We start from the raw sequence: 72,089 nt of genomic DNA, 5'->3' as shown, positions 1-72,089 counted from the left end.
TTGATGGGCTGATCCTCTATTTCTTTTTTTTTCTTTTGTTTCCTTCTTTTCTTCTTCTTTCCTTTTAATTGCCGGATGAACCTTCCCTCCTTTGAGGCTGCATACTTCTTCTTTCCTTTTTCTCCTTTTGTTTTCTTCTTCTCCTCTTTCTTTCCTTAATTTCTAAGCCATTATCTCTCATTTAATTCTAAAATAAAGAAAGAAAATAATAAATATAAATCACAAATGTTACAGAAATGTCGAATAATAAAAATCATAACCCAACTAGGTTTCCTAGTTTGATAAGGAATACTACTCTATGTACTCTCGACAATTTTTGTATTTTACACCCGTTTTAGCACTAAAAGCAACTAATGCCACCAAAGACTCCTAACTTGACTCAATGACTTAACACTACAATAATATGGGCTAAGTAAAGTACAAATGGAGGTAAAAACATGTTAAGAACGTCGCACAAAGTGCTCCTATCAGTCCCTCGAACTGGAGACAATCTGCAAGGCTTGTCCTATTGTGATCGGAGGTAGAGAATTCTCTGCTTTTTTAATAGTGATTCTGGACCACACCTATGATGTGATCCTAGGAATTGATTGGTTGAGGCCGCAACACGCATTGATCGATTGCTTTGACATGTTAGTGTTCTTCCATAGACCCGGAGAACCACTGTTTCGTTATCGTTGCCTCAAGTCAGATAATGCCATGAGAACAGGAGTTTTGGCACATGTGGAATCTGTGGATCAGAAAGTAACTATTGCAGACATTGTGGTAGTATCTAAGCAGGGTTACCTCCTTGGAGAGTTGTGGATTTTCCGCATAGATGTGGTACCCAGTACGGCACCAGTGTCAAAGGCATCTTATAGAATGGGACAAAACTAATTTAAAGAGTAGAAGGTGGAGATAAATGAACTATTGGACCAAGGGTTCATTAGACCTAGCGTCTCACTTTGGGGTGCACCGGTGCTATTCGTGAGAAATAAAGATGGTTCTCTATGGTTATATGTGGACTACAGGGAACTGAATAAGGTGACCATCAAGAATAAGTATCCCTTGCCTAGGATTGATGACTTGTTCGATCAGCTTAGAGGAGTTACGGTATTCTCTAAGATTGATTTGAGATCCAGTTACCATCAACTCAGGGTGAAGGAAGAAGATATATCAAATAAAGCTTTCAGGACCCGGTATGGACACAATGAGTTTGTGTTCATGCCCTTTGGTCTGACAAATGCACTGGCTGTATATATGAGTTTGATGAACCAAAATCTTTAGCCCGTACTTGGATGAGTTCATCGTGCTGTTTGTGGATGATATCCTGATATACTCCAAGTCTCAAGAAGAGCATGTGGTGCATCTGAGAACGGTGTTACAAACCCCAAAGGAAGCAAGATTGTACGCCAAACTCGAGAAGTGTGAATTATAGAAGGGAGAAGTCAGGTTCCTTGGTCATGCAGGAAGAGAACCGAGGGTCTTTCTTGGTAGTGTCTCAGTGCAACCTACATTAATCTCAAGGATCATTCAAGGCAGGCACAAGATAGGATCTCCCAGGCCAAGTTGGCAGACCTCGCAGTAGATTTGCTTGATGAATGTCCATCCGAGTGGAGAGGTAGATCGGATGGAGGTTTGAGGTTCTGGACGAGACTGTGTGTCCCAGATTATGCTGACCTCAAGGAGGAGGTCCTTCGTACAGCACACCGATCTCGTTATACATTACATCCAGGGAACACCAAGATGTACAAGGACCTATGTAGGCAATTATGGTGGAACGGGATGAAGAAAGATGTGGCAAAATTTGTATCAAAGTGCCTCACCTGACAGCAAGTGAAGGCAAAACATCAACGACCTGCAGGCATGTTGAAGCCATTGACTATTCCTCTTTGGAAGTGGGAACATATATCTATGGACTTTGTGATTGGACTGCCTAAGTCCAAGAATGGTCACGATGCGATATGGGTGATTGTCGATCGATTGACGAAGTCGGCACATTTTCTTCCAGTATCAATGAAGTACTCAGTGGATGTGCTAGGAAAACTATATGTGGATGAGATAGTGAGACTTCATGGAGCTCTGGTTTCCATTGTTTCTGACCGAGATGCATGTTTCACGTCGAAGTTCTGAGGTGGTTTGCAGAAGGCTATGGGTACTACCTTGGATAGGAGTACTGCTTTTCATCCTCAAACTGATGGACAGACAGAAAGGGTGAATCAGGTGATGGAGGATATGTTGAGAGCTTGTATGCTTGATTTTAAAGGAAGTTGGGAGGATCACTTGAGGTTGATTGAGTTTGCCTATAATAACAGTTATCATTCTAACATCGGCATGGTACCTTATGAGGTTCTTTATGGTAGACCATGTTGATCACCTATCTGTTGGGCCGAAGTTGGTGATGAAGCGCCAATGGGCCCAGAGGTGGTTCAGGAAACCACAGAGAAGATCTCGATCATTCGAGATAGTATCCATGTTGAGGAGGTATGTACCAGATGAGTCGCATGTGATTGATCATACCACCATAGAGGTGAGGGAGAATGCCACATTTGTTATTGAGCCGGATCCACAAAGAAGCTCCGGAGGAAAGAAGTAGAGTTAGTTAAAGTGTTGTGGAGCCACCATGATGAGGGTGATGCCTCTTGGGAACTAGAGTCGGATATGAAGACAAGATATCGGCAGTTATTCGTTGTGTAGAGTACTTGAATTTTGGGACGAAATTCGGAGGTAGAATGTAATAACCCGATTTCTCGGATTCAAATTGTATGAATTCTTAAAAATTAATAAACTTGGAAAATTTAATAAATCGCATTTTTTTCGCTTCACGACGATGTCAAATCGAAAACGGAACCGTCTTCGGAAATCTAACTTGGAAAACGTTACGTTTCCGCGACGCAGAGTCAACTTTTTCTCCGTCGCTCGTTTCTGAAAACTTCCTTCACGAAAGTTGTAGAGCTCGTCGATATGATTTCTTGGACACTTCACACGTTCTAATCGGACGTCGTACGTTAACGTTATTAGCGACGGAAGTTAGTTTCTGATTTTGAAAAAAGTATAAAAGGGAATTTGTAGAGACTAGGGTCTCCAAAAACAGAAACCCTCATTTCTCTCTCTCCCCACCGCAGCCTCCCCTCGACCCCGAGACTCTCCCTCTCCCTCAAAAAAATCGCCTCCAGCGATCTCATGTCTTTGGTCTCTATGGCCCTCACCGCCTCCCCCACAGGCATCGCGTGGTCCTCAGCAGCAGCCCCTGAACTTGACACGTCGTCCCACGCCGCATCGGAGCTCAACCGGCAACTCGAAGATTTTGTAGAACCGCCGTCGTCCAAGCTTCTCCTCCGGCGACACCAGTGCACAAGGTTACCACGTCTCCACCGCTTCTCACCCATGGTGCCACCTGCTAGGAGATTGGAGCTCAATTCGCGCCGCCGCCTCGCCCTTACTCGATTTCTACCGCCACCTAGGTTCAAGCTTCTCCGACGACACTCCGGTGGTTATAGGGTTCAATCTAGGTAAGGAAATGTTTAAATCGATTGTATGCTTGATTATTGTGTGGATTTGTCGCGATTTGTGGAGAATTGGAGGAGGAGGAGGGGGAGATCCTACCGCAGTCTATGGTGGCGCTTGAGGGAATGTGAGGGGGACAGGAGACGGCCTTAGGTCATGGAAAGGTGGAGGAGATGAAAAGGGAAGGTTTTGGGCGACGGTGGGTGAGCTACGCGCCGGTTTTGATTTGGCGCGTGGGGCCCACGCGCTGCACTGTCGACGTCGCGGCTACCGGAAGAGGCGCGTGAATATATGATATAGTGGGTTGTGTATGTGTATAAATAGTAAAATCGATACATATATATGTGTTGCTATATTATATACTGTGAGATTCCTATTTCCAAATGAGTTTATTTATAGTATTGATATTTATTCATTTGAGCATGAGTGGCTTGGTTTTTGTACAATAACATGTGAGGAATTGTATTGTACGTGGTTTTAACTTGAGTTATGTTAAAACATTTTTCTGTCTTCGGACCTGTCTCCGGACGTGTTGGCATATCAGAACCTAGCCTTTGCCGGCTGACAGTTACGGTTCAGTTAGAGCTCTAGTCTGTCTGTCGGTGTACTGCTTGAGGGGTAACAGATGGGTTACTTGCTTATGAGTACCCATATTTTTAGATATTGGGTGACATATGGGTTGCCCAATGTCTGACGGCGTACTGCATGAGGGGTAACAAATGAGTACTGGGTCTCATGAGTACTTGTATTTAAATGTATTTGGGTAAACAGATGGGTTGCCCGATATCTCATGAGCACTTATATTTTGAGATATTATTGGACAACCAGATGGGCTGTCCTGTGACTCATGAGTACATTTATAATTAAATGTTTTTAGTATTCTTCGCTTGTATTACTATGCGTGTTATACTGTTATTTTACTCATACGAGCTGCAAAGCTTACCGGTTTTGTGTTTACAATCCCGGTGCACCTATTCGATGGTGTAGGGGATAGTTCTACATGTGTGGATTAGCAGAATTGGAGGACTACTTTGAAGATTTTGAAGTTTTCTTTATTCTATTTTGTAGTGAGAATTGAGAGGATTTTACATTCCATTTGATATAATGCTTGAATTATAAATTGGTTTTGTAATGTATTATGAACTCAGTAACGATACACTGTGACGATAAGATGATTTCGATTTATTGAGATTGTTTTAGAGTTTTTTATGGCTTCCATTTTGGGTTTAACACTTAAAATTTCGGAGTCATGACACTCATAACACAAAGGTAACAATATGAAGTGAGAGAGAGAGAGAGGCTACAAAATCATAAATTGTCTTCTCACTACCTAATTCCCCAACCCCCTAATTATTGCCTACATACTTCCTCATATTCTGCATCAAGTTTTAATGACTCGTCAAGGCACTGATTTGATCTGAGTGAATTTATATAGGTAATGGTTAAAATTTTGGGTTCCTTTTTTTTAAAAATCTTTTTAGTTTCGTTTGTGGGAATTTGGACCGTCATAATTGTTTGTTTAATTGTTTCATATCTACAGGGGTGAAGATTCTCAATTGATCAACAAAGGTGTCTATAGAGTGCTAAAATCAGATCAGGTATGCTCTCAATAAAATACACTAGCCAATCTGTATTTAAATGTAACTTGATTTGTTTTTGTCATTGTCATTGTTATTGAGTTTATTTGCAGTCAATTTGCTAATACATGCATTGTGGCACCTTGATTTTCTTTCTAGATTCATATGAAGTTTCTAACTTATTTTTTTCTTACAATAAGCTATAATTACTCTTAGTTTGTGTGTTTCATTTTTAGACATTGCTTGCATAGGTATTGCTTGAACTTAAAGATGATTGAGAAAAACTGGGTGTGGCTTCCCAAGTAATAAACAAAGCTTAATTTTTCTGGTCACCAATAGTTGAAAGTAACATAAAAACTTAATTAAACTGGTTTTTTCTTTTTCCTGGGTTTTCTGTTATTTTTCTCTTCAACCATAGATCTAGTCCCTAGTATGAGAAAAAAAACATCACAGTTTGTGGAGATTGCTGAAAGGAATTTAGGATATCCTGCAATGATGTTTTGTCCTTACAAACATTGTCGTAATCTAAGCCATCAAACTAGCAGTACTATGTTGGAACATTTGGTCATAAGGGGGATGGATGCGAAGTACAAGAGAAAATCAAGCTGGAATAAGCATGGAGATCAGATGGTAAATATACTAATGATGAGGCATATAACTTATATAGAGCTGCTTATTATATGGATGAAGATTTTGTCCAGCCTATGGGTTATATTGATGAAGAACTTGTATAGGAACAAGATGAGAACTTCATGAAGAACCTTGAAGATGCTAAAACTCCTTTGTACCCAGGTTGTCCTAACTACACAAAGTTGTTAGTAATTGTAGCTTTGTATCAGATTAAAGGTAAGAGTGGAATATATGATAGTCACTTCAATTAGCTTTTGGAGACCATTCATGGTTTCTTACCGAACGACAATGTTTTGTTGAAGTCGTTGAGGTCGATTAAAACGTTTCTCAAGATATTTGACATGGGGTATCAAAAGATTCACGCTTGTGAGAATGACTGTTGTCTTTTCAGAGGAGACTATACGGACTATGATAATTGTCCAATTTGTCATGCTTCAAGATGGAAGAAGAATAAGCGTACTAATGAGATAAGAGAAGGTGTTACAGTGAAAGTTCTAAGATACTTTCCAATCATTCCGAGATTAAGAAGAAAGTTCAGGTCTGCACAAATGGCTAAAGATCTAAGGTGGCACTTCAGTAACACAAGCACTGATGGGAAAATGTGTCACCATGTAGATTCCTTAGCTTGGGATATGATTAATGATAAATGGCCATCATTTGCAGGTGATCCACGAAATCTTAGATTTGGACTTGCTACTGATGGTTTTAACCATTTTTCCATCTTAAGCTCCAAGTATAGTTGTTGGCTAGTAATGCTTGTCAATTATAATCTCCCCCCCCCCCCCCCTATGTTATGCATGAAGAAAGAGAACATTATGTTGACATTGTTCATTATTGGTCCAAAGCAACCTGGAAACGACATAGATGTTTATCTACAACCACTTGTAGAAGATTTGCAATTGTTGTGGCAGGATGGGGTGGAGGCTTATGATGCATTTAGTAAATCAACTTTCAATTTGAAGGCAATGTTAATGTGGACCATAAATGACCTTCCTGTTTATGGAAGCCTTGCTGGATGTAGTATCAGAGGCAAGAAAGCATGTCCTATTTGTGGCATTAATACACATCGAAGGTACTTACCATTCAGCAAAAATTTGTATACATGGGTCACCGGAAGTTCCTTCCACCTGCACATCCATATCGAAGAAAGAAATCCTGCAAAAAAAATTTCCAAATGATTTTTGAAAAGGTGGAAACAAAAAAAGGAAAAGGAGTACTAATAATGAGAATGATGGTGATGATGAGGATGACACCAATGATATTGATGATCAGGATGAGCTCTCTAGATGGAAGAAAAGATCAATACTATTTTCTTTACCATTTTGGGAGGTAAGTGATCTGTATTGTTACTTTTATATTATTATTATTTTTTAATTATTGTTGTTATTGTTACTGTTTCCTTATTGCTTAATATAATTACTGAATATCTTCTGGATTCTTTTGTTTATAGGAACATCCATTACGCCAAAATTTGGATGTAATGCACATCATCAAAAACATTGCTGAAGCCTTGATAGGCACAATGATGCATGGTGGGATATCAAAAGATGGTACTAATTCACGTAAGGATTTAGAAAGTATGGGAATTAGGAAAGACTTGCATCCACAACAATGTGGGAGCATAATATACCTCCCACCAGCACTAATATACCTTCTCAAGGATTGAAAAAAGAAACTTTTGCTAGATGTTACATGATTTTAAAGGGCCTGATGATTATTGCTCAAATACTGGCAATTGCGTATCATTGGAGGATTGTAAGATAATGGGGCTCAACTCTCATGATTATCATGTTCTAATGCTACAATTGTTGCCTATTGCTATAAGAGGATTACTTTCTAGAGGGCCTAGAATTGCAATACTTCGGTTATGTAAATTTTTCAATAGATTATGTCAACGTGCTATTGATAGAGAAAAGTTATTGAGTTTTGAGAGTGAGGTCATTGAACGGTATTTTCCACCATGTTTTTTTGATATCATGGTGCATTTGCCAGTTCATCTAGTAAGAGAGGCACGCTTGCGTGGTCCGGTGCATTTTCGATAGATGTACCCTTTTGAGAGGTTAGAGTTATCTTACTTTTCTTTTCAATGCTAAAGTTCATGATGCTTTTATAATTAGTTTCATGTTCTAACTTTAACTATTTGTTTCAGGTACATGAAAATGCTAAAAGGTTATGTACGAAACCCTGCAAAACCTGAGGGATGTATTGAAGAGGCCTACCTAGCAGAAGAGTGCATTGAATTCTGTAGTGAGTTTCTGAAAAAATCAATACAAGTAGAGGAAAAGGAAGTACACAATGAAGATTTTGGCAACAATGTTATTCTTGAAGGCCGTCCAATTTCCAAGGTTACGTCAGATACATTGACTGAGAAAGAGAGAGACATTGCACATCGTTGTGTGCTACTGAACACAGCTATAATTGATCCATTTTTAGAGTAAGTGTTTTATTAGTTCTAAACCCATAATTAGTTTCTTTATATATATTATTATATAACTATATAAATAAGTACTTTAGTGTTTATATATTAATATAGTTGTGTGTTTTGTTAGTATGCATTTCGAGGAGTTGCAAGCAAAAGACAAACGGCTTGCAAAAAATGAAACCTTACTTTGGAAGCGGCATATTGAGGGAATTGCGGAATGGACAAAAAATAAGGTATGATTCATGAAACCCACCATCTCAAAATTCTTTCTTCTACTTACAGTACTATCTAAAAGTTGAGGCACACCATTTTTCAATTTAATGTGTGACAGATTCCGATTGACTCAAAGAACCATTCAAACACATTAAGATGGTTAGCATATTGTCCTAGAATTAGTGCACTATCATGTAAAGGATATATCATCAATGGGCATCGATTTCATACGAAGGATGTCGACAGGGAAACTTAAAATAGTGGAGTGACTTATGATGCAATTACCATGTGTAGAGCAAGTGCAAAGGATACTGTACAAGTGGCTGATATGGTCACATATTACGGGTCATTGACAGAAACCATTTTACTAGACTATCATCTATTTTTATGTTACAGTCTTGAAGTGTCATTGGAGAAACTATTGTAAGTTCCATTCTTTCATACTGATGTCTTTTTTTGTTTTTTTTTCACGTGGTGTATGTCTCTTCTTTCAGGAGAAAATTAGAGAAGCTGAAAATCATTCACCCTCATCCTTAATCACTAATTTTAGAGAAGATGATATATCCAAAGTATTAGGAAACGATAAACTGGACGATTAATAGGAATGGAAAGAGGAGTTACCATAAGCAAATTATCCTTCATACAAGCTAGGGATAAGCATGTGCTCCAACTAGAAGAGCAACAAACTGATATGAAAAGTAGAATTACTTATTTGGAGGGTTTGGTCAAACAACTAGTTGGAACTCCTCATGTGAAATCATGTATATGTATATTTTAAAAGCAAACTGTGATCAAACAATAAATAACTTCCGTACAACTGACTTTTTATCTTGTAATGTTAGACAATGCAGAATGAAGATGATGCGGAAAATGGATCTCAAGTTGATAAGACTTCTCCAGTGGTAACACAGTCAATCCAATTTTCTTTTTTCTTGTTAAATATTTCATCTACCACTAGTTATCAAATGTTATAAATGAATCTTCAATATGTTTATATATTTTGATACATTGTAGAGCATGAGCACCAAATCGCTAGACAAGTGCAAGCTTTTAGATTGGTGTGGAGCTGATGAGATTGTAGTCGAAGGACGCTTGTGTTCTGATGATCTGAATGAGCTGGTCAATCATACTCCTCTTGGACCTTATGCAACAAAAGTGATTGTCGACAATCCAAACAAACCAGATGCTTTTTTTTAGGTCTATACCTAATATGAGTTGTATGAGACAAGCTCAGGGTAAGGCAATAGCGTGGTCAACTGAAAAGGTGGTTCTGCAAATTAGTCGGCAATCTGATAATGAAGATAACATATCTGTAAATTCGGTAAAATATTTTTCCTGTTACAACTCTTTTATTAACTTTCATCCATATTAAATGTATTGCATACTTAGTCATAAAATTATGTTTTCACTTATTGTTAGTGTAAAAAGAAGAATCCTATCAAGTGGAAGTTGTTCAGTTAGAGTGGAAAGGAGGAAATAGTAGTTGTTGAAGGTCGTTAGTTCTCTAATGATCCAAAAATGCTTGTTAATGATATTCCTCTTGGACCTAATGCCATGATAGTTTCGATTGATATCCCAACAAGTCCTAAAGCATTTTTATAGAGACCTACGCCCAACATGACATGTATTGAAGATGCTATTGGCAGTAAAGTAGCATGGCTAGCTAACAAGTTGTTTTGGAAAATATTCCAATCAACGGGGAAGTTGAAAACTTGTCATCTTATTCGGTAAAGTTTTACTCTTATTACTTATACTACTAATTCGATATGTTAGTGTATTTGTTTCTTTCATAATCTGATATCATTAGTATGATGTTGTTGTTGCTAGAGTGTGAACAATAATCCAAAGAAAAAGTACAACTTGTTGGATTTTTGTGGCTGGGGAAAAATAGTTGTTGAAGGACATTGGTCGTCAAGTGATCCGAACCAACTTGTTCATTTTGTTCCATTAGGTCCTAATGCTATGAGAGTTTGGGTTAATATTCTAAGAGACCCTACTGCATCTCTCTAGAGGCCAACATCTGAGTTACAATGCATTGAAGATGCTATTGGTACTACAATAGCTTGGTCATCTCACAAAGTTGATATGCTTTGAAAAGGTAAGTTTAATTTATGCAATGATCATGCTACTATGTTGGGGTTGTTTGTGTAAGTTGTAGAACTCATCTAATCATGATTTGTTTTCTGTATTACAGTAGTTCCTCGTTGAAAATGAAAAGCTCGATGAACTTCATAGCAATCCACCAATCCAGTGACATTTAATTTGCTTTTTGAGTTTGTTAATTTCATAAAGTACTCCTTGTTGTATCCAGACACATAGATAACATTCTGCTTGGACTAGATTATGAATTACCTACTTGTATATTACATGTTAATCATTTTGAACCATTTAATGAATTATCTTTTTAAAATTGTTTAAGTTTGATTTGAATGTTTGAAATCATTGGATCAAGTATATTATATATATAAACAAAAGAAAATGAGAATGCTACCCTCATTAAACGCTACGGTAGTCAATTTGGACAATAGCATTTCAAAAATGTTGTGGTCAGTATTTTAATAGCATTTTGCATGCGCTACAAAATTATTGTTCATAGCATTTATCGAACGCTATGCTTAGTAACCACATATAGTCTTTCTCAAACGCTACAAAATGTATTATCATAGCATTTCTCAAATACTATGAAAATATTACCGATAGCATTTACTAAACACTATGTTTACTAAATAATAGATAGCGTTTGCCGAACCACTATCTAAAGCAGCAGACCTACCATAGCGGGGGCTGTCATAGCGTTTGTATTTCCGCTATGAGATGCTATGATAGCGTTTTTTTGCACCTATTGTAGCGACCCTAAATTATGAACAATAAAATTTCAAAATTTAGAATGCTAACACTCTACAATAATCTCAATGTAATTGAAATTACAATATAGCTGTTGAATATCAATCCTGAATTTAAATAACAAACTCAGTTACAACTTGAATACAATTGAGTTGTAGGATTCACTCGAGACTTACCAAAACTAAAGAACTTAATCAAACAACACGCTTTTGACAGCTGCTCTACTTACCAACTGCAAATACGTACAACGTGCGGTACTACCCACTGCACCATTGATTGGTACACCGGAATTGCAAACATAAACCCGGTCAGCTTTACAGCTGGTTTGAGTAAAATGAATATAATTACTCAACAGATAAACAACAATAATAACATGCAACAACAACAATAGATAATTCAACACATCTCAATCAATGTTAAGTTCTCGACTTAACATTATTATATCAACAACAATAACACCACTCCCAACACACTTTCTACAACACTCTCCACCTCTTACTCAAGGTCCAACACACACCACTAAGTAAAAAAAAACAATTAGTGAATCCTGCAGAAAAGCATAGTTCAGGAATTCACTTAAACATACAATAAAATACAACATATAAGTAAACAAATAACAATCACCACATGAACATACAAACACCACTCAACACCACTAGCATCATCCTAGATGATACTCATCAGTACGTGTAATATATCAATCCACGATGATATACACACCACAAGCACCACGTACAATATATATCAATCTACGATGATATACACACCACAAGAACCATGTACAATATATATCAATCCACGCATGATATATATGCACACAACAACAACACATACAATATATATCAATCCACGCATGATATATATGCACACCACAAACAACACGTACAATATATATCAATCCACGTATGATATATATGCACTCCACAAACAACACGTACAATATGTATTAATCCACGCATGATATATATTGCACATTACAACGACATGTACAATATATATCAATCCACGCATGATATATATTGTACCTCAACTAATTCTCTGTCACCACAGTGACTGTCTGGAGCCAAAACGTGTTAACATAACTCCAAAGTTAAAACATATGTACAATATATCAATCCACACATGATATATGCACAACACTCCACCAACTCACAACAACAACCCACATGGCACCACCACCACAACACAGAACTCAACAACTCACTCACATAAGAAAGAAATGACCACAACACACAACTCAACAACTCACTCACATAAGAAAAAAATGCAAAAAACAAATAGTGAATTCTGTATGAAAACGTAGTTCAGGAATTCACGTTACAAGAAATGAGATAAGAAAAATGTAATCCCTGCATAATAACTTAGTTCAGGAGATTACACTGCACACAAGAACAATTAGTGATTCTTGCATAATAATGTAGTTCATGAAATCACTTATCAAACAGATAAATCATAAATAAGAATCTTATATCACAGTCATTTAACATAGTCCTTAACCATTAACCATTTTAAAAACTATAACAATACAACATGGTTTACTTACCCATGAACCGTAGTCGATCAAGTCCATATATTTTGAAAACAAAACATATTTATCAAGATTTAATAGGTTAATGGCCCTGAGACAATGTCAACATCCTCACTACCACAAATAATAACTAATATAAAACAACTCACATTTAACATGGCCCTCCTATCCAACAACTTTTCCAACCACTTTACTAAAATTTCATTTTTACTTACACATGGACCGTTGACGATCAAGTCCATACATTTTTAATACAAATATATTTTTAGACTGATTTTAAGGTTGATGGATTAAGGACCACGCTAATAGGCTCAATATCAAAAACAAACACCCACAATCCATTTTATTTTCGCCCATTGAGACACACTCACAAACATTTTAGCATCAAGGCCGCCACTAAAGGCAAAACACCTTGACACTCACCACTTGACACTCACCACATGCCACTTAGCGAAACCACACAAGCACAACATCAATACTACTCACACCACTGCATTCAAACATCAATAAAACCGGAAGGTACATTTTTCTTCCCTTCCGGCCAAACAAAACACACATACACTTCAACTATACAATTATCCTCCACAAACCTCTAATTTACCGAGAGAGACATTTTATTCCCTCTCGGTCCCATCTTCCATACTCAATATAATCCAACAAAACGCGCACAATATCTCAAAGCGATAAATATAATATAACAACATATAAACAATGGAATTATATGCACGATCTCATTATCAATTAAAGGTATATATATATCACCATATATATATAAATATATACCAATCTCACAACATACAAATAATCAACGCATACTAAATACGCCTAGTTACCGCCATGGGTAACTAGCTTAATGTAAGGTTTACTCACCTTGCCGCTCCCGCTAGCAACTTGCAACCTTAAATGAGATTCACTCACTTGGTTCAACGAACTCCAAGTACCTATGTGACACATGTCTCACTTAGTAAACAACCAAACCGAATAGTCTAACTACCGAAAACAATCAACAACAAATTCAACCTAGAATCACCAAACCTTTAACAACAACTAACTTACTCAAGAATTAACCTAACACATGACATCACAATGGACTAAACTATATCTCTGAAACATGACCCAACACAACCCCACACGCCGCCAACAGTGGCGGCACTGCCATTGTTCTGGTCACCACCAATGATCACCAAAATTTACCACCACAATCTAAACAACATTTCCAACAACTTTCTAGTCGACAACAAAGTCTTAATCCAAGCCTAAACAGTCCAATCAACGAAAAACATAAAATCGGCACTATTCACATACCCTAGAAAAAGAAATCGTCGATTCTCCTTGTGTGTTTCAAATTAGATAAAACTGTTTTAGAGGGTTAATATACATCATACAAGCTTTAAAACACAAAAAGAACCACCTCGATTGGTTGCCGGAGGAGGGTGTTCTCTTCTCTTCTTCAAACGGAACAGCCGCATTGTTTCTTCATTTTTGGGCTTTAAACAGCTCGAATCTCTCCTAAACACTAACCCAGATCGGTATGGGACGAAGAGACGGTTCCAACTCCACCGGTCTCACTTAATTCCGTCACCGAACGATGGAGATATGGCCAGAGAAAGATCTGGCAACAAAGAGGGAAAAAATTGTGTGAATAGTATCTGAGCTTGGGTGAACAGTAACTGAGCTGATTTTGGGAAAAAAAACTGATTTTTTTTTATTTTTAATCTCCTCTCTTTCCTTTTCAACTATTTCCAAAATCGGGAGCCAAACTTCCGTTGCTAACAACGTTTATATAAGACATCTGATTAAAGCGTGCGGCACGTCTACGAATTTGTTTTGACGAACTCTACGACTTTCGTGAAGGAAGTTTTATGAAAAGAGTGACGGATTAAAAATCAACTCTTGGGTCAAATGAATTCAATTGAATAACATTTTATTGGTTCACGAAACCAATTCTTACTTCGAATGAATGTTATTTTAAAACGTAGAATAAGAGTATAACCACTTTATTCGTTCCATTAAACTCCGAGAATTACAAGAAATGTAAACGAATATTCAGGTTATTACATTCTACTTCACTTAAAAGAATTTCGTCCCGAAATTCACATATGCTACTCAACAAAAGGTGTGGGTACCTAGCCGTCATCTCTACCGCTAACTCCCTAAAGGCATCACTCTCCTTCGGGTGACTCCACAATATAGTCAATTCATGGGCTTCCTTGACCAATAGCACACACCCTTGCATGTCTTGAAGGTAACTGCTTCTGCTGGTTACCCTGTCCAGCTTGTTGTGGTCTAGTGCAGTTCCTAACCATGTGCCCGTTATGACCACACCTGAAGAATCCCTGCCTCTTCGGCTTTGTGCAAGCTGCAGCATAGTGGCCTCAATCACCAGATGCATAACATCTCACTAGTGCCACCTGCTGAATAGGTGTAGCACTGATAGGTGCAGCTGTTATCCTAGTTGGAGCATGGTGATGGATCTACCAATATGACCCATAACACCACTACTCGAAGTAACAACCTTCTCCTTTTCTTGAGCATCTCCTGGTACCACCTCACTTTCACGGAGCTTGTTCACTTGCTCCAAGTTCATTGCACTCTCGTAAATCAGCTCTTTCGTAGCAAGGCAGAGTGTAGCTATGATGTTCTTGTACTCATGTTTAAATCCCCGTAGAAACTTCTGAGCCAATGAGGTAGCATCCACGGTCTCACATACCGATATAGTTGGTCAAAATCGAGCCTCATACTCTCTGACCGTCATACTCCCTTGCTCGAGTGCCAGAAACTGTAGCTCAAGCTCCTCCCTCACTATAGATGGAAAGTACTTTTCCCGAAAGAGGTGAACAAACTCCCCCCAGGTCAAGGTGGACACGTCCCTTGTCCTCTTCGTACTCTTCCACCAATCAAGAGCGTTGTCCTTCAGAAAGAAGGTGACTATCATCCTCTTCTCCACCTCGGAGCACACTGCCAGGTCTAGGTAGGTCTCCATGTTCTCAATCCAATGGTCTACCATCATTGGGTCAAGGCCCCCATGAAAAGTTGGTGATGCCAACCTCGTAATGTCCCTAATCAGTCTAAGGACTCATCCCTTGTCATGGACAATAATCTCTGGACCAGGCTGCTCAACATGAGGTTTCTCCTCCTCCTCACGATCAGCTTGGTCTACACCTCTAGCTTGGCGTCGACCCCTAGGTCGACCCTGTGCTCTAGCTCCACATACTCGTAGAGCCATCACCTAATCACAAATCAATACTTGGTCAAGACTTCAATATAAAAGGGCATCACAATCAAATTATCAAACCGACTCTAAGTACCTAACTCTTAAGCAAGACACCTAACATTCACGCATACCAAATGACATATTAATACGAGAGAGTATATGATGGGGATCCGCAGCACACAGGTCAATCACTCCCGGATGGTACTAATTATCATCAAATATGCCACCTACGTAGCAACCCTAATTTCTGAACAATAAAATTTCAAAATTTAGAATGCTAACACTCTACAATAATCTCAATGTAATTGAAATTACAATACAGCTGTTGAATATCGATCGAGAATTTAAATAATAAACTCAGTTACAACTTGAATCTAAATGCTCGACTTACCAACAACAACTACGTACAACATGCGGTATTACCCCCTGCACCATTGATTGGTACACCGGGATTGCAAACACAAATCCGGTCAGCTTCACAGCTGGTATGAGTAAACCGAATATAACTATACAGATAAACAACAACAATAACATGCAACAATGACAATAGATAATGCAACACATCTCAATCAAAGTTAAGTTCTCGACTTAACATTATCATCTCAACAACAATAACACCACTCCCAACACACATTCTACAACACTCTCCACCTCTTACTCAAGGTCCAACACACATTACTAAGCAAGAAAACAATTAGTGAATCCTGCAGGAAAGTATAGTTCATGAATTCACTTAAACATACAATAAAATACAACATATAAGTAAACAAATAACAATCACCACAAGAACATACAAACACCACTCAACACTACTAGCATCATCCTAGATGATACTCATCAGTACGTGTAATATATCAATCCACGCATGATATACACACCACAAACACCACGTACAATATATATATATATATATCAATCAATGCATGATTATATGCACACCACAACAACACATATAATATATATCAATCCACGTATGATATATATGCACACCACAAATAACACGTACAATATATATCAATCCACGCATGATATATATGCACACCACAACAACACGTACAATATATTAACAACCAAACCGAGAATAGTCTAACTCCCGAAAACAACCAACAACAAATTCAACCTAGAATCACCAAACCTTTAACTAGGGGTGGCACTTCCGAACCGAAAAACCGAAAACCGAGCCGAACAAACGAACCGAAGCTCGAAAAAAACCGAACCGAACACAAACCAACCCGAACTTTAGAAAACCAAACCGAACAGAACCAATTGGTTTGGCTTCTGGTTTGGGCACATAAGAAACCGAACCGAACTATTCATAAAACAATGTCGTTTTACGTTTATCTTACCGAATTTTTAATTTGATTAATGTAATTTTAGGTTTTATATCATATATAATTATATGTTTCTCTTTTGTAGTGTTATATATGTATATATAATCATCTATTTATATATGTGTAGGCCCATATATGGATGTGTAATTACTAAATCCGCCTCAATAAAATATAAGAATAAATATTTTTAAATGTATATATAATAATATATATGCATATATATATATATATACACATAAATATATTTATATACATAGTTATATACATATATGCATCTATAAAATTTAAAGATGTCGTATAAATAAAGGATTGAGAGTGGTATGTTGCCAACAATATTAAATTTAAGCCCTCATTTTTTTGGTTGTATTGTAGTTATATATTCTTATTTATAATTTTTTTAAATAAGTAAAAAGGGGGGAAAAACCCCAAAACATTCAATATGTCAATTTTAGTTTAATTCAGTTTGTTTTTCATAAATAAAAAAAAACTGAAAAAAAAAACCGAACTGAACCAAACCGATTGGTTCAGTTTTCGGTTGTGCATGTTTAAAAACCGTGAACCGAACCAAACCGAATCGAAGTTCAAATTCAGTTCAGTTCCCGGTTCATGTACAAAACCGAACCGAATGGAACGAAGTCCACCCCTGCCTTTAACAAAAACTAACTTACTCATGAATTAATCTAACACATGTAAATGACCTATGTAAATGCTCGTATCGGCGAGCACATCATAATGGAGTAAACCATTTCTCCGAAACATGACCCAACACACCGCCACACGCCGCCAACAGTGGCGGCACTGCCACTATTCCGGTGACCACCAATGATCACTAAAATGTACCACCACTATCTAAACAACATTTCCAACAACTTTTGAGTTGACAACAAAGTCTAAATCCTTACCTAAACAGTCCAATCGACGAAGAACATAAAATCGGCACTATTCACAAACCCTAGAAAAAGAAATCGTCGATTCTCCTTGTGTGTTTCAAATTTGATAAACCTATTTTGGAGGGTTGATATACATCCTACAAGCTTCAAAACACAAGAAGAATCACCTTAATTGGTTGCCGGAGGAGGGAGTTCTCCTCACTTCTTCAAACGGAACAGCTGCATTGGTTTTTTCATTTATGGGCTTCAAATAGCTCGAATCTCTCCCAAATACTAATCCAGATCAATAGGGGACGAAGAGACGGTTCCAACGCCACCGGTCTCACTCAGTTTCGTCGCCGGACGACGGAGATATGGTCGGAGAGATATCCGACAACAAAGAGGAAAAAATCATGTGAACAGTAACCGATCTGATTTTGGAAAAAAGCTGATTTTTAATCTCCTCTCTTTCCTTTTATACTATTTCCAAAATCGGGAACCAAAATTTCGTTGCTGACAACCTTTACATACGACATTCGATTAAAACGTGCCACGCGTCTACGAATTCGTATTGACGAACTCTACGACTTTCATGAATGAAGTTTTATGAAAAGAATGACGAATTAAAAGTCAACTCTTGGGTCAAATGAATTTAATAGAATAACGACTTATTGGTTAACGAAACCAATTCTTACTTCGAATGAAGGCTATTTTAAAGACGTTGAATAAAAGTATAACCACTTTATTCGTTCTATTAAACTCCAAGAATTACAAGAAATGTAAATGAATATTCGTGAAGGAAGTTTTATGAAAAGAATGACGAATTAAAAATCAACTCTTGGGTCAAATGAATTTAATAGAATAACGACTTATTGGTTAACGAAACCAATTCTTACTTCGAATGAAGGCTATTTTAAAGACGTTGAATAAAGTATAACCACTTTATTCGTTCCATTAAACTCCAAGAATTACAAAAAATGTAAATGAATATTCGGGTTATTACAGCTATGGATGAGTAAGGAGGGTGTAGTGTCGTCATGTTGCTGTGATAATATATCTTTCCTTGAATCGATCCATGCATAGAGTGAAGAATATGGTGCGCACAGATTAAGTTGCAAGTTTTCTTGCATAAGAAGTAATCAATTGGAAAGTTAACGTACAACACACATTCCGGCCAGCAGTACTTGATCGAGCAGCACTGTTCTACATACAGAAGGAAACGTACCAATACAGAAGTTACCATGCTAACGTAGCATCCTCACAGAAAGAACATGGACAACTCACAAGTCGGAATGTACATTTCTTTGAGACATATAGGTAGCTATATATATACAGATTATTTATGAACATACTGAGAGTCTGAGAGTTGTTTGGTTTACTAGATCAACTGCTTAAGACTTTAACAAATGACCACTAAGTTCGTTTGTATATATTCTAACAAACAAACTTATATATTCAAATAAGTTAGGTCGATCAAAACCTATTATTCTTTGTTATATATAACATAAGTAGGTATCCCCTAGCTGAGGATCATACTGCGCAAATATATATATTGAATTTGGGTAGTGAAAGTGTTGCCACTAAATCTGCTTTTATTGTCATTTGTATTCTGTCAATGCTGCATACATTGTTGTCATTTTATATTCACTGATCAGAGGATATTATACACAAATGCTGCTTGTGGTTTACCACTGCATCTTAAATCTCCTGCACTCCTGGTTTCAATTTTGAAGGGAGGTTAGCCAAACGGAGACTTTAGTTAGTTAATATTTATGTAAAATCGAGAGGTCACAAGGTTCGCGCGCTCATTCTGATATTGATCAAAAATCATCAATTTGGAAAGTTTCAAAGTTCATGAGTACTAAAAATCTACAGATTGATATTCTACTTTCTCATGCATAAATGCTTTATACATCTTCAGAACATCTATCGACAAGGAATGAGAATGAATGCCAAAGACATGGGCAACTGCAGATGACCTACTCTGAACTAGTTAATCAGTCACAAACAAAGCATGATGCTGTCTTCATGTGCTACGCTCTAAACCAACCCCTTCTCCAACATATACCTGTTTGTATACTTGCTACTAGTAGTATAGCTATTTCTTCCCCCATCACAATCCAACTCCATTTTTTCGCCGAATGCTTCGTCTTCTTTTCTTTTCCTAGCCTCATTACTACCATAGGAAACACCATGCATCAGAAACTTGAGTCTATCAAACTCTCTCTGTCTTTTCGCTTTCGATCTTTACTTAACATGGAGAAGAGAAAGCTGAAAGGCAAAGACGAAGCAATATTGCTGCAGCACCCGGTTGTGCTTTTCCTCGTTCTCGTTTTGGGCCTCGTCATAGTGGACCCTCTACAAGTAGGCCCGCTAGGCGGCCATGAATTCAAGCCCGTCAAGCACAGCATTGCGCCGTACAACCAAGTCATGGAGAGGTGGCCGAGGGACAATCTGAGCCGGTTGGGACTCGGAAAGTTAGAGTTCGAGGATGAAGTTTTCGGGCCCGAATCGATAGAGTTTGATGCATCGGGCATTGGGCCTTATACTGGGTTAGCCGATGGACGCGTCGTGAGATGGATGGGCCCAAACGTGGGCTGGGAGACGTTTGCGCTTGTGACAACAAATTGGTACATATACACTATCCTGAACTTGACATTTTTTTCCTAAATCAAAATAACGGATTATGTGATATCAGCTCCTCTTTAAAGGAATCTCATGACATTGTCCTTTCATCAACTAGTATTATATTTTTTTTTCAAAAATAAGAAACATAACATTTCTAATAATATATGATTTATTTGGAAAAAAAAACAAAAACAAAAAGGTCAGAGAAGGTTTGTGCAAAAGGAAATGAGTCCACCACATACAAGCAATGGAAGCATGAGAAAGAGTGTGGTCGTCCACTTGGCTTAAGATTTGACAAAGTGACTGGAAATCTGTACATTGCTGATGCTTATTATGGACTTCTAGTAGTTGGACCTGAAGGAGGACTTGCAACTACTTTGTCAACTCACGACGTAGAAGGCAACCCCATACTCTTTGCAAATGACCTTGACATCCACGCCAATGGTTCCATCTTCTTCACAGATACTAGCAAGAGATACAACAGAGTGTAAGCATACCTAAGTCTTTTTCCCCCCTTTGAATAGAAGAAAAGAGTAGGCGATGTTAGCTCCTCGGAATCGGAGACAATCCATATGCTTGAAACAACAAGCAGTTTGTCGGAAACATGTTTGATGGGCAGTCTTAAACATGGAAATAATCAGAATTCATTATGTAATATTGCAGGGATCATTTCCTTATACTACTGGAAGGAGAAGCCACTGGTAGGCTTCTGAGATATGACCCTCCTACTAAAACAACTCATGTTGTCTTGGATGGTTTGGCCTTTCCAAATGGCCTGCAGCTTTCTCAGGACCAAACCTTTCTTCTCTTCACTGAGACCACCAACTGCAGGTACCTAATTAGTATGAACCTGTCCAGTTAATAATTAGGTTATGTTTTACTAAACTTTCTTCTTCATCTCTCTTGAATGGCATGCAGGCTCATGAAATACTGGCTAGAAGGTCCCAAATTTGGAAGTGTGGAGCTTGTTGCAGATCTTCCAGGATTTCCAGACAATGTAAGGATAAATGAGAAGGGGCAATTCTGGGTAGCAATAGACTGTTGCAGGACTCCAGCGCAGGAGGTCCTCTCCAATAATCCATGGCTGAGGAGTGTCTACTTTCGCTTGCCGATCCGGATGCACTACTTGGCAAGACTTATGGGTATGAAAATGTACACATTGATCTCACTGTTCAATGACAAGGGGGAGATTTTGGAAGTTCTTGAGGACCGAAATGGTGAGGTTATGAAACTTGTGAGTGAAGTTAGAGAATCGAAGGGCAAACTCTGGATTGGAACTGTGGCTCATAACCACATTGCCACTATACCTTACGTACCTTTAGACTAACTTATCAACCTACTTGATTATTGGTTGGCCCTCACGAATAGATCAAATATATATCTTGGTGTTAATAGCTAGCTAGTTGCATCAACCAAATTGGGTGCAAGTTTAATTTATAAATGCCGGTTTATTTGTGTAACGACATTTAAATTCTAATAACTTCAGGTTTATTTGCTGTGGCTTGTCTATTCTCCTTTTATCATTTGATATCATCTCATACCAAGGGACTCTTTTTCAGTTTTCATTCTATTGCTATTTAACTATTCTATGGAGAATTGTGAACTATAAACCGGCAAGGACGTATGATAAGAAAGGCCAGCCACTACTGTCAAAAGACACATTTTTATGTGGCATTTGATTGGGTGGGCATTGTAAAAAAGATCTCACATATCACATTAAATGTAGCTTTTTAATTATATCATAATACAAAATCCACATTAATTGTGATATGTGAGATCTTTTTTACAATGCCCACGTGCTCAAATGCCACATAAAAATGTACCTTTTTCATATTTTTTTTGTAGTGAGCTCCCAAAACTAACCTGATGTGACAACCCAAAAGCCAAAATGCCACATTGCTGCCACCCCCGAGATCATTATAGTGAGGTGATCGTTGATTCTTCTTACGTTGTGGGAGAAAATTTCATGATTTCAATTCTGACAGCCCATGCATGAAAGTTTTTAATGTTTGAAGCAGAAGTGTATCTTCCGGTGATGCTGTGATTTATAAACCAAAATATGAGTGTATGTCACAATTTTTCATTCCACATCAGTTGCACAATTTTTCTTTCATTTTGTTAGCAACGAAAAATAAAATTTGTAAGAGGTAAATATTTCATAGTTAGACCTCTGAATATATCATTACCTTAGATAAAATCCTAGATTTGACATGAAACCGTAGAGATGTAATCTCACTAGTTGTACTTGATTTCACTCCCACATTGTCACGACCCTGAAATTTTAAGTGATAAACTCGAAATCGAAGCCATGAAAACTCTAAAACAATCTCAAAATATTGAAATCATCTTATAGTCACAGCATATCATAACTAAGTTCGTAGTACATCTCAGTTGATTTGATTATTATAAAACCAGTTTATAATTCAAGCATTATAACAAATGGAAATGTAAAATTATCACAATCCTCACCACAAATAGAAATAATAAACTTCGAAATCTTCAGAGTAGCCCTCCAAATTCTGCTAATCCACACATGTAGAACTATCTCATACACCATCGATAGCTGCACCGGGATTATAAACACAAACCCGGTAAGCTTTGTAGCTCGTATGAGTAAATCAACAATATAACACACATAGTAAACAAAAGGAGATTTAGATGACATTTAAATATAAATGCACTCATAAGACACATGACGGACCATTTAGATGTCAAATAATATATGAAAATATGTTTACTCATGAGACATTGGGCAACCCATCTGTTTACCCAAATTACATTTATAATACGAGTACTCATGAGACCCATGTACTCATCTGTTAACTCATGCAGTACGCCGTCTGATACCGAGCAACGCATATGCTACCCAATATCACAAAAATATGGATACTCATGAGACCCAGGTAACCTATCTGTTACCCCTCATGCAGTACATCGGCAGACAGACTAGAGTTCTAACTAAATCGTAACTGTCATCCGGCCAAGGTTTGGTTCCGATACTGCCAACACGTTCGAAGACTGAAAAACGTTTTAACATGACTCAAAGTTCAAACCACGTACAATACAATCCTCACATGTTATTGTACAACAACCAAGCGACTCATGCTCAAATAAAATAAATATTGGTTCTATAATAAAACTTATTTGGAAATAAGAATGTGACAGTATATAATATAGCAACTCATATATATGTATCGTATTTACCATTTATACACATACACAACCCAGTATATCATATACATGTCATAGTTCGCTCTTTTAAATAAAACGTAAATATGAATCACCGCCAAGGGTAGACTCGTCATAGTGAGATTTACTCACCTTATTTTCCTGAGCGTAATTTCCACAATACCGAAAGCAAATCCTTCACTTGTTTTGTCGATCACCTAGTTGTATAATAAAGTGGTTAGAGACGTTATGTAAAACCTCAGATGCCGAATCAGTACTACTGTTTACTGTTCAACAAATTACGGTTTTTACGTAATTACTATTCATGTAAATACGGTTCATGTAGTACTGTTCATGTAAATACTAATCACTGAATTACTATTCATAATTTACTTTTACAATAACTGCTCAGAAATCACTTTTACAATTTACTGTGCACAAATTATTTTTACATTTTTACTGTACAAAATTTACTTTTTACATTTACTATACATAAATTACTTTGTTCGGAATCACTACTCACGCGCCGCCGCACGTGGCGGTGCGTGGGGTTCACGCACCACCATCCGGCAGCCGCGCGTAACGCTCACGCGCCGCCCACTATGGGCGGGCGTGGTGCTGACGCGCCACCTCAAAACACGTGCGTGGCTTGCCCACCACCGCCCAAAACTCTCTCTTATCCTCTCCTCCTCCCTTCCATGGCCTAATGTCGTATCCCTGCACTTCCAAAACCTCCCACGCGCCGCCACAGACGGCGACACGCGCGCCACCACCTCCTCCTCTGAAACCACATCAATTCACAACAATTTCAACATCAAACATGTATATCGTACGAAGTGAGACATTTTCGTACCTAAATCGGGCCTTAGGACCGCCGGGAAGTCGCCGGAGGAGCTCGAATCGCCGACGCTCGAATCGCCGACTGTGCTTGATTTCGTGGAGGATGAAGTGCGACGTGATTCGAGTCCCAATCCGCTTGCAGGTGGCACCGGGGGGGGGTGAGGAGCGGTGGAGAGGAGTTATCCCCGAGCGCTTGCGTCGCCGGAGACGAAGCTTGGACGGCGGTGAGTTGTAGAATCTTCAAAATTGTCGAGGAAGCTTCGGCACGGCGATCGGCGACGTGTAGCGTCCACGGTGGCCGGAGAGGCGAGATCGCCGGAGGAGATTTTTCGAGAGAGGGGTCGGGGTCGAGAGGGAGAGGGAAGCTGAGGGGGAGAGAGAGAGGGAATAGTTTTGTTGTAGTTCCCGCAAGTATACAGGGTAGATGTAATATAGTATATGGAAGAGAGGAGTTGTCGTTCCCACGAGGATATTAGTTTAATTCAAAGTATGGAAACCTAAATTACTCACTACTAAAAACAGTTAAATCAAGAAACACACAAGAACTAAAACAAACAAAGCGACTCTAAATAAAATTGTTCTTATAATTTTTGGGTTTTGAGAGACTTGAATATAACAAGAAACTAACTAGAAAACAAAGTTACCAAGTGTGAAAACACACTAAGTCTAAAGATCAGAAGTGATTATATGATGATGATGAGCCTAGGGTGTCGGAATCAACCACAAACAATCTTATCTACTGTCTGACATAACTAACGGATTCTTTCGATTCTAAAGATAACAATTCCCGTGTCTAAATCCAGGTACGACACTTAGACCAAGTTTTCCTTACGTATGATACTCTCCAGGTACAACAGAGGTCGTATATCCTATCATGCAATCTATCCAGGTACGGCATAAATTTAACACATAGGACTCATTAAGTTTAGAAAACAAGGGAATCATGCAAACCACTACTCCAGTTACGGCAATAATGTAATTCACAATACTTAATCTCAAGAAGCTAAATAGAATTATATCGCAGGTACGCCTCAAATTCTTCTTCTAATAGCTAGATGCAAAGCCTAAAGGTCGCGAATCAATAGAACTTTAACATAAGCAACAAATCATGTAGAGATTAAGAATTTATCTAAAAGAAACTAGCAATCCATCAATTGAATATCAAAACATGTAGACAGTCATGCTAGGGCCTCATCCTAGCCCTAGAAAAGGAGTTTAGCTACTCATGCTTTTTAGAAAACATAGCAAATATATCAAAAACTGAATGAATGAGTAAGGAATGGTTGTGATGGAAGCAGCACTTTTTCTCCCTTGGTATGGAATGGTCTTCGTCCCCCCTGTCCTTGTCACAATCTTATATATATAAGCACATCTTTTCCTCCTTGCACAAGGCTTTGATGATTTCGACTCCAATAGGGTATTGCAGTACGGGTTGGACTCCAAAAAATTATGGATTGGGCTCTTAGATAGTCCTTAATGATGTATTAATTATCCTAGAATTTTGTCGAGTCATTCAGGCCTTCAACACTCGAGCTAATATAACACATAGCAGATTCGCGTGTAACCTGAACTGCTCGTACTCAAATTGCCATATCTTCCTCTAGGAATATCGGAATCACGAGCCGTAAAATTCTCCGTAAAGTAGACATCCAGGGATTTCTTTTGATATAAGACACATCCTCTAGTTCCTTCTGGATCGGTACAGTTTAATCCTCAAAGTTGGCAGTTCTGCAGGGGTTTCTACCGTTTCAGCATCAAGAATTCCTCTTTAATGTCTTTCCTCTAGTTTTGCTCCTTTTTTCTCATATTTTCTCTTCACACCTACATGACATCAAGTTAAGTAAAAGAACCAAAAACATGAAAAACTAGACATAGATATCACAATTTCGAGGCCTAAAAGTATAACACATTGTGAACATATCAAGTTTCTGTTTTAGGAAACTCTAAAAACTCCTTTTATACTTTTTCCAAAATCGGAAACCAACTTCCGTCGACGATTACTTCCATATACGACGTCAGATTAAGGTGTGTGGCATGTCCATGAACTTGCATTGACGAGCTCTATAAATTTTGTGAAGGAAATTTTCGGAGACGAGTGACAGAGTAAAAGTTGACTCCCGAGTCGCGGAAACGTAACGTTTTTAAATTTTAAATTTCCGAAGTCGGTTTTTATTTCGTTTGACATCAACGAAAAAATGTGATTTATTCAATTCTCAAATTAAATGACTTACAAGAATTTTTTACAACAAAAACCCGAAAAAAAATCAGGGTATTACACACGTCGTCTGAGCCTCAATCCACAATTGTCGTGGTAGTTATCGCCTTACCTCGTGTGCAAATAATTTTGATTTTGCCAATTTTTCTTCCCCTTATGGGTTGAGTTTATGACTGTTGTTCGTTCAATTATTTTCTTATTCATTCGAACTTAATTAAGGAATAAGTAGATCTTAATAAACCAATGATAATTTTGCCACTTTAAAATTTTAATTATTCTAATCTGTTTCTGGTTTTATTAATAAAAGATATTTAAAAAAATGTAACCGGGTCTGGTAATACTCGACCCGCGCGAAGATGGTAAGTAATTATCAAAGCAGTTTAAGTGAATAACTATCTTCTGCGGGAAGAAGCACAACAAAACAAAACCAGTGATCAGAGATCCAGAGCTCTCCAAATCCCTAAGATCCAGACGACGTCGTTTCAGATCCACACTCTCCACTATGCCTTCTACATTCAGCGGCGATGAGACCGCTCCTTTCTTCGGCTTCCTCGGCGCTGCTGCCGCCCTCGTTTTCTCCTGTAATTTAAATACCTCTCTCTCTCTTTTCTCCAAGCTTTTGCCTTTTTTTTTTTTAACATCACTTTAAATTTTTTGTTTCGTCACGCTTCGAATTGTGTTTGATTTCTTAGGAGTTCATTGTTTGAATGTTTGATCCATCGGAGCTTCATTCCTTCAAGAATTTGTATTGAAGTTTGTTTGTGATGAACAATTAGTCAATTATTGACATAGTCTGATAACAATTGTGAGGTCTAGATTTTTTACTGTTACTCACAAAGTCTTATAATCTATATGTTCTGGTGTACAATTGATGTATGAGAATTTTGTTTTCGTCGAAATTCGTGTGAACTTTGTGATGTAGTTCTGTTTTTGTACGTGACATGAGGGGACTGTTGGTTTGTGTAGGTATGGGAGCGGCCTATGGCACGGCAAAGAGTGGGGTTGGAGTTGCATCTATGGGAGTCATGAGGCCCGAGCTGGTGATGAAGTCTATTGTTCCTGTTGTTATGGCTGGAGTTTTGGGTATTTATGGGCTCATTATTGCGGTTATCATCAGTACCGGGATTAACCCCAAGGCGAAGTCGTATTACCTCTTTGACGGTTACGCACATCTTTCCTCTGGTCTTGCTTGTGGTCTTGCGGGGCTCTCTGCTGGAATGGCTATTGGTATAGTTGGTGATGCTGGTGTTAGGTATTATCTCTAATCTAACGATAATATATATACATGCTTAAAGCCTTATACAATAGTCCTGTTAATGGTCCTTGAGAGAAACCTGACAACTTCTTTGTTATTATAGTAAACTAGTATTATGTTGTATTAGTTGTTTTAACCATGCCCCCTCACAATTTAGATTTACTAACCCGTCTGAGGACAATAATGGCCACATGTTTGTCCATCATGTGTTTACAGTAGTCATCAAGTATGGCTACTTGTGGGATGACAATTTTAGTCTAACTGTCATCTTTTGCCTTCTAACCCCTTCTTCTATATCTGTTTATTGAATTTCTAGGCCAGATTTTTTGCATCCTTTTAACAAGGAAAGATAAAATATAACCCTAATGCAAATTTGGATATCAGAAGATTAAGAAACTGTGAATGTTTGAACGTAGGATGAAAAATCTGAATGCATTGCAAGAGCATATAAACTTTATTGGTTGATACAGATGAAGACTAAAATCAGAGATAAGAGAATAGGTATGACAAAGTAGCAGTGGCAAATCCATGCTGGGGGTTAAATATAGTCAAGTTTCCTGCGATATGAAAACTAGTATAGCCCAACTTGTGACCACAATATAGTAATAGGTTGAATCCTTGTTGCCATGAATGTGATTTTAATTTATTAAAAGTGTGTTTCAAATGTAAGATACATTTTCCCGAAGGAACAATCAAGATTGGTTATATAGCTTGAGGATTAATTTTATGTTGGCCAACAAATAGTATAATTTCACAATAATTTTGGAGGATTTAGAATTTCCTCTAAAATTAAACTTCAGTGGGAAAATATTATGGTCCTAGGAATCTATTATTGTTACTATTGGACTTGGGAGAGAATGGGCAGTGAGTCAATGACTTGGAATCGCTTCTGCATTTTACTGGAGATGGATTCTCTATTGGATGCTAGTACTTGATTTAGATTGATTTAATAGGACAGTTCTTTATATTCTATGTAGTTTATAGCATGTTTTGCATCGTTGGAGTAACTGAGCTTGTTTTGCAGAGCTAATGCACAGCAGCCAAAACTCTTTGTTGGGATGATCCTCATTCTCATTTTCGCTGAAGCGTTGGCACTGTATGGCCTGATTGTTGGAATTATCTTATCCTCCCGAGCTGGCCAGTCCAGAGCAGACTAAGGATGTGCAGTCTAATATTCTTTACTTGCACATTCATGCACTTAGCTGGGAAATTTTTTGGCTGCTCACGGCTCACTGATTGTGTTATGCTTGCAGATTCCTAAGATTATGATTGTGTACGTATCTACCTCCTCTTGTAGGATCAAATTTTCTTTAACAGAATAAACTCTTAAATCTGTCTATGTATTATTATTTTTAATTATGATTGAATGTTCAGCCAAAAAGTAGGTACTGGTATAGAAGTTATATTTCTGGAACTAGAGCATGTATTATCCTTATCCACAACTTGAGTACGTACTTTTATTGTGAAATACCGTTAAGGATCATACAAATATATACCACTATTATCTGTTGGGGTTTGGAATGAGAAACACTATAAAAAGTTGCACATTTTTTGTAGCATCCCGAAATGACTAGATGAACTCCATTACATGATATGTTATGGATTGAACTATACATTTGCAATGAATTACACATTTTGTGTTGCATCCGGGAATGACTAGATGACTCCAATTAATGATATGGTATGGATCGAACCATACACTTGCAACGCTGCCTGTGAAAACCGTACTTCTTGCGGGGTTTGATACAAGCCAAGACTCTTCTGCAACTTGAGCATTCTTTTGTAACATCCTCACTTCTGATTGAAGAAAGACGAGGCCTCATTCTTGTTATGAAGAATTGGAGACATGGTAGAAAGGATTACCGCAACCAAACCTTCTCTTGTTTTTTCGTAGATGTCATCAACGTAAATGCATGCAAATGGCTTGCATACTCTGGCAAATTTCCTCTTCCCACCTTGGGCCCAGTTTGGGACAGATTTTTGAGCTGCTTTTGGAGTTAAAAGCGATTCTGGGTATTTTACATGGTGTTTGGTGAGACACCAAATTTCTGCTTTTAGGACCTTCCGCTTCACCCAACAGCGGTATTTGAGAAGCAGCTAATGGGTTGCTTTCCAAAGCTGATTTTGGGGAAAACAGGGAGATGCTACAGTAGCCCTTTAATGAAATTTTCAGATTTCCAGCTTTGTCGTCCTTCTAACCTACCCGTGTAAACTCACCCCATTCTGGCATTCTCTCCTTCCCATTCTCTCTGCCGTCGAATACCTCAAAGCACATCGCTAATCTTATCACCCAGGCTCGAAGAATCAGTCAAGACTTAACCCATCGATCAAGTTCACTTCAGATTGTAGAGGTAATATCTATCTCATGAAATTCTTTTCCATTTAGGGATAGATGAACTTGCGATTCAGTTAATAGAATTAATGATTATGTAGATTTGTGCTGCTTTTCAAATTTCTTTTCTATTCTTGTTTCAGGGTGTGAATTTGTAGTTTGGAAATTTACTGAATTGAAGCATGGGTCATCTGGAATTCTAGATTTTATGAGAATCAGTTTCGTTTTGGGGGAGGAGAGAAATAGGGTTGTGTTTAGATCAATATTCAGTAGCTTTTTGGTGTTTCTTTATGTACTACAGAGAGTTCCAAATATCAGGTAACTGCTTCTTGATGATGAATATTGTGGGTACTTGGATATTGTTGTGGAATAAGTAGTCTAGATGAACCAACCACATTTTGCAGAACGGTTGAGTTTAGTATAGCTATAACTAAAGGTATACATGTATGGTATTGACACCTACTGCACGTTGTAGATCATCTCAAGAAGATTTCTGCTCCTAGTAAAAATGTTTGGTATCTTTGGTTTTGGTCAATTACCTGTTCATATTGAGTGATATTAAACCGTTCTAATATTGGTTTGAATGTAGAGACAAGCAACTTAGGTTTTCTATTTTGACAACAATAACTAAAATATAGATGGAAAAGTTACATGTTACTGATGTTAGGCTTCAGCAAGTAGAACTAGTTGGGAAAGATAAGATGTAAAGATTAGAAGGATGTTTAATGGACTAACAAAGATTAATGATTCATATGTTTGAACCTATATTATATGTGTCGAATCACACTGAAGCTCACATTGTGTGGAATCCAAGCAAACCTGAATCAGCCAAATTAGTTTATCAAACTGTGTTTAGATCAATATTTAGTAGCTTTTCGGTGTTTCTTTATGTATCAAAACAAATAGAGAGTTCCAAATATGAGAGGAGATGGAGGCAACGTGAGGCGAAATTTGAGTTGAGTTTGTGGTTTGATGAATCATTAAACTATACTCTAGTTCCCCATATCAATTTGATTCACTATCCACCCAAATGGCATTATGACCTCAGTCAAAAGAAAAACTTTGAACTGGTTTGGTTTTTCCTGTCCTTTTGTTAAAGCCTTTGATTTACCTCCTCTATGTGGATATGTGGATTGTACTCAATCATCGAAACTGTTTTAGATTTGTGTTCTGTAGTTAGTTCAATCACTGACTTCCACTAAATCAGCACTTAATGTTGGCATAACTGAACTCAGTGCAACATTATAGAAAATGAAATACGTGAACCTGTTTATATTGGCAAACTGGTTTATTGTTACTCAAAACTCAAGTTGTGTAGTAGAAGTGTTTATCCATGTATTCATTTATAAAACTGTACTCGTTTGGTGTAGTGAATTGCCTATATGTTTCTCAGGTGTTTGAGACAAATATGTGGTTTTGGTTCATTCTTGCATATTCAGAGGAGGATTTAAGACGGATACCAGCTCTTCAGGGGATGGATTATCCAACATGGCCTGAGTTGTATGCAATTCAACAATTATAAGTAACAATTGTGTATGACAGACAAACTTGCATTTTTCCACTTTGTGTAAGGGCAGCTATGATGTGTTTCGTACTTGCAAGGTGCAATTCTTACCAGTTGTGCGTTAACCTGCACGCAGAAGTAGTATATCAACTCTAGTTGTGCTTTAGCATGGGAGACATCATCGATTGAGTTTTAAGAGGAATGAAATTCTTTTTATAGGTGATGCTAACATTCTGAACACCAATAAATAGTTATACTCGTTGAAATTTAGGTGGGATTGGTGAGGATCCATGGATGTGTTGGTCTTTACATATGTATAGTGATGGTGTATCCGCATCATACAGACGTTTTGTGTCATATTTTTTTATGAGCACATTATATATCATATTATTCTCCCTTATTTATTTTGTTAGTGACTTATTTTTTATTAGTTTGAGTCATTTAGTTTGATATTGTGTCCTTATAAGTGTTTGTCTTACATTAATAAAATGTTAAAGATATTGAAGCAATTTATCTATTTTCATATGACAAATTGAGTCATTGATTTAACATGTGTTTTTCCCTTTTAATAAGAAAATAAGTTCACCACATTCATCTTGTTCGCATAACATGTGTAGTTTACAATTGATGGAATGCATTCTCATTGCATTAAGTGTGTTGTATTGAAAATATTACCTTAGCCATCAACTGTTGAATTTACTTTTGCTTGTTTTATTTATAGATACGTACATGCAAATGGAAGCTAGCTAGAGCATGAAGGATGCACGAGACAATCTCCTCTGAAATAAGGTGGCTAGAAGCAAGCTTGCATGAGGGAATGAATTAACTCTTCACTCTTTCAAAGATTGTGTTCTTAGCATTCATCTTTTTTTCCTCATGGAAAATGAAAGAGGACAAATGAAATATGATGAAGAGAGGAGTGAAGTATAGAAGCATTTATGAGTTAAGACATATTGTTATCAAGCTTGAGAATTTTGAAAGAGTGAAAGTCATATTCACATGGAAATGCAGCTATAGTGAAGATCTTTATTTGTCTATAAATAGATGTTGTTTCAAGAGAAAAAGAGAGCCGGAGAGTGAGAAGAATTTGAGAGACACATTGTTGCTCTTTGTTCTTCCATTTCTTTAGCTATTTTCTTATGTTGTATTTTATAGTTTTGAGCATGTTTTTAATTTGTATTATGTATTGCTAAAATTTTTAACTAAGGTTAAGTAGGAAACCACATAATGAAATATTTTATTCAATTATCTATTGATTCCCATAATCACATATTCCATCTCTATGACTTTTGCTTCAATATGCATTAGTAAAATCTATGTTCCCTTTTCACCTCTAATGTCATGTATTTTTGGTAGTTCAGAAATCACTTTTATTAATTCATGCTTGGTTTTGCATCATATTAATATGAAATATTTTGATCTCTTGTCATTCAAATGAGATTGTTTCACATCTGATGCTTAGCAAACACTTTGATCTTTTGTAGTTTCAATAAGTTTGTATACATGTGATGCTTTGGTGTTCATAATTAAGAAGCGAAGAAAAGTCTACATTAAAATTTATTCATGTGTTCTTCATTGTTAAATCTTCATAAAGCAGTAGATTGATATCTAGATTGTTACTCCTAATTGAGTATTTGTACATAATATATAGAGACTTATTGATTAATTTGGTGGAATCTGATACCTTAGTTACTTCGTCATCAAAGTAATCCTTACTCTTTATTTTGTCTTTATTTTAGCTACTTCATAATCAAATTTTATTTAACTAGGTTACTGTTAAATTAATTTAGATTTGATTAGTTTTTTTTAATATCATACATTCCCTGTGGGTTTGACCCCGCTCTTATATGTCTGTGCTACAATTGATTCGTGCGCTTACAAGTAACATTTTAAGACACATCATTTGTGTTGCCCTAGTGTGCCTTCGTAGGCTTTTAACTGACAATGGGTTGCTCTCTGCCTTAGATGAAATAAGAATATGATTATGCTGATTTTCACTAAAGATCGATTGTTTACAGTGATAGTTTATTGAAAGTGAGGAAAGAAATGCATTAAATACAGCTCAATTGTCTATCAACAATTCAGTATTAATAAAGAAATAATAATGTGCATAACCTCTTACAAGTCAAACAAAACATTTGACTTAGTTCTCAAAAGATTTATGCATTTATCGACACAAATCATCTTATAATATATATCCAACACTTGTAAAATAATTATACCACTTAAAATTGATTTTCAATCTCACAATAATTTTTAAAATAGTTTACCAAACAGTTCAACTGATTCCTCTCACAGCAGTTTCAAAAGCAATTTTACTGACAACACATCTATGTCAAACAAGGCCTTAGTTTTTAGGAGGAAATTAAACCCATGTTGGTTTTTTTTTAATAAAGCAAGCTAATGATGAAGGAACTTTTACATTCTACGTTTTATGTTTCCTTGAATATATGATTATAGTCATTATACACATGTTTACCGTTGAAGGTTACATGCATCTAACTCTAATCATATACAGTATCTACATGCATGGCCTTGGAGAAACTGACAGCTTGAATATAAGCGACTACACTTATTACCACTTTGAGCATCCAAGCTTGCATCAATCACAGCTATCACTAACCATTGAGTAGATATCATACTACCTTAATTATGGTTCTTCGTCTTCGTACAAGCTTAGCACCTAACTACATCTAGGTTGCTTAAGCTTATTTAATTCCGCTAGAACTCCATATGAACATGACCCTCGAGGGCAAGTCATGGCAAGTCGTTAGTTTGTTACCTACATTTTATTTCATTACTGGCTTGACACCCCTAACCCCTTCCTTTAAATCCAAAACAAAATTAAAAACAATCGAACATGAATTTGAAATAGCTGAATTCTGATTTATTTTGGCAACTTGATTTATTCACCGAGTCTTCCATTTACGTACATAGATGGTACTTCACCGGAACAACTTGGACTCGAAAAAAAGAGAGGTAAATCGCAGCAAACCAACAACCAACATTCATGTAGACTTGGTCAATAGCAGCAAATTCCAAAGAAATTCTTAGGAATAGGACTACAAGTTAATCGAAATTAGAATGAGGTCGGAGCATGATAGGAGCACAAAGTGTGACATTCTTAATGTATATATGACATATTCTTACTCTTTGTTACCTCTTAATTAGTATGTTTTAGTTTATTTTGTAAGAATAAGTGTCTAGGTAGAGCTTATATCGAATATGTGTGATTTGATGATGAAATCGTGCTAAGTGTTAAAAATATTTGTTGATATATGATTCCTTGTTTGAATATGATTTATCATTTCCTATTTCTTTGTTTCTAACGTACTTATTCTTATTTGGAAATACAAATCCACGTTGAAGAAGGAAAGCAATCCTAGTCACGCAAGGAAAGAGAAGAGGCTGAAAATCAGTTTCCTAGAAGGAGAAGGAGAGGCCGTGCGGCATAGATGGATAACTTTTAGGAGTTGGATGGATTTCCAAGGTGTATATTAAGATATTTCCGTGCATATAAATCACAATTATCAAGGAGAAGAAGATATGCACTTAGAAGCCCAATCCATGCAAGAATCAGAAATCTGTCAGGATTCGTAGTCCAACTTTGACGGACTCCCCTGGACAGTTCAGATCGAATTAGAAGACGTACCATATATGGATAGAAAGCTGTGTGAGTCTATTTTCTGTAGGATTTAGAATCACATCAATATCTTATTCCTACATGGAGATATGACCAAATCTTTACTCGGAGGTCCAGTGAGCTCGGTAGAATTATTTCAGCCATTGATTTGCTTTTGATCCAAGGGCTGTGAGGGAAAGTTCGGGCCTTGTTTTTCCTATATATAGAGGCACGAATCTACATCAGAAATCATTATCAACCTTGTGCACATACTAGCCAAAGCTCTACCGAATTTCATACCTACCATCCAAGAAATCCTAAATCTGATTACATCATCCCTTCACCATCCTTAGCTTTGAAGTACGCTTGTGAAGAAGTCAATTCCCTTAGAAGCCACGGCTATACTTTATGAGATCGCTTGATTGATAAAGTGTAACTATGATTCTCTCTATGATAATTTCAGTTTTAGGTTTTTCTTGTTCTTGGTTGTGTATGTGATTTGTGCTTTGTAAACTTGTTTCGATTTTGTCAATGAGATAGTTACTTGTTTCAAATTATATAAAGTTGTGATTTTAGGTTTTGGTTCTATGATTTTAGTTTTTGTCGTGATCTATTCTTGTGTGATTTCGAAAATATCTATGTGTTGTGTAGACGCTTGTAGCATAATATTTAGGTTGTTGGATTAAAGACTTATGTTATGAACATGTTTATCTTTTCTATGTAGTTTCGAAATTGCATGATTGTTGGTTAAGTAGGTGACATGCTTAATGAATTCAATATGCGTGGCTTTGGAGTTGCATGGTAGGATGAGTGTGTTAGATTTCAATGAATGCCGCTTGGCAAGAGTTGAATGTGTTAAGTGTCTATGTGTTTAGGTACTGCTTAGGACCCTAATTGCATGATTCAACCTTAGTTATTCATGATAGTGTCTCGGCATGACTCTTAAAGGAGGACTAGAATCTGATTTTCGTTGTCTTGGATGATTTGTTTTTGTGATGTATTGTGTATTGGTTGGTTGATTACATGTATACATTAGTTTATGTTTTATTTTCTGTTTTTGATCCGAAACTTATATCACAAATCCTTATATATCTATGTAAATTCGTTGTTAATGTTTGTGATTCTTTGCCCTGGTTGGATCTCCGGTTTGTGAATGATAACTTCTTGCTTTATACTACTATTGATGCTTACATGGTTAATATTGATGTTGAGTAATCAAACTGATCAGAGCAGCCAGCACCTCACTTACAAAGGGAAACCAGAATCTGACGGGGTGGCTTTCCAGGAAGCCTAGCATGTTGAGCAAGCAGATTATCTACCAGCACAAAGTCTCCTTTCTCCCATTTGATGTTCACACAGTTCTCCTCTAAGATCTTCTTGTAGGTTTCCACTGCTGACTCTGGAAATTTGGTACCATCTGTGAAGCCCGTGCTGTCCAAACCTTTAGGACCGTAGCAAAGAACTGTGTTGAAGCAAACCCTCTTTCCTTCATAGGTCCTTACTGGATTCATTGGCCCTAACAGGAGCTCTCCGGTTCCATCTTCTTAAAATTTCACCTCACTGCACAGAATTTTTTTCTTGCCCTACAATATCAAAGAAACCCCAATTGTGATAAACATATAAACCTTAGGCATATTCAAGTGCCTATAGTTAGTTAATTATTACAATTGTAAGCAACCTCTGAAGGGAACATTTCGTAATGGTGATGTTAATATATATGTTTCCATAGGTTTCAGCTAATAGATCCACGATTCTTCCAGGGCCATCCAGAAGCTATAATGTATATGTACAATTTGTGCTCAACTTATTCAGTAATACTGTGATTACTAGTTAATTAAGATTCATTTACATTTTATATTTGATACCTATTCTCAGCTTCTGCAAGATCTTTAGGTTCAAATATCCAATTCCATGGCTCATTCATACCATTAGCATCCTCAGGATCATATTTTATGTCCAAACTGACTTTGTGGACAAATCCTGTTGTTGTAATCTTAGAGATGAATTCAGGCTCTCTCTCTCTATCTTCCATTTGATTAACCAACACCTGGCTAGGCAGTATAGATGTCTCTCCAGCCACTGGAGATGGCTGCAAACAATACAAAAGGGTTCCTTCACCTGCAACAGCATTATTAATCGATCACGTAAAATTTGGTTCATCCTTCAGTTTATACCATATGAGAATTGATCAATCATGCATCTAAACCACAAAATGATATGGAATGCAATAACTTGCAAGATAAAATGGCATTCACGCGCTTTTACCGTACGCAAGTTTTTATTTTTTATTTTTAAGAACTATGGATTTATGGTTATCTCTATATCCCATCAGTTCTTAAGGACTTTCGTATATATAATCTCTATAAGTCGATGTGTATAAATAATTAGAGAATCCAAACTTTGTACCAGTTACCTTGAGTAGGCGCTCATGTAATCATGTCAGCTAAACAATTGACATGTTGAATAAGACAGGGATTAGATTCTGGAAATTGAACTAGTAATTGAGCAGGAAAGTCAGGAACATACGAAAGCCATCTCGTGATGGAAGGAGACGGGTTGAGTAACAGGCCTGTTAGTCTTATTTGGAGCATAATGTCACATCCCGCCAACTTAAGCCAAATTTTACCTTGAGCATTTTAGATGGATCCGGAACATTGTGGAACACTTTGGAAGATCATAGAAGATCCTAGAAGGCGATAGAAGTCTCAAGAAGCTTTGGGACATTTCCGGATTTTTCTAGAACTTTGGAGAGGCTAGTGGAACTAGACCACTCTAGAGTTCTATAGAACACTCAATGATCATCTTAGAAGCATGTAGAGTTGTATAGACTTATGTAGAGTTCTCTAGAATTCTCTACAATGTACTTAGTCCTAGAAATATCTAGAACTTGTAAAGTAGGATGAGGAGGCCTATAAATAGCAAGGCACCCCTCTCATTTGATCCATCAAGCAATCTAGCAAGCAAGCTATCAAGTTCTCTTGTTCAATATAAGTTCTCTTTCGAAATATTCTCTTGCCTTTCAATTGTTCTAGCAGGGCGTTTGCGAGTTTAAGGCTGACTTAGCATAAGGGAGTTGCTAAGGCCGCACGAGTTGCATAGCAAAAGAGTAAGCTCGTGACAGTTGGTATCAGAGCCGAAGTTCGATCAAGAGGCTAGCTCGACACAATGGCAAAAAATGGCAATCCTGTTGGTAGTGTTTCCGACGACACGCAAGAGAAGGGTCATGAAGAACTTGTCAACCCGACGGTTCCAAAGAAGGAACGAGTGAAGGACATGTTAGCTGCAATCGACTCACGACTAGCTCAAGTGGAAGAGAGCGTGAGTGGCATGGGAGCCCAGGTGGAAGACTTGGAGGCGGAGGACGCCGCAATCCACACTGCGATCAAGGGCATGATGCTCAAGCTAGAGGAGTCCTTGCGGGGAGAGATTGACAAGGTTCGCGAGGAGTTCATGGGGGAACTCGCCCGGATGCGTGAGGTGCAAGAAAGGGAGCACAATAGCGTGCTTGCACGCATGGAGGAGATGAAGCAGTTTCTGCGCGCATGGAGGCAATGCAAGAAGACCTTGCCCTATGCAAACGCGCATTAGCCACGGGGGCTAGTACCAGCAGCAATATGGAAGCCAAGCGAATCGAGGTGCCAAAGCCTAAGAGCTTCGGAGGCATGCGCAACGCTCGAGAAGTAGATAACTTCTTATGGGGGCTAGATCAATACTTTGGGGCCGTAGGCATCATGGAGGAGGATGCCAAGATAAAGACCGCGACTCTTTATCTCACAGACACCGCCATGTTATGGTGGAGGAGAAGGCGAGGAGATGTCGAAAGAGGTATGTGCACCATCTCTACCTTTGATGACTTTGTTAAAGAACTCAAGAAGCAATTTTATCCCGAGAATGCCGAGAATGAGGCAAGAGCTCACTTGCGAAGGCTCAAGCACACCGGGCCTATTAGTGATTACATTAGAGAATTCACTAACTTGGTGCTTGAGATTCCCGACCTATCCGACAAGGATGCTCTCTTCAATTTCATGGATGGTCTCCAATCATGGGCCAAGACGGAGCTAAGGCGACGAGGAGTGCAAGACCTTGCTTCCGCCATTTCCGTGGCTGAAGGCTTAGTGGATTTCTCAAGTCCAAGAGAGTCTACCAAGCCCAAGGAGAAGAAGAGCAACTATGCCAAAGGTGGGGGAGACAAAACCCAACGCAAGGAGGAGCCACACCGAGAGAGCTACTCGGCACGATTCAAGGATAAAGACAAGCAACGGGACATGCGGAGCTGGGACAAGCCGAATGACAACAAGTGCTTGTTATGCGATGGTCCACATTGGGCTAGGCATTGCCCACAAAGGAGAGCGCTTAGCGCACTCTTAGGAAGTCATCAAGATGAGGGTAAAGCCGAGGGTGGCAACGGAGGTGCACACTTGGGGTCTTTGCAGGTGCTAAATGCAATCCGCTCGACACCAAAGGTCCAAGCCAAATGATTGCTCTACACGAACATCACCATATGTGGGAAGCCAACAACGGCGATGCTCGACACGGGGGCAACTCACAACTTCATTTCCGTGGAAGAGGCACGCAAGCTTGGACTCAAGGCAACAAATGGAGGAGGCTCCATTAAGGCGGTAAACTCACTGCCCGCCCAATACAAGGAGTGGCTCGAGGAGTCAAGACAAGCGTAGGAGCTTGGAGTGGGAACCTAGACTTCTCGATTGTGCCGATGGATGACTACAAGGTAGTCTTGGGGTTGGAATTTCACTATCAAGTCAAGGCATTCCCGGTGCCATTCGCCAATAGCCTATGCATAATGGATGGTGAAAGATCATGCGTGGTGCCAACAACCCGAAGGGCAAAGCAGGACACCAAGGTGTTGTCGGCATTACAATTCAAGAAAGGCATCAAGAGGGACGAGGAAAGCTACTTGGCCATCCTTAATGAGTTTGATGACGAGGAGCCAAGGCCGCAAGATGCCATGTCCAAGGAGGTAGCCGCAGTTCTTGAGGAGTTCAAGGATGTTTCGCCTGCGGAGCTGCCCAAGAAACTACCCCCAAGGAGAGAGATCGACCACGAGATCGAGTTGGAACCAGGGACAAAACCACCCGCCATGGGCGCATATCGCATGGCGCCACCGGAGTTAGCGCAGCTAAGGAGACAATTGAAGGAGCTCTTGGACGCGGGGTTCATTAGACCCTCGAAAGCCCCGTTCGGTGCCCCGGTGTTGTTCCAAAAGAAGAAGGACGGATCTCTTCGCATGTGCATCGACTATAGGGCGCTCAACAAGATCACGGTAAAGAACAAATACCATATCCCTCTCATTGCCGATCTCTTTGATCAATTGGGCCATGCACGATATTTTTCCAAGTTAGACCTTCGTTCGGGGTACTACCAAGTGCGCATTGCGGAAGGAGATGAGCCAAAGACTGCATGCATCACAAGGTACGGTTCTTATGAATTCTTGGTCATGCCATTCGGTCTAACGAATGCACCGGCAACCTTTTGCACCTTGATGAACAAGTTATTCCACCCCTACTTGGATCGGTTTGTGGTCGTCTACTTGGACGACATAGTGGTGTATAGCAAGACCATGCGGGAGCATGTGGAGCATTTGCGGGAAGTGCTTAAGGTTTTGCGGTAAAACCAGCTATACATCAAGATGGAGAAATGCTCATTCGTGAAGCCGGAGGTGTCGTTCTTGGGGCACAAGATCAAGGACGGCAAGCTTATGATGGAGGATTGCAAGGTGCATTTCATCCAAGAATGGGAGCCACCCACCAAGGTACATGACTTAAGATCTTTTCTTGGGCTAGTTAACTATTATCGCCGCTTTATCAAGGGATACTCGGCGAGGGCTGCACCATTAACCGATCTTCTCAAGAAGAACAAGGCATGGGAATGGACAACAAAGTGTCAAGAAGCCTTTGAAGACTTGAAGAAGGCAATATGCGAGGAGCCCGTACTTAGCCTACCGGATCACTCCAAGCCATACGAAGTGCACACCGATGCTTCCGACTTCGCCATCGGTGGAGTTCTCATGCAAGAGGGACATCCAATTGCTTATGAGAGTCAGAAGCTCAATGACACGGAGCGGCGCTACACCGTGCAAGAGAAAGAGATGACTGCCATCATCCATTGCCTTCGAGTGTGGCGACATTACTTGCTTGGGACAAAGTTTGTGATCATTACCGACAACGTAGCAACAAGCTACTTCCAAACTAAAAAGAAGCTAAGTCCAAAGCAAGCAAGGTGGCAAGACTTCTTGGCGGAGTTCGACTACACCATAGAGTACAAGCCCAGAAAGGCGAACGTGGTAGCGGATGCACTAAGTCGCAAGGCGGAGTTTGCAAGCATCTCTCAAGTCACTAGCCCATTGCTAAGCAAGATCAAGGAGGGACTAAGGGTAGACCCTCAAGCACAAAGTCTCATTACCTTAGTAAAGGAAGGTAAAACTCGGAGGTTTTGGCTAGACGACGACCTTCTCTACACGAGAGGCCGCCGCATCTACGTACCGAAGTGGGGCAGCTTGCGAAGGGAGCTAACTAAGGCATGCCACGATTCCAAATGGGCCGGCCACCCAGGTATGAAACGCACACTTTCCTTGTTAAAGTCCATGTATTATTAGCCTAGGATGCGAGACGGGGTCGAAAAGTATGTGAGGACATGTCTAGTTTGCCAACAAGACCAAGTAGTCCAGCAGCAGCCGGGGGGCTTGCTTGACCCCTTACCCATACCGGAGAGACCATGGGAGAGTGTCTCTATGGACTTCATCACTTCCCTGCCGAAGTCCGAAGGGTTTGGAAGCATCATTGTGGTGGTGGACAGATTTAGCAAGTATGCAACCTTCATGGCCGCATCTGCCGACTGCACAGTGGAGGAGACAGCAAGGCTATTCCTACGCAATGTAGTCAAGCTTTGGGGAGTTCCAAAGAACATTGTCAGTGACAGAGACCCGCGCTTCACGGGGAGATTTTGGACGGAGCTGTTCAAAATATTGGGGTCAGACTTGAACTTTTCAACAAGCTTCCATCCACAAAAGCGACGGTCAAACAGAGCGCGTCAATGCTCTCTTGGAGCTATACTTACGGCACTACGTGAGTGCTAATCAAAAGGATTGGGCCAAGCTTTTAGATGTGGCGCAGTTTTCCTACAACCTGCAGCAAAGTGAGGCCACCAACAAGAGTCCTTTTGAGATCGTTTTGGGACAGCAGCCTACTACCCCTCTATCCCTTGCCACTCACTATGAAGGGAAGAGTCCAGCCACATTCAAGTTCGCCAAGTCATGGCATGAGCAAGCGGAGTTAGCTCGAGCGGCATTGCACAAGGCTGCCAAGAGGATGAAGAAGTGGGCGGACAAAAAGAGGAGGCATGTCGAGTTCAAGGAAGGAGACCTTGTACTTGTGAAACTCCTGCCACAACAGTTCAAAGCCTTTAGGAAGGTGCACAAGGGACTTATCCGCAGGTATGAAGGGCCGCTTGAAGTTATCAAGCGCATAGGCAAAGTTTCATACAAACTCAACTTGCCGCCCAAGTTAAAGATACATCCGGTCTTCCACGTGAGTATGTTGAAGCCATACAATGAGGACGAGGAAGACCCATCGAGGGGAATATCGCATCGGGCACCTACGGCGGTAATCACCAACTTTGACAAGGAAGTTGATGAAGTACTCGCAGATCGGGTCATTCGACGTCGAGGCATACCAAGTTACAAAGAGTACCTCATCAAGTGGAGAGGTCTACCCGATACGGAAGCAAGCTGGGAGTCCGAGGATACGCTTTGGCAGTTCAAGGACAAAATCCAGCAATACAATGAAGCGCGATGAGGGCATCGCGGGATTTGGTGGGGGAGAATGTCACATCCCGCCAACTTAAGCCAAATTTTACCTTGAGCATTCTAGACGGATCCGGAACATTGTGGAACACTTTGGAAGATCATAGAAGATCCTAGAATGCGATAGAAGTCTCAAGAAGCTTTGAGACATTTCCAGATTTCTCTAGAACCTTGGAGAGGCTAGTGGAACTAGACCACTCTAGAGTTCTCTAGAACACTCAAGGATCATCTTAGAAGCATGTAGAGTTGTATAGACTTATGTAGAGTTCTCTAGAATTCTCTACAATGTACTTAGTCCTAGAAATATCTAGAACTTGTAAAGTAGGATGAGGAGGCCTATAAATAGCAAGGCACCCCTCTCATTTGATCCATCAAGCAATCTAGCAAGCAAGCTATCAAGTAAACTTGTAAGTTCTCTTGTTCAATATAAGTTCTCTTTCGAAATATTCTCTTGCCTTTCAATTGTTCTAGCAGGGCGTTTGCGAGTTTAAGGCTGACTTAGCATAAGGGAGTTGCTAAGGCCGCACGAGTTGCATAGCAAAAGAGTAAGCTCGTGACAATAAGCGGAGCATAAACTCTCCCTGCCACCAAATGCCTCAGGTTCGGCCGTGTTGCCGCTGAGTAGTGAGTCGTGTTTTCCCATCCAAACGCCTCCACCACACGGCTGAACTCCTCCGCACTTTTCAACCCGAAACCCTTGAACATAATGGCAGAATGATCCTCGAGAGTCTGGTGCAGCCACTCTCTCTCCCTCTTCACCATCTCCACCAGCTCATTCACGCCGTCAGTGATCATCTCCGGAGGAGGGTTCAGTGTCTTGGGAAACACCTTGCCCCCAAACTCCTTCTGTCCCTCAATCTTTGTAATGACCCGAGTTTTCGAGACAATTTATTAGATTGTTTTAAAATTTATAAAGTTGTGAAATTCATTAAATGTGTCTGTTTCGCTTTGCGACATCAGAAATCGAAAACGGGAACGTTATCGGAACTTACAATTAGAAAAACGTTATGTTTCCGCGACGTGAGAATCAACTTTTACTCCGTTGCTCGTTTATGAAAACTTCCTTCACGAAAGATGTAGAGCTCGTCGATACAAATTCGTGCGCATGTCACGCGATCTAATCGGACGTCATACGTGAAAGTTATTAACGGCGGAAGTTAGTTTCCGATTTTGGAAGTGGGTATAAAAGGAAACTTTTCAGAAGTAGGGTTTCCATTTTCGGAAACCCTCTTCTCCACTCGCCTCTCTCTGCAAATCGCACCCCGACCTCCCTCCTCCGGGAAACGTGGCCCTCACCGCCGGCCCCTAGGCCCTCGCTAGTCCGACTCCATCCTCCTCCGAGCAAGATCATGCCGCCGAGGAGCCGCATCGACGAACGAAGTTCCTGCGAAGAGCTCGCTGGCGATTCGATCATTTCTGGCGCCATTTCTGAGTTCATAGCTCCGATCTAGGTAAGGATGTAGTCAATTTGATGGTTGTGATGGTTGTGGATCAATTTTGGGTTGATTTGATGGAGATTTGAGGAGATCAGAGAAGGAGGAGGAATAGCAGGAACCGGCGCCTTAGCCGGCGCGTGAGGGGGAGTGACGGGGGCATGGAGGCGGCCGGAGGCAGTAGGAGGTAGAGGGGGAAGAAAGGAAGAGATTTGGGGCGGTGGTGGCGAGTCGGCGTGTGGGCCCCATGCGTTGCCATAGTGAGTGAAGCGTGTACCCCACGCGCCGCCACATGCGGTGGCACGTGAACAGTGAATTCAAAACAGTAATTTTGTAAAATTTATTTTTATGTGCGGTAAATGTAAAATTGATTTACGTACGGTAAATATGAATTTATTTTCTGTATGGTAATTGAAAATGTAAATTACGTACAATAAATGTAAAAGTAATTTCGGAAGGGTAAATCGTAATTATTATTTACAGAGACAGTATGTACAATTGAATAGTACTTGGACATACTAAAGTACGTAAATAGTATGTACTCATACAGGAATACGTATTTAATGTGTATTTGTACATTAATACGTCAATAGTAACTTGTGAACAGTAATTTCGTAAAAAAACAGAAATTTGCTTAACAGTAAAATATTATTATTATTTCAGCATTTATGGTTTTACGTAACGATTCTAAATCCACTTCTATCTATTTTTAGGTGATCGACACATCACATAAAGGATTCACTTTCAGAATCATGGAAATTTCGCTCAAGATTATAAGGAGAGTAAAATCTCACAATTACGAATCTACCCTTGTGGAGATTCAGGAATATGCTAATTTATAAAGAATGAACCATTATATATATATATGATATAGTGGATTGCGTATGTGTATAAATGGTAAATAGGTACTTATATATGATTTGCTATATTATGTACTGTCGTAATCTCTGTTGAGAATAAGTTCATTTGGTGTTGAGATTTATTTATTGAGGATATTGATTCGATTTGTACAATATAATGTGATGAGTATTGTATGTGGTTTTAACATTGAGTTTTGTTAAAACGTCTTTGTCTTCGGACGTGTTTCTTGTCTTCGGACGTGTTTATGTCTTCGGACCAGTCTTCGGATGTGTTGGCATGTTGGAACCTAGCCTTGCCCGGGCGAAAGTTACGATACAGTTAGAGCTCTAGTCTGTCTGCCGGGGTACTGCATATGAGATAACAGATGGGTTATCGGCTTATGAGTACCTATATTTTGATATTGGGTAACATGTGGTTGTCCAATGTCGGCGGCGTACTACATGAGGGGTAACAGAGGTGTCCCAGCGCTCATGAGTACCCGTATTATAAATATATTTGGGTAAACAAAGGGGTTGCCCAATTTCTCATGAGCACATATATTTTCACATTATTAGACAACCAGATGGGCCGTCTAGTGAGTCATGTGTGTATTTATAATTGATGATTGTGGATTTTCGTATATATTTTTATGCGAGTTGTATTTGTTGTGTTACTCATACGAGCTGCAAAGCTTACCGGGTTTGTGTTTACAATCCTGGTGCACCTATTCGATGGTGTAGGGGATAATTCCGCAGGTGTGGATTAGCGGAAATCGACGGACAACTCTGGAGACTTGAAGTTGTTTATTTCTATCTTGTGGTGAGGATTTGTGAGGATTTTTAGATTTCTATTTGATATAATGTTGAATTATAAATTTGGTTTGTAATAATCGGTTTGACTGAGTTGTATTTGAACTCATAAATGATTTCGATTTTCTTGAGATTGTTTTATAGTTTTTCATGACTTCGAAATGTGAATTTCATACTCAAAATTTTGGGGTCGTGATAGTTGGTATCAGAGCCTAAGTGTGTATTTGGAGATTATCAATATCATCCGGGAGCGATGACCCGACTGCAGCAGGCCCCCATCACATGCTCCTCAGTATTGATATGTCGCCAGGTACGCGAGAGTGTTAGGAGCCACACCTTAAGGTTTAGTCTTCTAGGGAGTATTGTGACTTTACTTCAATGATTCACCTTCTTCTGAAATTTCATGTTAATATATGTTGGATCTATTTTGTTCAGATTCAAGACTTCACATGTATTGACTAAGTGTTTAAATGTTTCAAGGTGATGAATTTGGAGAAGGGCTGTGCACATGGCCGAGGATGGGCGAGATGTCGAGGCCGAAGTAGGGCCAGAGGCCGAGTCCCCAATGTGGAGAACCTTTATGAGGAGGCGGCAGCACAGGAAGATAGAGTGCTCTGAGATAGAGAAGAGGATGATAGCCACATTCTTTCTGAAAGATGATGTACTAGATTGGTGGAAGAGTACGAGGCGGACAGTAGATGTGTCTGCCTTGACCTAGGATGGTTTCACGGCACTCTTCCGAGAGAAGTACTTTCCAGCTACAGTGCAGGAGAATTTAGAGCTTGAGTTCCTTGAGCTAGCACAGGGGGATATGACTGTCAGGGAGTATGAGGCTCGTTTTTCACAGTTGTACCGGTATGTCAAGCCAATGGGTGTGACCTCCTTAGCCCAGAAGTTTCTACGGGGGCTTAAACAAGAATACAAGACCATCATATCAGCGCTTTGTCTGTCTACCAAGGAGTGGATGTATGAGAGTGCCATGAATTTAGAGCAGGCAAATAAGTCTCGCGGAGGAGATGTGGGAGATAGAGATGCTAAAGGAAAAGGCAATGCAATCAGTTCAGGTAGCGGGCACTCAGGGCCGAAGGGTGGATCATGGAAGAGGCCAAGACCCTACTATTAGATTCCGGCTAAGGCAGCATCTCCATCTTTCAGGACTGCACCTGTTAACCGTTGGCATCGGTGAGGTGTTTCGTTTGCAACGAAATGGGACACTAGGCCACAACATGTCTGAAACCAATGAGAGCAAGCTGCTACAGGTGCGGGCAAGTGAGACATATGGCTAGACACTGTACCCGACCCCCTCACGGTAGACAGGAACGTCATCAGAGACAGTTACCAGCAGGCCAAGCTAGGGTGTTTGTAGTGGGTCAGCGAGACACAGGAGTGGAATGTACTTTATCTATTTTTGACTACCTTGCTAGAGTATTGTTTGATAGCGGAGCATCACATTCATTTATTGCTAGTTCGGTAGTGGAGATGCTAGGACTGATTCCTACACCTCTTGGAAACTCCTTATGTGTCACTTCACCTCTTGGAGTGTCCCTCGACTTGGAGACAGATATACAAGGCTTGTCCTATTGTGATTGGAAGTAGAGAGTTCTCTGCTTCTTTGATTGTGATTCCGGACCACACCTATGATGTAATCGTAGGGATTAATTGGTTGAGGCCGCATCACGCGGTGATTGATTGTTTTGACATAGTAGTGTCCTTTCATAGACCCGGGGAGCCAATATTTTGTTATCGTTGCCTCAAGTCAGATAATGCCATGAGAACATGAGTTTTTTGACACATGTGGAATTGGTAGATCAGAAAGTAACTATTGCAGACATTGTGGTAGTATATGAGTATAGGGAGGTATTCCAAGAGATACCAGGGTTACCTCCTCGAAGAGTTGTAGATTTCTGCATTGATGTGGTACCTGGTACGGCACCTGTGTCAAAGGCGCCTTATAGAATGGGACAAAACGAACTAAAGGAGTTGAAGGTGTAGATCGATGAACTATTGGACCAAGGGTTCATTAGACCTAGCGGTTCACCTTGGGGAGCACCGGTTCTGTTCGTGAAAAAGAAAGATGGTTCTTTGCAGTTATGTGTGGACTACAGGGAATTGAACAAGGTGACCATCAAGAATAGGTATCCCTTGCCTAGGATTGATGATTTGTTCGATCAGCTTAAAGGAGCTACGATGTTCTCTAAGATTGATTTGAGATCCGGTTACCATCAGCTCAGGGTGAAGGAAGAAGATATATTAAAGACAGCCTTCAGGACCCGGTATGGGCACTATGAGTTTGTGGTCATGTCCTTTGGTCTAACAAATGCACCAGCTGTCTTTATGAGTTTGATGAACCAAGTCTTTAGCTCGTACTTGGATGAGTTTGTTGTGGTGTTTGTGGATGGCATTCTGATATACTCAAGGTCACAAGAAGAGTATGTGGTGCATCTGAGAACGGTGTTGCAGACCTTGAAGGAAGCAAGATTGTACGCCAAACTCGAGAAGTATGAGTTCTGGAAAGAAGAGGTCAAGTTCCTCGGTCATGTCGTCTCAAAAGATGGAGTACTAGTGGACCCGTCAAAATTAGAGGCAATAAAGAGTTGGAGTTGTCCAAAGAACCCTACAGAGATTTGTAGTTTCCTTGGTTTGGTAGGTTACTACAAGAGATTTATCGAAGGGTTTTCTAATATTGCATCGTCATTGACCAAGTTGACCACGAAAGAAGCTCCGTTTGTGTGGACAAAAGCATGTGAGGAGGCATTCAAAAAACTAAAGACCAGTTTGACCATAGCTCCAGTGTTGACGATTCCTTCTAGTGGGGGCGGTTATGTCATTTATAGTGATGCCTCGCTCCAAGGCTTAGGTTATGTGTTGATGCAGCATGGAGGAGTTGGTGCATATGGCTATAGACAGTTAAAGATCCATGAGAAGAACTACCCCACTCATGATCTAGAGCTCGCAACAGTTGTTTTTGCCCTGAAGATTTGGAAACATTACTTGTATGGTGAGAAATTTCAACTCTTTTCTGATCATAAGAGTTTGAAGTATATATTCTCACAGAAAGAATTGAATATGAGGCAGAGGAGATGGATGGAACTCCTCAAGGATTATGACTTCACATTGGAGTATCACCCTGGGAAAGCAAATGTGGTGGCCGATGCCTTGAGTAGGAAACCGAGGGGTGTAATAGCTTCTCTTATGGTTCAAGAATGGTTTATGCTCAAAACTGCATCAGAGTTTGACTTGGTACCATCGGGAGGAGAACTAAAGGTCTTTCTTGGTAGTGTCATTGTGCAACCTACATTAATTTCAAGGGTCATACAGGGTCAGGCACAAGATAAATTCTCACAAGCTAAGTTGGTAGACCTTGTAGTAGATACGCTTGATGAATGTCCTTCCGAGAAGAGAGTTGGACCCGATCGAGGGTTGAGGTTTGGGGCAAGATTGTATGTCCCAGATTGTAATGACCTCAAGGAGGAGGTCATTCGTACGATACATCGATCTCGTTATACTCTTCATCTAGGGAACACCAAGATGTACAAGGACCTATGTAGGCAATTCTGGTGGAACGGGATGAAGAAAGATGTAGCTGAATTTGTATCGAAGTGTCTTAAGTGTCAGCAAGTAAAAGCAGAACATCAACGACTAGCTGGCATGTTGAAGCCATTGACTATTCCTCATTGGAAGTGGGAACAAATATCTATGGAATTTGTGACTGGACTGCCTATGTCCAAGAAGGGTCATGATGTCATATGGGTGATTGTTGATCGATTGACAAAGTCGGCACATTTTCTTCCGTGTCAATGAAGTACTCAGTGGACGTGCTAGGAAAACTATATGTGGATGAAATAGTGAGACTTCATGGGCTTCAGTTTCTATTGTTTCTGATCGAGATGCACGTTTAACATCGAAATTCTGGGGTGGTTTGCAGAAGGCTATGGGTACTACCTTGGATATGAGTATTGCTTTTCATCCTCAGACTGATGGACAAACAGAAAGGGTGAATCAGGTGATGAAGGATATGTTGAGAGCTTGTATGCTGGATTTTAAAGGAAGCTGGGAGGATCACTTGAGGTTGATTGAGTTTGCCTACAACAACAGTTACCATTCTAGCATCGGCATGGCACCTTATGAGGCTCTTTATGGTATACCGTGTCGCTCACCTATTTGTTGGGCCGAAGTTGGTGATGAAGCATTAATGGGCCAAGAGATGGTTCAAGAAACCACAGAGAAGATCTCAATCATTCGAGATAGGATCCAAACCGCACAGAGTAGACAGAAAAGCTATTTTGTTTGTTTAACAAAATGAGAAGAATAACAAGTTTGCTAATGGAACTGGCAATTTCTTTGGGATTTTATAGTTTTTTACTTTGATTTCGGCAACTATTGAACACTTAAACTAATGAACCTTCAACTGTGTGCTATGTATGTGATCAGATTCAACATTTGTATGTCTATGTAAAGAAGTTAGAATTAAGTTAAATGAATTTTTATGGTATGTTTAGTGTACAAGTCAATATGAAGGATTCTAATAGAGGTGCTGACTTTCATTATCCAGAGATCTTGATTAACCATATTTATGACTTTGTAGTAATATGACAGATCTGTGGGAGACTTGCTTCCTTTTGTTTTTTTAGCACTTGTGTAATTATTTGCCAACCATGTAGCACGACTTATATCAGATGTTGATCATGTAGTATGAACCCTTTAGTGGAAATAGTTTATTATGTCAAAAATACAGTTCCTTAAAACAAAGATGTCATTGAAATTAGAGTTAGGACTACAAGATCAAAGTTAAGTTGACTTTATTAATCATTCATTGAGCTTTTATTTAAAGACTTCTTAGGATAAATATGGTCATGAGTCTGGGTTTGACATCATTTCCTCATTTCTCTCTCCCTTAGCTGGGTTAGAGTTTAACGAGGTCTCTCTCTCTCTCTCTCTCTCTCTCTCTCTCTCTCTCTCTCTCTCTCTCTCTCTCTCTCTCTCTCTCTCTCTCTCTCTCTCTCTCTCTCTCTCTCTCTCTCTCGTTTGTTTGTTTGTTTTTTTCTGTGTTTATTTTATGTGTTCAATTCATTTAGGTGGTCTATAGTGATTAAAACTTACAAGGGTTTTAATTAGAAATTGATTCCCAGATGGGTTTCAATTTTCCATTGTGTTTCAACGTTTACTTAGATTAATTAAGTTTTAGTTTGTTGGGATTAAAGTTTTGTTTAAGATTCATGGTTCCACTTTTCTGGGATTATTTTTTTGTTAATTAAGTTTAGTTAAACCAGAACTTATGTAACTGTGATTAAATTGTATTTTACTTATATTAGTTCCACTGCTATTTTGTTTTAGTTGTTAATTTATCTTAGATTAATGGTTGGTTTAAAATTGTTAGAGAATGGATGATGCTGGTTCTGATTTGCGAGAGTACTTTCATTTTCTGGGTAGAGCCAAGAAAAGCTGAGAATTTTGTTTTGCTTTGCTGTTAGTACATTAATTGGATCAACTCCCATGCGAGACCTCAATGTGAATGTCCACCGTTAGGTTGTTCTGCGCCAAGTGCGATCGATTGTCCTTCTAACAAGAGAACTCTCAGCGCAGCGACATCAAAAGAAACTCAAACTAATTGTTGGTACGTCTTCATTTATACTTACAATTGATGTAATTGCAATAGTGTATGATTTTGTTGTGCTATGTAGAATTTAGAATTTGGTGTCTTAATTTGTAATGTGTGTTAATTCAAATGCTATATCTACTTGTTGCAAATTAATTTGGTGCAATCATAGTTATTTGAGTAAATGATGCATATTTTGTTGAAACTGTATTTGAATGTTATATATATATCTACTTGTTAGAACTGGATTTGATTTTGGAAATTAATCAGCTATATCTTTATTGGTCAGCTTTTTGTTTACTGCCTTCATATAGGTGTAACCAACACTACATTAGAATGCCTTTAGACAAGTCATGATTGATTGAGGAAGTAGATGTTATAGGCCATATTTTGCGAAGTTAGATGAATTTTTAGACTTTGCATATGCCAACAAGGATGTTGGTTCTAGCATATATTGCCCCTATAGAAAATGTCAAAATAGGCAGTTTTTTGGAAGAGTAGTTGTGAGGGAGCATCTTCGGGATAATGGATTTTGGGTGAGGTATAAGATGTGGACAAGACATGGTGAAATGATTGATCAGTTTGAGGAACAAGTGCAAATGGATGAAGTCCTTCAGGAATCAGATGGTTATATGGATGTGGAGATGACTAGATTGGTTCAAGATACTATAGGAACATCAAATATACACCAGAAGGTGAGAATGGTATTGGAGAAAGTGAGGGTGCTACTCCTGGGCCAACTAAGTCTACTAAGTAGTTTTTGAAGTTGATGCAAGGTGCAAACCTATCTCTAGATCCTGGTTCTAATAAGCACACTGCCTTGTCCATTGATGTTCGCATTTTACAAGCAAAGAGCTTACATGGATGGACAGATAACTCTTTCAAAGAGTTGCTAGAGATATTTGCCGAGACTATGCTAGAAGGTGTTAACCTTCCTAAATCTTATTATCAAGCTGAGAAGTTAGTGGATGATTTAGGATTCACATATAAAACAGTGGATGCTTGCCCTAATAGTTGTATGCTGTTTAGAAATGAAGATGCAAGCCTTGATCGTGTTAAATATGCAATGCATCTCGATGGAGGAAAAGAAGTGGAAGTTCTGAATCTGGGACACGAAGAGCTGCAAAGCAAACAAGATACTTTCTGCTGAAACCAAGATTGGAGAGGCTTTTTGCAACAGCAGACTCAGCAACCCTCATGAAATGGCATGGTGTGAAGCGTGTGGATGATGGTGTGTTTAGGCATCCTACAGACTCTCCTGCCTGGAAGCATCTTGACTCTAAACACCCAAGTTTTGCAGCTGATATTAGGAATGTACGACTAGGAATTGCCTCTGATGGATTTAATCCATTTGGGACTCAGAACCTAACCATAGTACTTTGCATGTTGTACTAGTTCCATACAACTTACCACCAATGTATATCTTGAAGCAGCCATATATATATCTTTCGGTGCTCATTGATGGACAAAAAGGGCCTGATGATAAGATAGATGTGTATTTGGAGCCACTAGTTAAGAACTAAAGGAACTGTGGGAAGAGGGGGTAGAAACTTTTAATGCTTCAACCAATCAAATGTTTCAAATGCATGCTGCATTGCTTTGGAGTATCAATGACTTCCCTGCATATGCTAATTTATCGGGATAGAGTACCAGAGGTGAATATGGATGCCTGAATTGCAACACAAGTCTAGGGTCAAAATGGTTGAAGTTTGAGCACAAGTGGTCTTATGTGAACAGTAGGAGGTTCTTACCCTACAATCACAAGTACCGGAGAGATGCAAAGTCAATCTATGATGGACGAGAATTTGCAGGACCTCCTCCTAGGATGACTGGAGCTCAGCATCTCTCACAACTTCAGTCCAATGGAGTGCTTACCCAGTATAAAAAGGAAGACATGATCATAAGACATAAGATGGGACCTGAGAAAGTAGAAAAAGATCCATCGAAAAAAAAAAGCACAATTAGAAGAAAAAAAGCATATGATACGAGCTTCCTTATTGGGAAGACAATCTGCTACAACATAGTATAGATGCAATGCATGTGTGAAGAATATGGTTGAAAATGTCATCTATACAATAATTGGAGTTAAAGGCAGAACTAAGGACAATTTAACTTCTCGACGTGACCTTCAAGACGTGGGAATTAGAAAGGAATACCATGTGAAGGAGAGGGAGTCTGGTGCCGAGTACTTTGAGAGAGCTAAATTTGAGATGGACAATGATGGGAAAGATAAGTTCCTGTTAAGCGTATCCGAGTCAAGAATGTTGGATGGTTCTTGTTCAAGTATTGCACGGATGGTTAATTTGAAGGATTGTTCCATTGGAGAGCTTAAAGGCCATGACCATCATATGTTTCTACAACAACTGATTCCATTATGTGTACGGAGTTCCTTACCAAAGAACGTGGTTTCAGGGCTGATTGATTTAGGAAAGTTCTTCAAAGTGTTGTGCTCCAAAGTTAATTGTGTTGTTGATTTGGAAGAGGTGCGATCTCGCATCATTGTAACTCTTTGTGATCTTGAAAAAATATTTCCACCATCATTTTTTGACATTATGGAGCATTTGCCGATACATCTGGTTAGGGAAGCTTTAATCAGTGGAGCTGTGCAGATTCGTTGGATGTACCCTATAAAGAGGTTCTTGCTTACTTTGAAGATTTACGTAAGACAATATGCATGTCCGGAAGCATCGATAGCAAAAGGGTATTTGATAGAATGCATGAGCTTCTGCGCTCAATATCTCAAAGATGTGTAGAGCAAGTTAAACAGACCTTCAAGAAGGAAACATGATGATGACAAGAAAGGAAAGGGCTTCATTCTCACAGAAGTAACTCTGACACAAATTCATCGATGGGTCTTGTTTCATATTGATGCAGTCACACCATATCTTAAGTAAGTTATTTAATAGCAACACATATTTGTTTTTCATATACTAAAGCATACTTACTGAGTAAATTGATGAGTATATGTGTTGTTGGATCCTTCATAACTTGTTTTCAATTCTGTATTGTGCGGGAAACATCTCGCAGCCATTAAAAATGAAAATCCTAATGCAAATGAGAAGTCGGTGGCATTAACTCATTTTAATAAGTTTTCGAAATGGTTTAAGGCTCATGTGAGTATTCAGCTCCAAGGTTTATGTGTACTAAGTTCACTTATGTAACAATTTTAGATATGTAGCTACTCATTTTAACTATATATAACAGGTTCAAAGTTTGCAACAGGCCGGGGATGTGTCCTTATCCGAAGAAATTGTGGGTTTGTCTAACCCTCCTTCTCCTTCAGCAGCCAGGCTGACCTCATACACTGCTAACGGTTACTTTTTCCATGTTAAAAGTGTAGACAACAAATGTACGAGGCAAAATTGTGGTGTGTATTTAGAAGGAGATTATGTACCGTACTATGGGACATTAATAGATATTATAGGATTACATACTCTATAGATATTAAGTATGTGTTGTTCAGGTGTGAGTGGGCACATCCTTCGACCGAGGTGAAGTTGGATCCCTTTAACTTCTAGAGATTACTATACCAAAATGACCGGGTCGGGGATGAGCCTTTTATCTTGAAATCTCAAGCACAACAAGTGTGGTATAATCCAGACCCCTCAGGACAAGGGTGGCTTAATGTTAGGGAGGTGGAGTCAAAGGAGTACTCCCATGTGAACACTGATAGTATGAATCAGTTAGATGGTCATAACAATTTTATTTGATAGGGTGGAATTCAGTTAAAGATCAGAGCATGTTTTTAGGTTTTGTATAACTTGTGTATTTTGGTAGTGATTATATGATCATAAATATATATTTGTTGGTTGTCACTTGTGCTTCTTTATTAGCCTTTAATTTTCTTAATTATTAGTGTTTCAATGTTAATGTTGGTGCTTCTTTGTTTATGTTCTACTTGGTAATTGTTTATGTTGGTCTACTTTGTGAATTTGTGGCTGACTTATATTTGCCTTATAGGTGATCATGAAGAGAATGAAGGTTGGACCTGGTAGACCGCGCTCCATGTCCGAGTTCCTACGTTCAAGTGGTTCAGCTGTTGGCCACAATGGTTCCTCCTCGCAGACATCCACTATGTCTCACCATCCATCTCCTTCACCAGTCACCTTACCGTCTCCTCCTCCTCCTCCCCCTCCCCCACCACAACCCCAACCTTCTCTTGTAACACAACCTTTTCCAGAAACAGGTATGTGTTGCTGCAACTCTATGATTTTTTTTTCAATACTTAGCTATTTCTACATGTTGTATAATTAATATTTACAACTTTGGTTGAAGATGAACGACAAGAGAATGTCATTAGAGGGCACAATAAGGGTGTGCTGGAGTGGAACACTGAAGTTAAAATTCAAGTTATTTTTAATGATAAATTCCAACCTATTGGAGATAGAGCCTCACAGTTGAAGTCTCAATTGGGTATAATGGTATGTGATGGACAGAGGGTCTCACTAACTTATCTGGATTGGAAGGTTGTTGATGATTCAACCAAAGAGGAAATATGATTAGAGGTTAAGGTGAGAATTTCATTGCTAAATGTCTTATGCATGTGTTGTACTGATTGTAAGTGATTCATTGTTGTTTACAACTTGTAGAGAAATTTGTTAGATGTTCCCGAAGGTTTCAAAGTTGTGTGCCTGAAAATTTGCAACCATTTGTGGAAGGATCACAAGGGAAAAACAAAGGAAAAATATTTTGAGAACAGCCAAGATGATCCAGAGCTCTCTTCAAAGGTTCCTCCACACATTGTACCAGAACAATGGCATGTGCTTGTTGCATATTGGCGCAGTGATGATGGAAATGTAGAATTATAATGTCATTTAAATACTTTGCCATTAGAAACCCAAAACTTTATCCTAGGATAATATTACACCCAAATGTACTCCATAGATTGCACCTGGCTTGCTTTTTTTCTTACACTCTTAATTTGACCAGCACATAATTAGATGTAGTTGTCTCCAGATTTAGCAATTTTGTACTTGTTGGTGAGCATGAGAACGATAAGGAGGTGTTAAGAGAAGGAAAATCATCATTGAATATAAATATGAAGGAGTACAAGATGAAAAGTTGATTAAAATAGTATATTAATTGGACTTTTCAAGTTAACAGAAAAGTTGCATTCAGTTTTTCTTAGTCAACATATGGATGAGATGAAATCCAACATAAGTTGATGACATTGCCTTTCATGGAATTAAATTGTTGACTATCTCGTGTTGATTTTTAATTGCTAATTTTTGTAGGCGATAGCAATGCAGAACTCTAGCAATCGAGAGCAGCATGGACCACTTCATGTCATTGGTCGAAAATCTTTCGCCCAAATAAGATATGATGTATGTATTTGTACCTTATATTTTAATATATGCTATATACAAGTTTCTATTACTTGTTGTATGGTTTATTACTTGTTGTACTTGGTAGATGGAACAAGGTGGACAACCTATCGATGAAAGGAGTGTCTGGATAAAAGCACGTGACCAAAAGGACCCTGTTGTTGTTGAGGCCATTGTAAGTTTGTAGCAGCTTCTTGTTGTATTATTCAATATTATTATTATTATTCTTTTAAGTGTGTGGTCTTTGTTGTTGTTGCTGAGCTAATTAATTTGTAAAATTCATGTAGAATGACTACAAAAACCTCTTAAGTAAGGAACTTGAGGACCATCGACAGCTTACAGTTGTAAAAGACAAAATATTCCATAAAGTAATTGGACCTGATGGCCATGGTTACTGCCTGTAATTGGACCTGATGGTCATGGGTACTGCCAGCATTCAGCATCTTGTCTGTGTCGCTCGCCCAGTGTGCCTCTTTCACGTGCTCTGGTGCCTGTAGCAGTCGTTTAATATTCCTAGCTTAGCGGTATTCGATATTCCTGGCCAAAGATCGAGTAATGCCTTCTCGAATTGATGATCCCCTGGGTTATGCATATATCTGCTCACCACACTTAAAGCCTGTGAAATGTATTATGGGTCTTAAAAAAGATCTTTATTTTTGGAAGTGTGGATGAATCGACATCAAATAGAGGAGCTGATGATATAGTTATCGCCGACAGACAGAGTAGGGTTTCCTCACCACAGTTTCAATGGTAACGGGAATACGCCTGCCGGCGAAAAGTGTCCCTCGTAGTTTGGTGTATCCATGTAACCCATCAGCACCTACTAGCACAACAGACCTCATACAGAAGAACACTGAAGAGGTAACTCAGAAAGTCACTGAAGAGGTAACTGAAAAAGTGACTAAACACGTCCCTGAAAAATTGTCAAGGCAATTTGAAATAAAATATGATCAACTGAATGCTCGTCTCATATTTTTTGAGAGCAATGATGGGAGAAGCGCAAAGTCACATGTGAAGGTTAGTCTGAATTATTTAGAATGTCATCTGAAAATTTGGGTTTTTGTTGGCTGAAGTTAAGTTTTGGCTTATAAGAATTGAACTTTGGCTAGAGTTTAGAATTTGAACTTCTATCCTCAGCTTTCCAAGTTTGGTAAATGGATGCCTAATAATTTGATTATATTCTAAGTCACTGTTTATATTATTTGTAGGTTAGTTTTGATGTGGTTAATAATGTGTCATTGCATAGCTTTTTAGATATTGATTTCATCTTTAGTTTGTATTTTCTAAAAGTTAGATTTATTGCGTGTTTGACCTGCATTGTATCTGGAGTTGTCTTTTAAGTTACCATCAATACTAGGATATTAAAATTTTCAGCTTTGGTGATTTACCTTCAGTGGAGTTGTACTTAATATGTGTTTTATGCACAGGCTGATGCTACAAGTGGTCATCGAAGAGAGTCTGTTGGAGATGGAGCTCATCTCTTAACATCCGATGAGAAACCAATTTCCACGGAAGACGGAGCGCTAAATGAACTGTCCAAGAAGAAGTAGCAAGTCAAGAGACTTAAATTTGGTTTTATTATGCTTTTTTTTATTTATGGTTTAGGGTATGTACATTGTTTTCTTTGTTTTGGTACTTTGGTTCAACATCTTTCAAATTGTGAACTTGTCAACACTTATCATCCTATTTTGATTGTTTAGAATGTGGAACTCTGTGTGGTTTATATAAATTGATGTTGGTTGATTTCATTGTGTGTTCTGCATTGTTGGTTGTGTAATGTTGGTTGATTGGAATGAAAATTAGATTTGGTGAATTGCAAGTTGGTAGTCTTCAAATCTGATATGGGATCCCCAGTAAATTGAACCATGGAGACCGCAAATAGCTGTCACAAATATCAAACCCAAAAATTAGGAAATTAAAATTTGAAATTGGCGGGAAAATTTTATAAATAAAGGGGCGGCAAAGAAAAAAATTCACTGACGGCAAAAACCGTTGCTCTGGGCCGTCGCCATAGTAGTGACGGCAGTTTCCCGACACATAACCGATGCCAAAGAAGATGGTGACGTGAAAAACCGTGGCATCGAGCAATTGCATCCCCTATTTTAGCGACGGTTGATTTGCCGACGCAAAGCCGTCACCGTTGGTATTTTGCGACAGTAAATTGACTTTTGGTAGTGCAAACAGCATTAACTTGATCACATTACACCTTAGTTTAGGCTTCACGTACTAATCTATATTACAAGAGCATTGATCAGTATCGGTCAGTCGGCGTGTACTTATTAACAAAGAATTTAAACGTACGAAGCACGTACAAGGTGGCGCACCTTTCATCAGGTTGCTTAAGTAGGCTTTTCATGGTAAGTATAATAGACAAGTCGAATAAGCTAGCGATTAAGTTCTGGAAATTTTAGTAGTAATTGATGGAAATTAAGTCAGTAATTAACTTACAAAAGCCATCTCGTGATGGAAGGCGATAGGTTCAGTAACAGGCCGGCGATTGGTAGGAGCATAAACTCTCCCTGTCACCAAGTACCTCGGGCTCGGCAAAGGCGCCGCTACTCGGCGATTCATGCGTTCCCATCCAAACGCCTCAACCACACGATCGAACCCCTCCGCGCTCTTCAATCCGAAACCCTTGAACAGAATGGCAGCTTGTTCCTCGAGAGTCTTATGCAGCCAGTCTCTCTCTTTCTTCACCATCTCCACCAGCTCATCCACGCCATCGCTGATCCCCTCCGGAGGAGGATTCAGTGTCTTGGGAAACACCTTGCCGTCAAACTCCTTCTGTGCCTCTATCTTTCCTTCCACAAATATGTGCCCCAGTTTTGTTGTAATCGAGCTCTCTGCTAAGGTTCTGTGGAGAAGGGTTTGGCACTAACGTATGCTTATAAGGCTTTTGGCTATTGCATGCTTGGCTGGTGGCGTGCATGCAATGGTTTTCTGACGACACTCGTATCATTGACATAAGAAATGACAGAGAATTTACTATACGGGCATGCAGTGGTTCTTTGACCCAAAATGACACATGCAGTGGCGGAGGTCGGGGCCAGGTGAGTCCCGAGATCGACATGAGCTTCAGAGCTTCTTTTCTCTTCGTTTGAATTCTGAACCTTATAAATAGATATCCATGGTTGAAGACTCATTTATTGCTTTTTTGGGTTTTTCCTTTTATCTTTGGTCTGAATATTTATAAGATATGTACATTCAACCAATTAGCGCAACTGCAATGGTTGGGATGTCTGAGTCTGGCTTGTAAAATTGTGTATTACATACGATTAGAGCCAGGCGATAGCGAACAGAGCATCATATTCTGCGTCTGCAATATTGTTCGAAGCTTGAAATACATAGTATACAAAGCGTACTGACAGTTTTCCAAAAGATAAGCAGGTAAGGAAATAATAACATAAAAAAGACTCAAAACTGCTCATCCCAACTTCATTCCCCCATCTTCCTCTTCCAGAAGGACAAATTACTAATCAACATGCAACTCTTTGAGAAAAGACAACATCATCTCATGTTACCCTCTCGCAGGACATCCCTCATATCATATATCCGTTTGTCTGCCTTCAAATGAACCTGCATTGATGCAACATTTCCGTCACAAAGTGTAGGAGTGGACAATATTCTGCCCAAGTAACTCGGGACCAAACTTAGCCAGTACAGATTTAAAATTGGTAGTAATTAAAGCAATTCTTATACATATTAGCTCATATGTAACATTAGATATTCATCGACTTAGACATTGTTGAGCACACTGACAAACATATAGAGATTACAGTTGAAGGCTATAGATTGAATGATACACTATTGTACCAGACCCTGTGATAAGTACAGAAGAAAAATGATGAAAAATGTTACCTGTTTAGCAAGGAAAATTACAGCATCAACGGTCCCCTCTGCATATATTGATCTACCACAGACATTATGCTGAAACTCAAAAGAAACTCTGCAAAGGAGAAAGTAATTCAAATGAACAAGATTAAAACATCACACAAAAAGGTCTAGGGAGAGAGAGAAAAAAAAGGATCTTTCTTCTTACGTTTGATCCTGTGAAGTCAGATGATACATGTGAAATGCATGACCAGACAAATGCTCCTCTGGAACTCCCACCATCTCCAGCTGTTGCTGGGGATCCCTTACCAATTGGACCTGATAAATATTGTCAAAAGATAAACAAAATGATTAAGAATTATATAAAATTCTTAGCTTGATTAATAATTAACCACAAAACAAGTTGATGTAGAACAAGAGGGGAATGGACGCACATTCTTTTTCCAGTCAGAAATATTTAAGCTCCAATATATAAGGCCTCTTACTATCCAATATCTAATCAAAAGATGACTTTAAGATAAAAAGGTGCATACCAGACCGGCAGACCCTAATAGTGGCCAGGTCCTATCAGATAATAATTATAAAATTTTCTTATTACGCAAGAAGATATAAGACTACCTTAACAGTTTTATATAAAATTAAAACAAAGTTATTGTTTCTTCTTTCTGATATGCTCTCAACTTTTGAAATGCATGAATACTTTATAAGTTATAAAACACCCTAACTGATAATAGAGCGAAGCATGAGGGAAAGATATGTTACAATTAACCAACTTGCAATTAAATTGAGCTAAAATAAACAAGGTATTCTTTAGCATGCCTGATCCATATCAAAAGACACTCCCAGCTTCTGGAAGCAGGATATAACAGCCTTAGCAGTTCCTGATGTGTCAAGTTTACTCGCTTGATGGGATTCCATCACCTAAAATTTGAGGAAGATGATACAGTTACATAGGTCAGGACAATAAATAGATCAAGAAAAAAAACAAGAAGCTTGAAGTTTATAACTTTCCACGATTATTGAAAGGAGAAAGATACATAAACAATGAACAAATAGTAAAGAGTCATGTCCCATAAACAAAAAAAAACAAAAAAAACTTTTATTTTTTTTAGTGAAAGACATGGGACCAATATTGGTATGTGACAATTATACAACAGAAAAAGAAATAGCCCCCCCCCCCCCCCCCCCCCCCCAAAAAAAAATAAAATAAAATCAGACGGACATGGAACTTTGCCAGAGTGATCGGAATATCTTACACTATACTTTGTATATCACAAGAAACATCAAGATACCTGCAGGGAATACCCAGAGAAAGCTCCAGGAAATTGCTCAGCCATTATTTCCATGGTTGCAAGAAACGCAACAACCTATTTATACGAAAACACAATTAGAAGGGAAGGACTCAGAGTTGTAAACAATATTGTAGCCTATGAAGGTATTTAGGATCACCTGTTTTCCCATTTGAGGGGAAATTACTGCGTAGACTTTTGAGTCTTGTACAGTCTTGTACAACAGATCCCTATTACCACCAGTTGTTCCCATAACAAAGGGCACTCCGACTCTGCAATATAGCTCTGCGTTCTCTGTATATGACAAAGAAAGATTCAGAAGACATAAAACATTACCATTTTTCACAGCAACATCAGTCACAAGCAAAATAAAAAATAAACACAGTCTGGAATTGGAGTTCAAAATTTGATATAATAAGGTCTATGATGATTACCATTTACTGCAGAAGGGACAGTAAAGTCAATCACGATCAAACCGGGATATTTGATGAGAAGAGATTTAAGTGTAATTTCTCTTTCAGAAGGACCATGCACTAGAATCTCTTTTGTGCCAACTTGAATGGTTTGCCCAGACTCTTCAGCAGATCCAAATGAAACAGGAACCACATTGAGTCCAGCAGACTCTGCTGCACTGATAATGGCCTTCCCCATTTTACCACTACAACCATTTACCTGATAATACCATAGCAGATTTATCACATTAGTAATTGCATAGTTAGCTAAATTACAGAAAATAAAATGAGCACTACCATGATATGAATGTCAAACTTGTTGGTATTAGAGGTAGCAGGGTTCTCAACCGGGACAGCTGAAATTGACATCTTCGGGGTCATTATCATCTTCTTCACAGCTGGTGATGGAAGTCTCTGCTTCAGATGGATACCAGAAAATCCTCTACTGGTTCCAGTTGCAGCTAACAGTGACGCCTTTTGTGGCTGAAATAAGTAACAGTTGGCTGGGGCGTTGAGCAAGGACGCCATCATCATCTAGTTTGAAATAAATGTACCAAGTCAACCAACTAAAACTGAGAAAATTATCAAAAAGATTAAATCTTGAAATGTGATGCACTTCCGATATTGCCATGAGAAAATTGAGTGTTTTGTAAACTGTTTTTAAAAGTGCTCTGAGAACTTAATGTCATTCTGAGTGTTTGATAAGTCACAACTCACAAGTCAAGAGTCTTAAGCAGCCAATAGTCATCACAATAATCGTTCATCTTGAACACAGCATATCCAAATACATAGGCATTGGCTTTCTTTTCTCTTGTGCTTTTTCACTAATTTGTTCTTTCTATGCAGTTCTCACACAGATATTCTATCACTTTAATGTTTCGAATGAATAGGAAAAAAAATAAAGAGAGAATGATTCCACATGGAAACTTTCACAACTTACTGATCCTGGCATTAGCTCTTTGACATAAAAGAGACAAAGAAACTGTACTTAAGTTTTGGATTCGTCCATTTCTACCAATGTTGAGGATAGCAACCATTCTGCACTTAATCCTACTTTTCAAATACAGCAATAGGACTCAAAATTGCACCTAGACTTCAATAAAATTTCAGAAAACAATGAAAAAGATAACAAAACAGAATCATGTGAAAACATGAGTAGAAATCCAAAAATCACAAGTCGGCATTCATATCCAAAGTAAGCAGAAACTTGAATGATGTTTAAAAGCACAAACCCAACTCACATAACAATACCAAATACATTGAGGACAAATACAGAATCGAATTTGGAAGAGTATGGTGCTAGCCCAAAATCTAGCAGACAAAATGAGGTTTCACCTTTTACAAGGGGGTCTTACAAATCAGGAGAAGATGCGGAGTGTTAACTCGATGCGGGTGATTGATGTGTTTCTCAACAGAAATCAGAATCAGAAGTCTTCTTCGCCCTTAAACCCACGAAAATAGAAGAACGGATTCGCCAGATGGGGGTTTTACTTTTACCTGTTTCAATGTAATTTATAGAAAAGATGGAGGACCGAATGGTACTTAACTCTAAACATTTACTGGTGTTATTTGTGTTTTTCTCAAAGCTCGCTCCAATGAAACAAAAGTAGTAACTTCTCAAAATTTACTTTTAACTTTTTCAGTTCTAGCGTAACAGCTTCTATGATCTTTTAACTGATTCTGTAATAACAGATAGTGTTTAGATGGAGATGGTTGCATTCTCAGTGTAAACACAAGCATTGATATAAATGATACGTACATATATAAGTATGATGGGTGTTTTAATTTCACGATTATCAATTTATCATGATCACTATAGTCTTGTATGTCTTCAGATCATTCGTTTGGACTTGCACAAGATTTTAGGGTTGCAAGGTCAAAGGTGCCGTATACAGGGGTTCTTATAAAAAAGTCATTTTTCATACATGAAATTATAAAAAAATTAAATAAGTTTTGAAAATTAGAAAAAAAAAGTCATTTTTAAAACTGCTTAAAACGCAGCCCCAAATGTTCAGAAAAATTACGGACAATGCCACTTAAATAAACCGCACTTATAACTGTGAAACGCTCTATTCTATTCTCTCTCAAAAACTCAAACTCAGACCTCTCTTCAAAACTCATTGCATTTCTTCAACAATTTTCTCCTCCTGAAGACGACTACAACGGCGACGACGACGAAGTTACTAGGAATCCGAATTCGACGCGCCAACGCAATCGTTCTCAACGGCTAATTGTGAGTCTCAGGATTTCTCTCTCTCTCTCTCTCTCTCTCTCTCTCTATGTTTGTCTTTCTCTATCGTTCGATGGGTTTGATTTGGTTGTTGTTGATCTCGATTTGAATTTCTTGATTTATTTGTTCTTCAGGACAAAAATGGCAAAAGGAGGAAGAGGAGGAAGTAAAAACGAAGAGAAGGAGGGAAGAGTCCGAAGAGAGTGACGATGAAACACAAACAGACAATGAAACAAGTGTAGATGACACTGAGAATGAAAGTGCGGATAGTCATAATGACAATTCCAACAGTGAAGAGGAAAACGAAGACAACAGTGGTTGGAGTGATGATGACAATGACAATGATGACGATGTTGATGATGACAATGACGGTGAAGATGATGATGAGAGCAGCAGCAGCAGTAGTGAGGAGGAGGAGATTCCTCGGAAGAAAAAAGTGCAAAATGAAGGAGAGGAAGATTAAGGTGAAGGGAAGGGTGAAAGAGAAGATTTCAGCACAAAAGAAATCCAAAACTAACAAGCCAAAAGAGAAAACTAGTAAAACGGCACCGAAAGCGAAAAAGAAGAGCAAAAAAGGTAAAATATTGTTGATTAAGCTAAACTATAATTGCTTGTGAACATAACTGTGCTATGTAGAGGAGCAGTAGTATGTGTGATAGCATGTGTCACAGCTTGAGCTAAGCCTTGGCTAAACCATGAATTTTAATGCTATAATGCATTTCAAAATGTGTGAGAGTATGTATTATTTTGACAGAAGGTGTGACAGTAGGTGTAGTTGTGACAGGTGGTGTGATATGTAGTGTGACATGCAGTGTGACAAGTGGTGTGACATGGAGTGTGACAGTAGGTGTGAGGGGATGTGTGTTATTTACAGTAATTGTACTATGAAGTAATTTTGCCTAATATTTCAATTGTTTCTATGCAGACCAAAGCGCAAAGTATAGATCAGCATATCCGGATTCTACTCCTTATAAGAAGAAGATCAAGGCACGCTCCTTGCAAATATTGAGGAAAGGGTCGTTTGGGCAGTTCTTCTCTACAGTATATGATAGAGTGGTCACAAGGAAAATGATGATGAAGTCGATCAATGGATTAGTGAAAATCCTTGAGAAGTGAGAACTATGATAAGGCCAAGAAGTCCTTCATCTTTGCTGGCAAGACTTTTAGGATTACTGATAGCTTCATATCGCAATTGTTTGGTGTGTCGCTCATGGGGCAGTTTGTGGATTCCAAGTCAAAGGAGGAAGTTCCGAAGGCAGAACTCATATTTGCAAAACTTTCGACCAACAATAGGCTAACGCATAAGAAAATCACAGACGCATTGCAAAAGACGTTAAATGAATATCATGTGGTTGGGGAAGATGAAAAGAGGGACATCAATGTCACAAGACTTGTATTGCTGGACATGTTAGCCCGATTCTTTGTCCCCAACTCAGGATCGTTCATCGCATGGGAGTATGTCAGGGCGTTGTGGGGAAAAACATCACTGGCAGACTATGCATGGACAAGGGAAATTGGACACATCTTTCAGTCTTCTCTCAACGCAAAAATTACAAGCTCAAGCCACATACTCTTGGTAAGCATGACTTAATTCTTTCTTTCTTTCTTTATTTTCTCATATATGGCATGGTAAGCCATATTAACATATTATTTTTGAACAGTACTGGCTATGTGAGAAGACCGTTGTCATACGACCAATTGAAGGTAGAGAAAAAAATATCCTCTGGCACTGAAGTGGGACCTGTCAAAACTGGTGCCAATTCTTGAGAAGTATGATAATAATCACCTTGCGGTATGTATCAATATGATGGTCATTTATTTTATGTTTGTTGTGACTGGTTGTGTGACAGCATGTGTAACTGTGATATATCTATGTGTTTCAGAAATTGTTTCGCAAGGTGAAACAAAAACCTGAGTTTAGCAGCTCTGACGAAGATGAAAACGCTGAGAAAGATGAAGGCCCAATACCAAACTTTGATGTTGAGGCACTGGAGGCACAAAATAGCAGACCTCCAAGAGAAAAATATTGCATTGCAGCAAATCAAGACGAGTCTAGAGGAGAAAGTAGTAAAGCATGAGGAGCATAACGAAAGGTTGAGACACAACTTGGAGAAATTAAGAGCGAAGAGCAAAGAAGATGATGAAAAAATACAAGAATACAGTCATATGATAAATGCGCTGTCAGCAAGATCTGAAGAGCAAGAATACAAGACTGCTCCAATGGAACAAGAGCCACATGAACATAGCGAAAAAAAGAAAGAGATGCAGCACGAAGATACTGAGCTGGCTGTGGAGAAGGAGAATGAGAAAGAGATGCAGCACAAAGATACTAAGCTGATTGTGGAGCACAAAGATACTAAGCTAGTTTTGGAGAAGGAGAAAGAGATGCACCACAAAGATACTGAGCTGGCTGTGGAGAAAGAGAATGAGAAAGTGGGAAAATGCAAGGAGCTGCAGCAGAAACAAAATGATCATGGTAACTAAATCTCGAAAACTCATGCAAAATGAAAGAGAGGGGGAGAAATTTTTTTACTTGATATGAAAGATAATCTGTTTATATTTAACATCGAACAAAAAATATTTCTAAGTTTCTATGAATCATGAATTATGTTTTATACACACTTGTGTTTTTCTTTCTCATATGTACTTCGTTGCTTTTACATGTTTCTGTAGAAAATTGTTGTATGACTTTTGTCACATTGCCACTCACATGGCCTGTCACATGAAAAATATTAGTGTGAAAGGCGGTGTGACAGAATATGTGACAGCTGATGTGACTGGTCTTATATGTGAGTTTCTATTAATCATGAATGATGAATTATGTTTTATACACTTGTGTTTTCTCTTTCCCATATGTACTTTGTTGCTTTTACATGTTTCTGTAGACAATTGTTGTATGACTTGTATCACATTGCCTGTCATATGACCTGTCACAATCAAATTATTAGTGTGACAGGTGGTGTGACAGGACATGTGACAGGTGATGTGACTGATCTTATATGTGAGTTTCTATGAATCATGAATCATGAATTATGTTTTGTATACCCTTGTGTTTTTTTCTACCCATATGTAGACCAAACACACCACCTGTCACATGGCCTGTCACAAGACAAATATTAGTGTGACCGATAGTGTGACAGAATATGTGACAGCTCTTGTAGTTGAATACTTTTGATGGGACTTATTATGTGGCTGATACTGTGACTGACTTATAGCTACCTTTGTGATAGTGAAAACTGGAGCAAATCCTAAACGAGCCAAAAAGACTCCATCCACACCGGAGTTTGACATGTCGTCCTTCAAACTCATGTCTGGCCTCTCGCCTCTAGTGTATTTTTCATCTCCAACCGCACCGGTAATAGACATTCCGCTCAAAAACTTCAAGACACCAGAGGCCAAAATTGGCATGGAGGCTAAAGCCGAGAAGAACCTGGTTCCATTTTCTCCGGATGCATATCCATTGAGCTGCCTGCATCCTGATGATAACACATATGATTCTGAAAATAGCTTCACCATGAAGATTGATGATGAAAAATCTGGAGATACTACTTCGACAATGGGAATGTATTCATACATTTCACGCATCAAAACAAGAAAAAGAATGGAAAAGAAGAGGGACGACATCTTTTGGTGGGGGGACGTGAAGAGGAAAAGAATGGAAAAAAAGAAGGAGCAAGAGGAAAACCGAAAGAAGAATTTGGAGTGGAATGAAAAGCAAAAAGGGGAGAAGTCAAAGAATGATACAGCAGAAGAAGAGGAGGAGGTATGGGAATCATATATCATCAAAGATGACGGGGATTTGGTATATGATATACCAGATGATGGCATGCCATCAGCAATTAGCCAAGTTGAGGTTATTGATTGGGATGAATTTGACGTTGTCAAATGTATGGATGAGAAGACAAGGAGAGAATGGACACAGTGTTGGAACAATACAAGCAGCGGGTATGAATTATGTTTTCTACACCATTGTGGTTTTTAAAAAAAATGTGATTTGCTTCTTTTACAGGTTTCTATAAAAAATTGTTGTATGACTTGTTCACATTGCCTGTCACAAACCCTGTCACAATTCCTGTCTCAATTGAAATCTTACTATGATAAGAGTTGTGACAGGTGGTGTGACAGGATACATGATAGGTGGTGTGTTTGGTCTCGTTAGTGAGTTTTTATGAATTATGTATGTCACATTTCCTGTCAAAATTCTATCACAATACATATCACAGGACAAAAAATGTTACTATGACAGATAGTTTTCAGGAGGTGTGGCTGGTTTTGTAAATTAGTTTCCATTTCTTTATTATTTGATCTATTAATGTAGTTGTAACATGTGATGATAACTCACTTGTGATGATGACTCATCGTGTGTAATATGTACATTGCAAGACACTATTGTTTGATGGTCCGATTGGAACAGAAATTCACCAAAACTGACCTTAAGTTGTTCATAGAGAGTAAAGCAATTGCATGCAATGTGATAGATGCATTTGGTTGTATTCTGAACTCCAAAATTCGTGTGTCTCCATCAATGAGTGACTCAGTAGCAAAGGCAATGCCAATTTTGACATGGGTGAGACATTAATATAATTCGATGAACTATTTTTCTATTAACTGATGTTGTTACTGGAATTCTGATTGCCTACTTTATTTATTCAAACAGTATGTTGTCGAAAATCTACATGTCAAGAGCATCCATGAGCATATGGGGGAGAAACTATATGAGTACTTGGGACAAGCATCTATTTTCTTATTCTCGATGATCCATAAAATCTCATACCACTACACGCTACTGGTATTTCAGACACACCCACCAATGTTTTATCATCTCGATTCTATGGAGCCAAAGCACAAAGAACGGGGGCTACCGTGGGAGGATGCCAACAAATTGGTACCTTTGCAACTCATTCTTCTCTGATTTAGTGTTTCTATGTATTTCTTACACCTGGTGTCACATGCTATCACAGCTTCTGTCACACCTGCTGTCACATAAAGTTTACACTGGTAATTTGACTGTATTTGGTTCTTTATGTTTTTTAAATGATTGCACAGGCCGAAATGGTGGGACTCTGGATCAAAGCAGTTGCAGAGCAATTTGATGAAATGATCAGCCAAGGGTGTAAGATGAAGTTCAGCAACAAGAGCACATATGATAATCTTATTTTCAACAAACAAGCCCTCACTGAAAAGAAAATAAAGACAATCAATCGGGTGAAGCAGTACAGAAAGTCGAGAAAGTTCAACATCAGCCATTACAAGTAACCGGGGAAAAACTCTGTACCAATCCAACAACCAGATAATTCGTAAGTGCAAACTATTTTCATCCCACATACTTAATTGTTGTGACTGCACGTGTGACTTATACTGTAGTTGGTATTATGACCACACATTTTTGATAGTCTAATTTTTGACAACCAGGCTAGAGTGTGGAGCTTTGGTGATGTATTACATGCATTGCATTGCGAAGGAGCGACCAGTCCAAGAGACAATGAATAAGAAAGACGAATTGATGAAATTCTGCAAGAAGTGGCAAGCAAAGGTCATCAAGAAGTTTATAAGTCACCCTCAATTTTGGTGGAAATTGAATCCTGAAACAATTAATATCTAAAAGGTCAAAACATCTAATGTATAAAGTTCATAGGTTATAGGTTATTATCAAAACAATTGGTTGAATTTGATTATACCATCAACAATGTTGATAATAATTTATCGCGATTGGTACTTTTGAAAAATTAAGTATTGTCCGGAAATTTCAAACTGCATGTTCGATTTTCCTATATTGTGACTGTGTGACAGCGCCTGTGACAGGGTCTGTGACAGCCCTTATGATAGTGTCTGTGACATGGCTTGTGACAGGTTCTGTGACATGCCTTGTGATAGGTTTTGTGATAGTGCTTGTGACAGGTTCTGTGATAGTGCTTGTGACATCGCTTGTGATAGTGCTTGTGATAGTGCTTGTGATAGAGTTTGTGATAGGTTGTGTGACAGACAGCGTTGTGACATAATTGTAACAACACTTGTGACAGGTTGTGTGACAGCGCTTGTGAGCGGGTGTGTGACAGCCTGTGTGACTTGGGATATGTTCATAACAACATATATCGTTGAAGAACTAACATGTAGTGTGATTATTTGCAGAGCATTCTGTTGCTCTTTAAGAATTTTAATGAAGAATTAATTGATTACATTTCACTGTGATAGGGTGTGTGACAACACTTGAGACATGTAGTTTGAAAAAATCTGCAGTGAGCAGCTACACCACTTTATTCTGCTACCAATTGAATACATTTCATTCAACATAACTAAACAGTGATCAATTCATAACAAATATAATGAATATAGATCTAGTTATAAAATCTCCAATGTAACTGCCTATGTGTTTGGTTCTGTGACTAGAGAAAACTATATCGCATTGTTGCAACTTGTCATGTTGTTCCTACCCAATTTTCCACACCTACCACACTTTATCATCCTCCTCCCACCTTCAACCTTACTTTTGTACAAGGTGGCCGCCTTGTGATAGGGGGCTGAACAACAATATCTAACTTTGGAAGCTCTAACGGCTTGGCAATAGATGAAATAGGAATAAGCGGGTAAGAATAAGTTTCACGATACTTCTGTCTACAAGCAGCAAGAATATAACAAATGAGTTAAAAACAGATTACTATGCAAAAATGAAGAAAATAATACACACTGGAAAAGAAAATACCTTTTCAGAAAAACACGACATAGTCATAGGGAGAGGAACCATGTGCTTGAATAGCGTAGAGAGCATGAGAACAGGGGAAACCCTTAGTACT

At 38.8% G+C, this 72,089-nt stretch overlaps 4 protein-coding genes, 1 long non-coding RNA gene and 1 pseudogene across 7 annotated transcripts; 3 read left to right on the top strand and 3 right to left on the bottom strand.

The window, feature by feature from the left end:
- Nucleotides 1-14,895: 14,895 nt before the first annotated feature.
- On the bottom strand, nucleotides 14,896-15,704 carry LOC126783916 (uncharacterized). Its single transcript, XM_050509450.1, has 3 exons — nucleotides 15,447-15,704; nucleotides 15,176-15,371; nucleotides 14,896-15,056 (listed from the first exon to the last, which is right to left on the bottom strand). The coding sequence occupies exons 1-3, from the start codon at nucleotides 15,702-15,704 to the stop codon at nucleotides 14,896-14,898; spliced, it is 615 nt and encodes a 204-aa protein (XP_050365407.1).
- A 4,600-nt stretch (nucleotides 15,705-20,304) lies between these two features.
- LOC126783915 (protein STRICTOSIDINE SYNTHASE-LIKE 13) lies at nucleotides 20,305-22,066 on the top strand. Its single transcript, XM_050509449.1, has 4 exons — nucleotides 20,305-20,741; nucleotides 20,939-21,226; nucleotides 21,403-21,570; nucleotides 21,658-22,066. The coding sequence occupies exons 1-4, from the start codon at nucleotides 20,305-20,307 to the stop codon at nucleotides 22,064-22,066; spliced, it is 1,302 nt and encodes a 433-aa protein (XP_050365406.1).
- Nucleotides 22,067-27,376: 5,310 nt separating this feature from the next.
- Nucleotides 27,377-29,727, top strand: LOC126784593 (V-type proton ATPase 16 kDa proteolipid subunit). The gene is made up of 3 exons (XM_050510064.1): nucleotides 27,377-27,543; nucleotides 27,929-28,214; nucleotides 29,242-29,727. The coding sequence occupies exons 1-3, from the start codon at nucleotides 27,465-27,467 to the stop codon at nucleotides 29,372-29,374; spliced, it is 498 nt and encodes a 165-aa protein (XP_050366021.1). The 5' UTR covers nucleotides 27,377-27,464; the 3' UTR covers nucleotides 29,375-29,727.
- Nucleotides 29,728-30,189: 462 nt separating this feature from the next.
- LOC126784594 (uncharacterized) lies at nucleotides 30,190-32,438 on the top strand. 2 transcript variants are annotated; one of them, XR_007670957.1, is made up of 3 exons: nucleotides 30,190-30,568; nucleotides 30,693-30,867; nucleotides 31,943-32,438. It is a non-coding gene; the product is annotated as an uncharacterized LOC126784594 (long non-coding RNA). The 2 variants fall into 2 exon arrangements; XR_007670958.1 differs by lacking the exon at nucleotides 30,693-30,867.
- Nucleotides 32,439-36,916: 4,478 nt separating this feature from the next.
- LOC126783914 (clavaminate synthase-like protein At3g21360) lies at nucleotides 36,917-60,639 on the bottom strand (annotated as a pseudogene).
- A 60-nt stretch (nucleotides 60,640-60,699) lies between these two features.
- LOC126784589 (4-hydroxy-tetrahydrodipicolinate reductase 1, chloroplastic-like) lies at nucleotides 60,700-64,545 on the bottom strand. 2 transcript variants are annotated; one of them, XM_050510059.1, is made up of 9 exons: nucleotides 64,424-64,526; nucleotides 63,366-63,602; nucleotides 63,051-63,288; nucleotides 62,777-62,910; nucleotides 62,620-62,694; nucleotides 62,147-62,248; nucleotides 61,536-61,645; nucleotides 61,355-61,442; nucleotides 60,700-61,072 (listed from the first exon to the last, which is right to left on the bottom strand). In XM_050510059.1, the coding sequence occupies exons 2-9, from the start codon at nucleotides 63,600-63,602 to the stop codon at nucleotides 61,004-61,006; spliced, it is 1,053 nt and encodes a 350-aa protein (XP_050366016.1). In that variant the 5' UTR covers nucleotides 64,424-64,526; the 3' UTR covers nucleotides 60,700-61,003. The 2 variants fall into 2 exon arrangements, with proteins under 2 accessions (XP_050366016.1, XP_050366015.1); XM_050510058.1 differs by having other exon boundaries at nucleotides 60,701-61,072; nucleotides 64,404-64,545.
- Nucleotides 64,546-72,089: the final 7,544 nt, after the last annotated feature.

This window comes from Argentina anserina, chromosome 2 (genome assembly GCF_933775445.1).
Source record: "Argentina anserina chromosome 2, drPotAnse1.1, whole genome shotgun sequence".
In the NCBI taxonomy this organism is placed as follows: Eukaryota; Viridiplantae; Streptophyta; class Magnoliopsida; order Rosales; family Rosaceae; genus Argentina; species Argentina anserina.
The sequence above is the reverse complement of the archived record's forward strand: the minus strand, read 5'-3'. Positions and strand labels throughout refer to the sequence as shown.

Coding starts and splice junctions, on each gene's coding strand:
- LOC126783916 (XM_050509450.1), bottom strand. CDS start 15,704: ATGGTAGACCATTGGATTGAGAACATGGAGACCTACCTAGACCTGGCA. Junction 15,372..15,446: donor TCGAGCAAGGGAGTATGACG/GTCAGAGAGTAT, acceptor TCATTGGCTCAG/AAGTTTCTACGGGGATTTAA. Junction 15,057..15,175: donor TGGTGTTATGGGTCATATTG/GTAGATCCATCA, acceptor ACTATGCTGCAG/CTTGCACAAAGCCGAAGAGG.
- LOC126784593 (XM_050510064.1), top strand. CDS start 27,465: ATGCCTTCTACATTCAGCGGCGATGAGACCGCTCCTTTCTTCGGCTTC. Junction 27,544..27,928: donor TGCCGCCCTCGTTTTCTCCT/GTAATTTAAATA, acceptor TGGTTTGTGTAG/GTATGGGAGCGGCCTATGGC. Junction 28,215..29,241: donor GTTGGTGATGCTGGTGTTAG/GTATTATCTCTA, acceptor CTTGTTTTGCAG/AGCTAATGCACAGCAGCCAA.
- LOC126784589 (XM_050510058.1), bottom strand. CDS start 63,602: ATGATGATGGCGTCCTTGCTCAACGCCCCAGCCAACTGTTACTTATTT. Junction 62,911..63,050: donor TGTCCCTTCTGCAGTAAATG/GTAATCATCATA, acceptor TGTCATATACAG/AGAACGCAGAGCTATATTGC. Junction 62,695..62,776: donor CCCCTCAAATGGGAAAACAG/GTGATCCTAAAT, acceptor TCGTATAAATAG/GTTGTTGCGTTTCTTGCAAC.
- LOC126783915 (XM_050509449.1), top strand. CDS start 20,305: ATGCATCAGAAACTTGAGTCTATCAAACTCTCTCTGTCTTTTCGCTTT. Junction 20,742..20,938: donor GCGCTTGTGACAACAAATTG/GTACATATACAC, acceptor AAAAACAAAAAG/GTCAGAGAAGGTTTGTGCAA. Junction 21,571..21,657: donor ACTGAGACCACCAACTGCAG/GTACCTAATTAG, acceptor AATGGCATGCAG/GCTCATGAAATACTGGCTAG.